Source organism: Polypterus senegalus, unplaced genomic scaffold (assembly GCF_016835505.1).
Source record: "Polypterus senegalus isolate Bchr_013 unplaced genomic scaffold, ASM1683550v1 scaffold_3161, whole genome shotgun sequence".
NCBI lineage: Eukaryota > Metazoa > Chordata > Cladistia > Polypteriformes > Polypteridae > Polypterus > Polypterus senegalus.
The window spans coordinates 1-53,224 of NW_024382155.1; the positions used below are offsets into that span (position 1 = coordinate 1).

Below are 53,224 nucleotides of genomic sequence, written 5' to 3' on the forward strand. Positions count from 1 at the left end.
TTTTACAGTATAAAGTCAGGTGCAGATTCGCAGCTACTTTTCCAAACAACTTTACAACTCTGATCAGTGGCAAACATTGTAACAACATTTCAATTTCTTCCGATAAATCTTCAATTCTCTCTCTGAAATACGTAATATCTTCGGCAGAATCCATTTCATCGGCAGTAGTAAACAATTTTCTAATTAATGTGCTATCGATTCACCAATCAGTAACTAGAGGGGGTGTTAGAGCCCACCCTCTCAACTTTGACGAGTGAAAGTGACAGTTTTATTTCAAATCGTATTTCATGATGGTTTGAGGAATGTTACGGACAAAATGAAATAAATAAGCAACAAAAACATATTTCCTGACACATTTATTTATTTATGCTCACATTTCACAGTACTTTTATTTATTTGCATTTATTTGTTTATTTAATTTTTCCGAGATATTCCTCCCTACAAGACAGCATTCGCTTAAAAAAAAAAAAAAAACCTTTACGTTTAATACTGTAAGAATCAACACATTTTAACGTCCCGAAATGAAGTAAAATACAGCGCATCTCTCCCCTAAGGTCAACAGTGCACAGACTTATCAATATGTTCATTCGCAAACAGCAAACATACCATAATAGCGCTTTTTTATACATGAACTGACCGTCAATATAAGTTGCAACTTTAACTAAGATGTTAGGTTAAAGTGAACGCTGCAAAAAGGAAAAGACTTATTTTGTCAGAAACGCACAACACACAGTTACAAAAGGTAACAGCAAACTGTAACTTGAAAAACGCAAACAAGCAGGAAGAGACTGTGAGCGTTACAATTCAGGAACAAAACGCTGTGCATGCGCAGTAGTCTTGTGGGGCGTGTCTTGCCGAGGTTCAGCATAAAGCAGGGAATTTTGTTCAGTGCCTTTTGTGCTCATCCGTCTACAGTCAGTAACCCATAATGACAAAGTGAGCGCAGGTCTTCAGGAAGGTCTGCACATTTATTATAAAACAAAACTGAAATGTCTCCTTCCTAGAAGTATTCAGACACTTAATTCAGCTCCTCTCTGTATTTGACTGAACTTTTTCTCCCTTCAGTTCTGACCTGTCACTCTGTCCCCATAGCCTCATCCTGTCACCACCATCTTCACTGTAGAGATGGCATTAGGCAGGTGGTAAGCAGTGCCTGGTCCTCACCAGACATTCTGCTTGGTCTTCTTTCTAAAGAGGTCCATGTTTGCCTCATTAAATCTTTGAATGTTTCCCTTGATGCTCTCAGGCTGTCATTTGTCTTTTACTTGAGAGTATCTTCACCCTGGCCGCTCTACCATAAACGCTTGATTTGTAGAGCACTGCTGAGATGGTGTTTCTGTCAAACAGTTTCTCTCATTTCAGCAGAGGACTTCTAAAGTTTGGTTTTAGTGACCATTAGGTTCTTGGTCACCTCCTGGCAAACGCCATTCCTTCCCAGTTACTCAGACTGGCCATTTCTAGAAAGTGTCCTGGTGTTCCCAAACTTTTCCATTCCCCAAATCTTGAGGCTGCTGTGCTCCTGGTAATACTCAAAGATTTACAAATGGCTTTATCCCTTGGCTCTGATCTTTGCCTCACCAAAATTTGATTACAGAGGTCTTCAGAAGGTCCCTTGAACCTCATGTCTTGGTGTTCGTGCTGACATACAATGTCATAAACATTCTGTATTTTATTCATATTGACAAGCAGGTACAGTTCTTCACATCTTCAGGGCTCCATCTAATTAAGAAATCCCACCCTGAGTCATTAGGGCGCTGCTCCTGCTAACGTCCTCACTTCAATGAGTTCACAGGCCACAAGACGAGTGACGTCACTTCCACTTATTAAGCTCCGACTCTTCAGTGACACCACTATAAAATGTCACCAGAAGTGGGTTTTCATTACAGATCTGTGACTGAGGAAGACGGAGCTCAGACTCACAAGTGACTTTAACTTGACAGCCTTTGATACTTCACAGAGTATATGGAAACACTATAAGGAGTGTAACATTTCAAGTTACAATTCTAAAACATCTGATTAAACACAGCTGATTATTTAGAGAGTTTGTTATCACTCAGCAAATGACTGTGAAAGGCACTATATAGTAAAAAAGAGTAAACAGAAAAGGATGGCAGATAAATGTTAAAGAGCAGTCCTTCTTCAGTGTCCACTTATTGTCACTCTGGTCCTTCTAATGGACTTCAATAACAAACATAATGTCACCTGTACCTGATGGAGTCCTTGTCATGATGACCCACTGGCTGATCTTCTCCAGACTCTTTGTCAGACCTGACAGCTCCTTTCTCATGTCCTCAGATGAGAAATCAGCGGTGACAGTGAAGCTCAGCGAGTCTCCATCAGCAGGAAGGACACAGCAAGAGGAGAAAGTCTGCATGAGGAGAGAAGAGGGGACGAGATTTATGAAAGGAGACATTAAAAAGTATGTAATGCTGATAAGAGGGGGCTTTTCTGAATTAAGGATCAGTGTGGTGGGCAGTCAGCGTGTGTTTAGATTGTGAGAACGACTGCCATTGACTTGTTGGTTATTTAGGAGAGAATATTTGGTGGAGTGTAGTGGAGCATCAGAGATTATCAACCTTAACAATCAATGAGCTTTTCACACAGGACTCCATGAGAGGAGAGTCAAGATAAAGTGACTGAGAGGGCAGGTGGGTCCAGAATTGACTTGGCACACAAAACAAGGCATTTTATGGTTCTGAGACAAACTTAATGAAATTAAATGTAAAGACTAACACATGTTAGGAGAAAGCTCTTTAATATGATTATACAATTGAAAGTCTGCAGCTCATAAGTTTGACGTGTGAGGAAATCCTAGGAGCCCTTGATTCTTCATCACCATCATCAACATCATACTCATCATCATCATCATCATCATCATAATCAATCATACAAAAGAGAGAAAGCTACGGCAAGCTGAGTTATGTAGCCACCACCATGTGTGGAGTGTAAATCAAGAAGAGAATCTCCATAATGTCTGTGAAACACAGTCGACATCAGGACTATTGTGTGGAGTGTGAGAGAAAAACACACACGAAAAAGATGAGAGACGAGACTGGACTGTGGTGTCTGAGCTGTGAGGAAATGCTGAAGGACATCAGAAGGTAGCCTGGCTGAAGAGTTGGCACCATCTTTTATTAGATGTCATCTTTTACACTTCATAAAAAATTCACTTTTTCATACAGACAGCTGTAGATTCATCAATTTATTATGTAGTTGAAATTACCAACTTTGAGATATTTGTAAAAACAATATTGGAAATGTTGAGGAAATATGAAAAGACGATCTGTGTTGGGCTGAATGGCCTGTTCTTGTTATGTTGTACAAACTCCTCAGATTTTTTTAATTTCTCTCTAAATGTTCTCAGGTCCCACACATCCCAGTCTGATTAAACTCCCTGTGAAGTGTCGCTCTCACCTGCAGGAAGTGTAGATGGTCCTTGGTCTCTGAAAGCTCCTTCAGCTCAGATTCTCTCCTCTTCAGCTCTTTAATCTTGTTCTCCAGTTGCTTCACGACTCCTTCAGCCTTTTCCATTTCTCTCTTTTCTTGTTCTCTGATCCTCTCAGTCAGTTTCCTGTGGGCTTCCTCAATGCAACGTATTAGAGCAGTGAAGCTCTTCTCATTTTCTTCCACCTCTTTTACCACAGACATCTGAATAAATTGGATAAAGATTTAGAATTGAGTCACCTGATAAGAATAACCAATAACCAAAACAATATTTTCCCTCCATTATGTTGAGTAACATCATCACTCTGCTGAAACTGCTATTAAGGAAACTGCAGGACTTTATGAGATACGCAGTCATGAAAGGCTTCCTTGTGAAGGATCTTGAGAGCCATTGACAGGAGCTGCTGGGGACACCTCTACTGTCTTGTGAGGACTCCATTTGACCTGACAGTTTGTATAAAATTCTGCCTTTAAAAATGGCATCTCCCACTCAGACTGAGGTTAGGAGTTGAGTAGGACAACAACACCAGGAATAAAGAAGAAGAAGAAGAAGAAGAAGAAGAAGAAGAAGAAGAAGAAGAAGAAGAAGAAGAAGAAGAAGAAGAAGAAGAAGAAGAAGAAGAAGAAGAATTTGTAAAGAGGAGTTAACTTGTGTGTTAGATGGTAATTGTGTTAAAATAAAACAATTTCTAGTTTGAGGTGTCAGACATCATCGTGTCAGACCTGTGAGATGGAGATATCAAACAAGAGGGTCTAGGTGTTGGTTAGGGGAATTCAGATTTCCTTTAATTTCATGAAATCTTTGCATACTTAACTTCTTTCATCTCTTTTTCATTGTAAAGCTCAGAGTTGTGAGTCTTTATTTCCATATCTGATGTAGTTCTACTTCATTTATGAACTTTGCATTATTGCTAATTAATTTGCTATTGCAACTATGACTCATACTTATATGATGACACCTGACTGAGTGTTACTATGTGGGAAGTAAATGTGAGGTAAAAGGTGGCTTCTGTCCAGGATCATCAACCCCAAAAATGGAGGTGTTCTGCTGTTTTCAGAACTTTGCACATCTGGACAGTGACTCACATAACTCTGTGACAGAAGGCAAGGATGAGAAAACCTAAAAGGTCAACTCATAACCAGCCACTAGAATGAGGAAGAAATGATAACATGAGATTTATAATTAGGGAATTTAGATGAAGCTTTACTCCAGATACAGAGAGTCTCATATGATGTTTTGCCTTTTGATGCACATGTGTAAAGCCTCCCTGGTTGGGTGGATAGGCGCCTGGCTCGAGTAGCGAAGGATGGATCCAGTTGTCATTGTCACATGTGACCAGTTTTAAGTGAACAATTACAAGTGGATGGATCAGACCACCAGTACTGCAGAACAATTTAAAGACTTTGGTAAAAAGCTGAGGAGCATTAGTGACAAAGTGATGAGAAGTTCAGCATATGCCACACATAAGACTGAGGAAATAGATAGATAGATAGATAGATAGATAGATAGATAGATAGATAGATAGATAGATAGATAGATAGATAGATAGATAGATAGATAGATAGATAATGTCCCTCAAAGAGTCCAGAAAATCACAAAAATCCAGAAAATAACAAAAGCATAAGGCACAACTAAAAGAGCACAGTAACATAACAAATTCGCAGAGCACATTCACAATGAAACTGTGTCTTGGTACAGAAATGAGTGTGAAGAGTTCTGACTCTGCTGGATGAGAACTTTCACATAAATGAATCCTGGCAGAAATAGGCATCAGAGAGTGTGCTGCCATAGACAGGGTTAGAGCTACAATAGTGATCACAATGGAAACCAATTTGGGGTTTCAGACAATTAACCAAACTGAAATGCGAGGATGTGGTGGAAGATCTGGAATAACTGTTAGAAACTCACTGAGATACTGGAAGAATGTGTAAACTCCACACGAAAGTTAATGGAGGAAAGTGGATCTGAGATTCAGCATATGCCACCACTGGACAACCTTACTGCCCTTTGTAATAAAATATTATCAGTGAAGTAAAACATTTGAAGGTTTACATTATGTAAACTCTGCACCCAGTCAAACAGTGGAGATCTTTAAGCTCTGGAGCCAAATAAAACTGAGAAATACCACAATGAACAAGAGAAGGCCATTACAACAGAATAAATCAAGAATATCCTATCTCTCCAAATGCGGTATTTAACAGGAAAAGACAGGCTCTCAAATTAGAATTTATATCTTCATAACAAAAGAGCCTGAACTACCCATTTTTAAATCACAACATCATTACGGTGAACATGGAGAGAAGGCTAATAAGATCTTAGCTCAGCAATCAACAAGCAGGAATTTGCAATGCAATAACAGAAATTACCAGCGCAACTGCAGATAAATTAATTAAGCCTAACATATATAACACACATTAAGCAAGTCTATAAATCTTCATATTCTACTCAGTTTAAAGAAGACGAGACACAGTCTGAGGAGTTCTTTGATGTAAAACAAAGACAACAGCTGTACACTATTAGTGAAGAGGAACTGGACAAACCTCTGACAATCTCAGAACTACTGGATGCTTTAAACTCACTCCAAAGTGGGAAAACAACAGGCCCTGATGGCACCTAGTGGAATTTTATAAAGACGTTTTCAACTAAGTTAGCTCCACCATTATTAGCAAAGTTAACAGAAGCAACAGACAACAAAAATCTACCTAAATAACCTACCCAATATTCCACACCTCCCACCGATTTCTTTTCCAGAAGAATTCCTGATCAGTCCTAAGGAGTCAGACAGCATCTCAGCAACATATAAAAACATTTCAAAGAATCTCCCCTTTAAGGGTCATAGGATACGGTGGGAAAAGGAATTTTTAATGAATATCTCAGAAAAGGAGTGGATGTCAGTCATGCATAGAATACACACCTGCTCCATATGTAAAATCATTTAGGGCCAAAATGTTTGCATGTTTTATCAGACAGCAGTGGAGTTAAAATCACTCCTAACTCACTAACAGCTGTGGTTGGTGCGCTACCAGAGGGGCCTAAAGTGGAGGAGGACACATTGACTGTAACTGCCTTTACCACATTGTGAGCTTGTAGTCTTGTGCTGTTAAACTTGAAGACCCCCAGCCCACCTGTGATAAGTAACTGAGTCACTGATGTTTGTCATTAAAAAAAAAAAAAAAATTCTCAGTTAGAAGATCTGTTCAAAACCTTTTTAAAATATGGCAAGATCTAATTAATAAAACTTTAAAATAAGCAACCATAGCAGGGGAAAAGGAAATTCTGACTTTTTATTTATTTATTTTTTTTATCTATCTATTTTAAATTATCAGGAATTTTGGCCCAGTTCTCAGCTCTTCTCTCTTTTTCTTGGCTGCAGCGTAAATCCTGTTTGGTATCTTTTAATTTTTTTTGTTTGTTTAGATTTCTGTTTTAACTTTCTGATTTTTTTTTATTATTTTTTATTTTGACTTTGAAAATCATTTGTTGTATAAGTTGAAACTGATTGCATGCAATGATATTTTAAAAATAAAAACAACTTAGTCCATTAATGGACGTTGTGCCCGCTGATCTAATTCAGAACATCAGCGTCGACCTTCAGTGTGAGTTTCTGTCAGTAGAGTTAAGTCCCCTTTAAGCAGTTGATGGAATATCAGAGGACTTTAGGGTGATGCTATCTGAGTCTCCACTGAGAAACACCTCGGATTCTGTCAACAGATAAAGGCCATGAAGGACACCACAACACGTCTTCTCTAACTCTCCCTGCTCGTGTCCCTACTCATCATCACCAGTGAAGCTCTGCTGCTCATCAAGTTCTCATTTATTTCTCCTCTCTTTGATATGAAGTGATGTCTTTCTGTTTCACTCACCTTCATCTCGTCCATCGCCCTCCTCGTCTCCTTCAGTGTCTTCTCTCTCTCCTCAAGTCCCCTTTTGATGTCACTCAGTGTCACCCCCAGCTGTTTCTGTTTTTACACACAAGAGGACATGCGTGGTCAGATCAGAATTCACGTTCACTTTGTGATTTCTTCTCTTTCTGACTCCTAATATTTTCACAACACATTTGTTTGACATTTCATGACACAACTTAGATTTGATTTAACAAACAGGAATGACAATAAAGATTAAAAGAAAGGTTTAATTTAATTGACGTAAGATTGAGTTTGGGCTTGAAGAATGCGTCAAACAAACAAGACATTTTGAAGGCACACTGGTGTGTGAATTAGTTCTTGACGTTTAGAAGACATCACATCAACAAACTGCGAAATGTGAAGTTCACACAACACCAAAAATAATAAAAACAAACTGGAGTGTAAAGTAAAGAAACTGTTGAAAGGCCAGGAGGACTTAAAACTCGTCATGTCAGTAATTATAGGATCTACAAGGCCATTTGTTATCCTGAGTCGGACATGTGAGGACGTTGTCTGCTGTTGTCATTTTCTGCAGTCGAGTAAGATACTGAAATACACAAAAGATTCTGTTGAATTTACGATGAAAGCAACTACAAGGAATTCTAAATCTCAGAAATGATATTTATTATATATTACTTACCTCAGATATTTTGTTTACGTGACAGATCATTACTTTTAATAAAACTAAGGAGATCTGCCGACTACTCGCTTTGCTCGCCCCCCTAGGTTTGGTTCTTGCGGAACTTCAAACATTTAAGATAAAATAAGATAAGATAAGCACTTTATTCATCCCGAGGGAAATTCTTATGTCATTGGCATGTTCAGTGCAACAAGAGAAACAAAGATAATACAATAAAGATTTAAAAAGAGAAAAATAGTAATTGTGCAAATAACAAAATACGAAAGCATATAACAAGAATATGACAATTAAAAGTGACTTAGTACTTGTGCCTCAGTAAAATGAGCTAGCCGCTTGTGATGACATAATGGGACTAACATACTGCCACAAAGGCTGAAAAGATCACCTACAGAACGAAGAGGAGTTATAAAGCCTTATTGCCAAAGGTAGAAAAGATCTCCTGTGGTGTTCAGTTCTGGATTTGGGGGCAATGAGTCTTTTACTGTGTGTGCTCTGATGGTTCCTCAAGGAGGCGTGCATGGGTTGAGAGGGGTTGTCCATGACACTAGGGAGCTTTATCAGCATTCTCCTCTCTGACACCTCCATCAGATCCTCTAGTTTGATGCCTAGGACAGAACCAGCCTTTTTAATCAGCTTGTTCAGCCTGTTGTGATCAGCTGTCTTCTTCACTGCACTGCCCCAGCTCACAGCTGCAATAAAACACCACACCACACTCTCCATCACAGAGTGATAAAACATTGTCAGCATTTTCCTGCATACATTAAATGACCTAAACCTCCTCATTAGGTAGAGCCAGCTCTTCCCTTTCTTGAGCACAGTGTCTGTGTTCTTGGACCAGTCAAGTTTATTGTCAATGTGTACTCCCAGGTACCTATAGTCCTCAACTACTTCAACTTTAGTTCCTATGATAGTGAAAGGGGTGGGAGGAGGAGCCCGCTTCCTAAAGTCCACCACCAGTTCCTTTGTCTTTGTGATGTTTAACTGTAAATTATTCTGCTCACACCACCCAGCAAAGCTTTCCACCACTCCCCTATATTCTTCCTCCTCACCATTCAAAAAAACATTTTAAAGGCTTAAGAGCACCTGTCTTTTGTCTCACTGCCTTGTCTCTCTTCCTCCCCAGACATCCTCAGCTCCTCTGGGGGTCCCGCTCCCAAGGTGTGTCCCTATGAACAGGAAGATTTTCTATTCTTCCAATTGAGAGACGGAACTGTCCCCTCCGACTACACACAGAGCTCAATTCACTCCTGAAAGAGACTTATGTTTGTTTGAAGTGTCTGAATAACGTTTGTCTCTAAATTCTCCTCTATATCTGTGCTACTCTGTGACCCAAGTGTGACCGCGACGTGGATTTCACTTTCACCAAACCACAAATCTTTTCATTCTTGCAGAGAGGCCTCTTCATTGGGAAGAAACACTACTTGTCCCTGATGGTAACACAAATTAGACGATCTACAAGTCTCCGACTTAAAGTTTCAATCCAAACAATATATTCAATCTCTTTTCACTGTTCTGTTATTTCACCGAGTAATAATTTCAGTTTGTTTGTGTGAATGTGATCTTTACTTTCATTTTTGTTGACTTTCGAAATGGCCAGAGTCTCCATCTTGTGGATCTTAAATCTGTCTCTCTGGACTTCTAAAAAGTCTCTTCAGAAATATCATGTCTCGTCTCTTATAATAGAGAGATGTTTATTATGTTTATGTGTTTTGGTTTCACCAGAGCCTTCAAGACCACCCAGCCATCCCTGTTAAGGGGTCAGCTCAGAGTTGTGCAGGTGGGTGATTCAAGTCCACTTTAGTTTTCTTACTGAATTTATGAAGAGACCCTCACAACAGCTAAGCCTTCTCCTTCACACAGTTATGGTGATGTCAACTCCCAGAATTCACCCCATGGCTTTATCTTAACTACCGATTCACAGTCAGAAGTTCTCAGACTCGAGCAGGTGAACTCCTGACTTGGTTTATGGTCACTCAGGTGGAGGTGACGCTTTGTCCAGATTGTTGTGTCCATGAAGAGCTTCCTCTGTCACACATTTAAGAACATTCAGTTTGCTTTGTCTTTTTTCTAACAGATTCTTTTCTCTCTCTTGTCCTTTTCTCCTGTGACTGAGTTGTTCTGCAGTTTAAAGTCTTTGAGGTTTCACAGTTACTGGTTATCTTTTAGTGGCAAAAAAATGTACAACTGCTGGTTGACGTCCTCCTTCAGTAATTCTACAGATTTTAGAGGTGGTCTCTCTTACTTGTGAACCTTGCTTTCCTTTATCAAGTCAGGACTGAATGGAACCCCAACGTTCAACTCCATTACAGTGGTCTTCAGCTTTTACCGTCTGGCACTACATTACTGTTTGGAGCAGAAGAGATCATTTAGCCTTTGTGATGGCCACAATAAGGGTCTTACTACAGGGCAGAAGATAATCCAAGGGCAGAGATCAGAGGTTTAGTGCTTACAAAGGGTTATAAAGGACGGAGTGGACTTGCTGCTGTGGGTGTCTTGGATGAACAGAAATCCAACCTTTTTACTGCTAATTCCTGCTAAGTGTTGTCCATCAAGTTGAGTTTTGGCTCCTTCTTCAGTCACAAACTGATAAAGAGTGACATACTGAGACATCGCTGGGTGTCATTTGCTGTGGTTGATCAGACTGATCAGATGACACCCAAAACTGTCGAGGAGAGTCCTGGTGAAGTGAACTGACATCTGAGCTGAAGGTACAAGTCAATAAAAGAGGGGCAGGAGGTGGCAGCTTAAGAAAAAGACTTCTGACCAAGCAGTGCCAGTCTGTCCTACAATTACATGTCTGCTTTCAGGGACATCTGAAGAACTGATTTATGTAAATCAATCCAAATCAAGTGATAGCCAAACAACAGAAAACATAAAGAGATCAAAAATTAGATGTCGATATTAGTGACCTGATTTATAGTAAACTGAAAAATATCAGGCCACTTCATAGACTTCATTTTTTTTGAGATGTTGGTTTCTAAACGTGTGTTCACCTGTGAGCCGAGCTCTTTTAATATTCCAGCGAGGACTCTGCCACAATTGTGTCACTTACTGTGACCTGGCAGAGCCGATGTGACACTAGTCCTTTATTTAAAGAAACACTAAATGGTGGACTGAAGTTAAGTGTCTGAACTTACTGTACATTGAGGTTGTGTAGTGGTGATGGGGGATTTTAAATTTGGCTTAGATGGTCAGACTTACACTTCTAGTAAGTTCTTTACACTCCTGCTGGACTTGTTAGGGTTTTACCAAATATGAAAGCTCAGAGTCTTTGTCATAATCATACACGTGGTGGGATTATCACTCAGGGGTTTGACATTCAAAATGTCCTTACTGCTCCACTAAATAACATGATGTCTAATCACTAATGAAGAGCCTGATGAGTTATATCATTAAACACAGAAAATCTACACATGAATAGTATATTGACATTACTGAGCTGAACTTATTGTAAGAATCGTAGACTTAACTCTGGAGTACAATACAGATTGACATGTGACAATAATGTGTCTCTTAAACAGCCCTGAGATCAGCCAAATACAAACTCCGATTCTTTAAAAATGGACAAACACCACAAAGGCAGACGAGCAGCTAAGCACACTCAGCGTGTAAGTGTCAGCAGTACAGAGTGTTTCTATTGACGTGTCAGACCTTCTGTTGAATTACGTTTAGGATGACATTGTATGCTCACTTACTACGCTTACATCAGCCAACGGTAACATCATCTTGTTAAGAACACCTCAGGAGGGTCCGAATGTCAGACATTTCTACACGTAGCCCATGTGACGCTCGCACCCCTGCCAGTGGACATTTCTAGACAGCAGGCTATAGTTGGCCTCCCACTGCCTTAGAATCTCAAAAGAGAAACTGATCAGAGCAGAAAGAAACTCAGCTGGCTGTGAGGAGAGAACTCAGGTGTTTGTGGGCCATCTTGGGAATCTCATCCTGAGCTGTTTCATGACTTGCACCAGTCTCACCAGGATGGACTCCAGCAGCCAATGCTCTGAACGTGAAACATCAGGTTTATAAGGTCCAGTAAAACCGCGATTATCAGTCAGGGATCAGGACCGAGGCTGTGATGGATAAGAGAAAAGACAGATAACAGAGCAGCTACTTTAAAAATGACATACAGTACATTAGTGTAGCAAACAGTCGTAAAAAACTATATTAACAAAATTAATTAATTTTTATAATATTATAATGACCAGCGTAGTAAGCAAATACAACTCAGAAGTACTGGGGCCTCATGTATAAACTGTGCGTACACACAGAAATGTTGCGTAAAAACATTTACACATTCAAACCACGATGTATAAACCCTACACTTGGTGTAAAGCTATGCACTTTTCCACGGTACCTCATACCCTGTCAGAGGCACGTTCTCCGCCGGTTTTGCAGACTTGCGTTACCAGCGTCAAAGCAGTGCTACTGTTCCTGTGTGGTTTTTCTTTCTTTCTTAGATGCACATTCCTGACGCGACTTTATAAGTACACTGAAACTAACCGCATATTGTTTATTAGTTTAATGCATCTGATTGTAATTAACCTATAACAACATAATGGTCCAGGGAATAGCAATAGTATTCCAATTACCGTAACTTCTTTAGCCTTGTTACTCTCACTGCACCTTCTTCTTCTTCTTTCAGTTGCTCCCGTTAGGAGTTGCCACAGCGGATCATCTTTTTCCATATCACTCTCACTGCACCACTCGGAGTATTTATATCACTGTATCTGAGTGGGGAATCACAGCAGCAGCTGATCGGAAAGATTAATTATCAGGACGCAGCATCAAGCACACGCTGCCTCAGCCACGGCAAAACGCTTCAGAACCTTTCCTGTACGGACCTTGCGGTTCACAAACAGTTTCATCCCAAGAACTCTAAACGCACTCAATCAGTCCATCAAGTGCTCTTTGTAGAACTGTCTGTACTTATAAGTACAATCACCTCACTGTAAACTTGAGATACAGTTATAATATTACACAGTCTACGTCGCTTTATAAAGCGCATATTTACATATGATGACGATATCATTTTTAAGATAAAATGCAGCAAAATATGTTGATTATATTATACAGATAAAACTAACTTCATTTAAATAATCTGTATTGTTAATAATTAAACATGTGAGGTGATGCAGCGCTAGCTAGTTCACAGATTGATCCTGATTGATTGCTGTATGCTGGAAGGAGAGATGGATAGAATAATTAAACACGAACTATGAAGATATTTCAATGTTCCTTAAAAGTTTTGAAGAATCTTCATTCTAAGCTTACAGACAGCTTAACGTCCATTACAGAGCTGATTGTGTGGTGATTGGGTATTTGGAGGAAGAAAAGTAAGGACAGGAATTGGGTGTTAGTATGTTTGAAAGAGACAGTACCGCCACCGTGTTCCCATGTTTAATAACGTGCTTTAAATCCTATCATCATGAAAAACATATCACGTATTCATCTCAGTATTTTAATTATTCAGAGAGCTGTAATATCACGAATGTAATGGATTCTGTGTCCTGTCGGAGGAAGAGAAAGCCCGATTAAGAAGCACGTAGTGATTCATACACACAGAGCACAAAGAAGATCAAATACAAAACAAAGCATTTAACGTGCTACTTTAGTTACGATGGGATTTGAGAAACTAGTAAATTAAACAATTATAAGATGAAGTTTATGATGTTCTTCTTTAATGACTAAATAAACTACATGATTAAAGTGGAAATTTCAAAATTAAAGTTGACATTTCCTGCTTTTTTCCCCAAAGTGTGCCTACTTTTATTTTCTGTACCCTAATAAGCTTTCTTACGACATTCAGACGATGGGCTACGACTCGACTTTTCACGGCGACTTGGATATCTGACAACTTCTTTTTTATTTCGGGCACTGTGCAACTTTGGGGACTTGAGCTTTCGAGTTTCTCCGACACGTTGTCACTCGATCAACTTCTTTTTGTTGATTATTCCACTGTTTAAACCAACAAACAGTAAGTTTTTCCTTTGCCTCCACTTGGTATTCGCTGAAATTCTTATATTTTCCCACGTGCTTTTCCCATTGTCTTTTCACAAAAGGCTGAGCTTAAGGGCTATTTATATTGATTTGCATATTCAAAGAGTTTTAATTCTGGGAGGAGTTAGGGGGGGACAGCAGGCGCGTGAACATCCGTAACTTTTCACGCTGACTGGGATTTATGTAGCAGAAGAACGTTGAAGTTGTAGTACGCACAGAATCCTACATCTGGATATTTCTGTGCGTAAACACATATCGTGTTTTGTGCCTACGTCATGTTATAGTGCAAATTCTACGCACAGCGTTATGCATGAGGCCCCTTGATTTTTCTACGTTTAACGTGGAGTCTTCGTTCCCTCACAAGCGGTGTCCTGTCTTACACTCCGATTTGGCTTACAGAGCTCACCTCCTAAACAATCAAACAAAGCTTTCCGCACCGATCAGTTTATCTCCTGCCACTCTCGTTGTGTATTTCTGACACCACAAACACTCCTGCTTATTGTCTCCTGAATCCCTGCTCCACAACTTCCCTTCTCTCCTCACTTCTCCTGTCCGCCCCTCACAGAACAGAAGCCCCTCAGCCAGTCCCATCACTTACAGTTTTCCGCCCTTTCTGCCCCCATAGAGAGCATCACAAGCTGCCTGCACACCACAATATATTAATACAACCTGACATAACAGAATATATAAAGAAAATCACATGTTTCGTAAACGTTTAATAAGTTCAAACAGCACACACATATGTTGATAGGCCATAACAATGCATAGTAGTTTAGTTTAATTATAACAAAAGAGAAAAGCTACAAACCGCTATTAAAGCTGAAGGTATCGTAACGGACACTGAGATTTCTGTTGTTCCAATGTGCAGAACTCGCAGTAGTAATTGGGAGACGCTGGCGTGCAGAAGGTTGGGTTTTGTTATTTAGTCCTGACAGTTAATCAAGTGACAGATAATCGAGTTTTACTGTAGATGAATAGATTTCTCTGTCATATTAAATGTACAAATTCCTTAACTCAAAGTTATTCAAACAGTTTCCATTAAACACTAAACATCACTCACCTGCTTTTCTTCTCTTTCCGTCTCCAGCTCGACCATTTTATGCCCATTATGTCCAGTCACCACACACATCATGCAGATACAGGAATCATCAGTTTTACAGAATATCTCCAGACTTTTCTGATGTTTCTGACAGAGTTTCTCCTTCAGATTTCTATCAGGATCAACCAGCTTGTGTCCCTTCCAGGCCGCTACTTCATAGTGAGGCTGCAGGTGAGTCTGACAGTAGGAGGCCATGCAGGTTAGACAGGACTTCACCGCTCTGAACTTCTTACCAGTACAGAAATCACACTCCACGTCTCCAGGGCTGGCATAATTCTGAGGAGTAGGAGGACTGAGTGTCGTCTTCTTTAATTTCTTGATGACTTCATTCAGCAGATTATTTTTTCGTAGAGCAGGCCTCGTGGTGAAGTTTTCTCTGCATTGAGGACAGCTGCACTCTTGGCTGTGATCCCAGTAGTTTGTGATGCACTTCAGACAGAAATTATGTCCACAGGGGATGGTGACGGGGTCAGTCAGGGTGTCCAGACATACCGAGCAGGTGAACTCGTCCTGTAATCCACATAGCTGGGCTTCAGCCATCGTCAGTCTGAGGAGAGGCAGGCAGAGAGAATCAGTCAGACAGACAAGGAAGTGACTTGTGAAGAAAAGAAAGTGAAAGTTTTTCTGTGGTCAGTGAGGAGGATGAGGAGGAGGAGGAGATTTAAAGAGAAAGCTGAGAGCTCACAGAGAGAACATCTGAGAAGACACTGATGGTGAACAGTTAATGTGAGACAGGAGCTCAGAGAGTGAAGACCACCAAGTGAAAGAAGAGATGACCTGTCACAGGGGGTCTGCTAAAGTGTCATTCACGTCCGTATTTCTTATTCATTTATTACACACTGCAGTCCACATTAGACTCCATATTAGTCCTATTTACTAATCAAATTATCCATCCCATAATAAGTTATCGTCTCCTGCTTATCAATAATGAATTTTTGTGTTTTTCTTTGTCCATTCCAGGAATTTATCAGATTATTCATTAAAGATCCCAACTGAAGCCCACTCAGTTTAAGAAACAGAATAATATAAAACATTAATAAACACAAGGATAGTAGAAATATGAAAACATCTTAAAAACTGATAACAGACAAACAGACAGACAGACAGACAGACAGACAGACACGTAACACACAGCAGGCGCTCGCCGCTCTCGGCTCCTTCTCAGTTTTTAGATTTTCTTGGTTATTCAAGTCATTTTATCTCAGGATTTATGAGACTTAATCAAGTCTGTTGAACAGGCTCGTCTACTCCTGCACCCTACGATTAACACACACAGATCCGAGTCACACAATTGGATATAAGTGATGCCCTGATGCCAGTTCCTTCTGTAATAGCCCACCTCAGACTCATTCCAAGTGACCCCTCCAGCCTGTCACTTCTTAGTGCCCCACACTGGGACTCACTGTCACCATCATAACAAATATACAGATGTCTCTGAGGCACATTAAGAATCATATAACATTTGGTTTTATGCCATTTCCAAACCAAGGGGGTCTTACTTCTGCCACCCTTGCTCTTCTGTAGCCAGCAGACACACCACATGCACTTCAGATCAGGTCATCTACCTCAACCTAAGCATATTCAGGCCTGGCCAGTACTTGGATTGGAGACCATCTGGGAACAGCTTGTGTGTCTGCTGGAAGAGGTGTTGGTGAGGCCAATTGGGGGCTTACCCGGTGGTCTGAATGTGGATCTCAATGCCCCAGTGCAGTGACCTGGACACTGTGCTGTAAAAATGGTACTGTCCTTCAGATGAGGCGTCAAACTGAAGTCCTGACTCTCTGTGGTTATTAAAGATCCCTGTGTGTCCTCCATAAAGAAGTCTTTGCTAAATTGCCCTCCAAGTCCTTGTCATTGTGCCCCTAATCGTCCCCTGTCTCTCATTAGCTGACTGTTTCTCTCACCACTTCACCATCTAATAGCTCATGTGTTGTGAGCATACTGGCACAGAAATGGCTGCTGTCACATCATCAGGTGGATGCTGCACATTAGTGGTGGTTGAAGTGGCTCCTCACTCACTGTGTAGAAGAGCTTTGAGTGGTGAGAACAGCACAATAAAAATATAAAGAATTATTATTATTATTATTATTATTATTATTATTATTATTATTATTATTCAAGTGTAACCTCTCAGCGTTGATAACACCCTCAGCAAGAAAGCAGTCATTTCCAACATCTGTTGCTCTAATATTTACTTCAGTCACTCAAGAAATAAAGACAAAGTATAGATATGTCAAAGGAATGTGTCATTTAATAATCTGGGATGAAATATAAGTGATCAGCGTGGACCTCAGCATTATCATAGGCAGTGCACCACCTGTTGGAATGTAAGTCATGTATTAATAAACAGATGGCAAATTACAAACATTTGTAGTAATATAATGTATAGAATGTTGGAATGACAAATAAATGTGTATGTCTCTGTTATATACAATTTAGTATGGGATTTGCAAAAGCCATATTAATGTTTGAGATGTGCCATCTGTTGGAATGACAAATTTACCACGATGTCTCTGTTACACACCATTTGGTGTTGAATTCGTAAAAGCAGTGTTAGTATTTGTGATGTACTATTTGCTGGAGTGACAAATGCTATTAATTTTATTACTACAAATGTTTGTGTTGTGCCATCTATTGGCATAAGAGAGACATATGAACCGAATTAACATGCAGATGACACTTTTCCTTTTATTAAGGTGGATAATGTTGAGAATTTTAATTAGGGATCAATATGCTTTATTATTAGTTTTAGTGCTATTAGCTATGTAAAGTGTAGCCCTGAGGTAACTTTAAAAGGACACCATTTATGTCAGCAGAAGGGCCCTGGCCTGCCAGCCTTTTCACAGGCAGATCTTGTTTTGTGAACGCCGGTGCTGAGCCGCTCACTGACAGAAGACAAACAAACTGCAGGCAGGGCCTTTGCCAGTGTGAGTACTGGGCAGGCTCTTAGGCTGGCACATCAAACATATAAGCATTTAATGGTATTTAGATTTATTAGGGCTCAGAAATACTTTGGGCAATAACGTTAAAACAAAAAACGCATTCTGATATCTACCTAGTCTGAGCTACTGTATATTGGGGTTAAGAGCTGATTAGTGAAGGTTACGGACCTTTCACTGCACATCGATGTCCGTGAAGTTAGCAGCAGCTTAGCACTGACAGAAGAGTGAGGCTTTTATATGAGCACGCGCAGATATATGTTATATTAGCATTTAGGTTTATATATCAGTGCTTCTTTGTGTGTCCTAACGATAATAAATAAAGTTACAGCAGAACATATTAGTTAGCTTATTTAATCAGTTGTTAAAGGCTTGTCTTTTTTCCTTCTTTCAAGCATGAAGCTCCGTGTCGAGGCTGTCCGCAGTTTGGCCCTCATCAGTGAAGCTGAACGCTGCCGATTACCGGCACAGTTGCCATTAATTTTGGCCTTACAACAGTGTGGCTCAACCTGTGGGGCGAGATATCTACAAGGGGGTCGCGAAGAAAAACGGAAATCGAAGAAGAACTTCTCTTTTAAAGCAAACACGTTTATTACAACTGTTTATGGTAGTAAAATCACACCGAGTATGTGGACTATCGGCTCTGTGGCATTCGTGTAAATGACCGCGTGTCGTGATGTGTCGTTTGCCGCTAAGAGCCGATTTTTAGTGAACGAGAAGATCCGACTCCCCTCGGCGCAAAAATGGGAGCCAATCTTGCTCTGCGGAGCCGGGTCCGTAAAAGGTAAAAGGGGCGGACACATAGCCGATTAGCCACGCGGTCGCGGGAAGGTAAACAGAGAGCCCTTAAAGCGGCGGCGGGACAGAAGCAAGGCAGACACAACAATTCAATCAACAAGGTTTATAAAATAAAAAATATACCTATAATAAATAGAAATCAAACAATCCAAGAAAAAACATGAAATAACTATATACAATAAATATAACATGAAATAACTATAGACATACATACAATAAATTTTATGAAAAAACTATATAATACAATAAAAATTAGTGCCCTAACCTGCAGATGAAGCCGGAAATTAAAAAAGAAAATTGAGAGAGAGGCCTGCCAACATATAAAGTGCCAGGCAGTTATAAAAAAAAAAAAAAAAAGCAATGTATGTGCCCCATGTACAGATTAACAGAACAAAATTATTTAGTGGCCATCCCCCCCGGCACGATTTTGCTTTTCCCTTCTCTTTTCCTCCAGCCACTCCTGGACGGTTTTGCCAGCTGAGGTGGAGCAAAAGAATTCCCCCCCAAATTGGCTGTGGCCGAACTCTTTTGTTTTAGGATGACCACAGCACTTGCAAATATACGTCTCGATCTTTTTCCTTTGTTTGGGGGGGATTCCTTGCTGTCGTGACAGCTCGTCCACCTCCTGCTTTTTCTTCCGCCGCTTGGCAGTGGTGCGAGGTACTGAGGGTCCTGCCTGTGGCGGTGGAAGCGGATGACTGGCAGTGTCAGCCGGCGGGGAGAGTGGCTGGGTGCCGTGGCTTCATGTGGCATGGGGGGGTGCCCAATGATGGCTGGTGCCACATCCACGGGGCCCCCGACGTCGTTGCGTAGCCTGACCGGACAGGTCAGGCGGGTCAGGGAAGTGCAGTGGTTGTGCAGCGGAATGCTCGGGGCCCGTGGGTCGTGGACGTGCAGCAGGGGTGGTCTCTGAAGCAAGGGCCGAGCTGGTTGGCAGTGGTACGGCCATCTCTAGACCCCGCCGTAGAAGCTCCCTGGTGCGAGCATAGTGCCTACAGGGACAGAAAGCAAAGTAAGTCAGGGTGGGAGGGAGGAGAGCAGCATGGTGGATGGTACTTGTCCAGTATCTACTTACCATTGTGCCAGTGTGCGCTGATTGAGGGGGAATAACTGGATTCGAGTCTGGGCCAGGAGTACCGAGTTTGTGAGTTTTTTTTCCCGGATGCAGGTGTAATCCCGCATCACAGCTGCCCAGCGATTCACCCTCACGCCGCAGATGGTGGTTCCTTCGGGGTGAATCCTGGACAGCTCTACACAAACGGCCTCCACAAAGCGGCTGATGTTTGGCATCTGTGCAGCTTGGCCGCCTTGGCCGACCATACACCTACAAAATTCGGGGGGAGAGGGAGAGAGAGATAGTGAGAGTCAGTCAGTCATGCCATCGATATTCAATCTAAAGAATAGAGGCCACACCAAAGAGGTTGATCACCTACCGTCTGTTTCCTGCAGAGGCATTAGCTCTCTTGGAAATGTGTTCTTTTAATATTGTGGCTTATTAAATAATTAAACAATATCATAATATACCAGAAAAGGCGATATCCCTCCCATAGTGATTACGTCTGTACAAGAATCACATGAGACAAAATATCTTTTAGCTTACATTTCCTGACGTTTTACGCGGTTACAGACTGGGAGGCATATGGACAGACTTTATCCAGGTGGGAATCTGGATCAACACAGTCAGCCATTTTCTCCGTCCCTACGCTGGGAGGTTTTCGACAACCTTTGTGTCGACGAAGCCTCGAAGGGTCTGGCCACTGTCCAGACCTTTTATAATGTCTTGCTTCATTTGCTGGTCTTCTCCGTCTCCAAACAAGGGCTGAATTCCTCTCCCACAAAATACAGAAATATCATAGTGCTTACATGTCGATTCTCATTCTCCCAAGAAGGAAAGAAGGTTTGTGCTGATAGAGGACAGAAATACCCTAACCTGTGTTTAAGCTGACTATACAAGCCTCCAGTTGTCTTTGGCTATCTAATCCAATGCTTGGTCAGCAATTCTAACTGCTGAGCCCGTGTGTGCCACAGTTAACATGCACATGTGAATAAAACTCATAACAGTATTGTCCAGATACAGTGACATAAAGAAACATGTAGTATTACAAGCCACCCTTTTTCACTGGATCTGTGACAAAAAACAATATTTGAAAGTCTTATCCACAAAACAAAAGGTACTTGATCCCCCATCACAGTGTCAATATTTCAAGTCATTTGCAGACATGTGAGATGTAGTATCACTATAGCTTCTGTACCATTCATCTAAAACCAGCGTAAACATGGACAAACAGTTACATTTAACATGCTGTTATCAAGTAGTGATATCTCATCAATGGTGTTAGTGGAGATTTTTGCCCTGTTATTTCTTACATAGTCTGTGTTGTGTCTACATATTACTGAATTCATGCAGTGGGTGTCATAGCATCAGATTATATTACAATCCTATATAGCATCTTGATGGATTACACTATTCTTTGGCACTCTATCATTTCTAGCTTCAATATGTTGCTAGATGTGCCCACCCTTTGGTGTCTGATCCCTTTATGAGTTACAATAGTTGTAACATAACTCAGATGCTATTCTAGCTTCATTGCTATGATTATTAATTGTTCTTAACTAGTATTATTGCATAATTGTTCATTCACTATCTGTTATCCTCCCCAACTTCACTATCAGATGTTCTATTCCAAGTTAACAATTTACAAGTTCACATCATTGATAAATCATGCATATCCTCATACCTTTGAGCCCTTCTTATAATAGTTTCAAGTATATTCCTAGACTTGCTATATATATGCCTTGTCCAACTCAGTGGTTTGTTAACAAAGTCTCTTCCTTGGTGGCTTTGCAGATCCGTCTGAACAAAGTGTGACTGCTTCAAGGCACTAAAGTTTGTTGTTACTGGAACAGAAAGTAAACAGTCCTTTTGCCATTAGGGAGCTCATAAGATGAACACATGGTGACTGTCCCTTTTAGCAGAGGTGCACTTCCCTCTAAGCTTGCACTGTATTCAGTGGTCATTCATGGGAGCCTTCAACAGCTGTCACATCACCTCAGTGGCTACAGCCTGTCTGCCACAGTCCATAAAACTTGTCTTAGTAGTATGTCTGCTCACATCATGGAATCAAGTTTGAGTAGCTGGACTTGCAATCTTTCTTTAGTTCTTCACTCTGTTCCCTCTGGAAAGCAAGTGTTTCTTCACCAGCTATTCTCAGGTATGTGCAACAGATTAAAAGTCATTAGTGCAGTACAGTCTCTGTAAATCTTCATTTGTGTATACACCACCTGTTACTTCATTCATGAAACTTTACCACTGAATGGAGAGGCTTTAACCACTAAATTTAATGGCTAAACTTAATTAAGCTACTTGCTATGCTAAACTAGAGAAGGGTGCAAGGTAGAGCAAATACATAACATAAAGCAATTCTTTCCCAATCATATGTATCATACAAATGCAGCATTATAAATGACAATTCTAGACCCGCAGTTCAGTCTCATAAAATAACAGCAAGAAATAGAGTAATACATTTAAACTAGGCTAGTGACAATGTGTCTTCAGTAGGATCATCATACATTACACAAAATTAACACATTGCCTCAGTTATCCAAGTGTCTTAACTTATAACAGGATGTTACATACAATGGTTCTAATGTATAACTGAATAATCCATTTAGCTGTGTGCATTATCACTGAGCATTAACTAATACACTGATGCAATAACAACTCTTCCTAAAATTAATCACTTACAGAGACAAATCAATACATGTATTTCAGTTCTAATACATTTTGTAATTACTGAAGTGATAATAATAATCATTTGTCATACATCAAAATATGTAAACCCTCTATACTGTTCTTTCAAAGAACGAAATCAGTCTAGTGTTCATTTGTTTGCATTTTTTCTCATTGAAACATTTAACACTTGCACTAAATCAGCATGCAAGAAAATTATTCTAATAGCTGCTGTTCATTAATTTATGATTGATAAATATTCACTATCCTTCGATTAGATTATTTCTAATTGCTCTGCCCAAACTTGCTATTAAGCTATTTTTTGCAACTTGTATAGAAACATAGTTTGTGTTTTCATCCGTTGGTCAGTGGATTTGCTGAATCTGGAGAAAAAGAACATCTATAGATTTTAAATGCAACTTTTATGCTTATAACACTTTTCATGAAATTCAGATTTGAAAATTCTTCTCTTTAACTGACCATGTTACAAGCTATTCTGAGATTCGTCGAGGTCAATAAGTCATGGCGTTATTTAAACTCTGCATCTGTTTGCAGGCTTCAAAGACACAGACCAGGCACAGATTGTGTTATCAATCACCAGTCATGATCACTATTGATATTCACATGTATTACATTTAACTTTGAATATTATTATATGGGACGTCTCCCATTTCTACAGTTTATTTAACATTCTTAGTCAGCTGACGAACATAGAAAGACAGACGTACAAATGACATAAACACGCATCTGCCACCCCAGACTCTGAATAAAAATAATTTATTCGTTTTTCATTTTCTTTTCTAGATTCTTAACTCTGCTTCATGTCCAAGTAGAATTACTTAGCTAAAGCAGAAATTCGTTCACTAGAGAACAGACAATCAACCTTCACTCGTTTCAGTAATTTCTACACACAGTATTTGGCAATTGCTTCATTCTTTCACATGTATTCACATACTCGCGTTCTCTTTTACAACAATACTTCATTCACAGAATAAAGTTCTCGATTTCTAGCACACGTGCTATAAACTCACTCGAGGTTGTGCTTTTTGTTTATCTATAGGGTTTCACCATGCAACATACTTAAGCACGTCTTTTCCTTCATGCTTATTATTAATCAAACAACATCTCAGGCCGCAAGCTGATATTACTGAAAATATTAGGAATGCTCTTACCTCAGTTTCATACGCTATTTTCCAGATCATGGAATTTTCGTGGCGAACATCACGAGTCCAGCGCAACGAGGGAACGTATTACCCGTTGGCGATCCGTAAATTCAGCGACAACAAGAAAAATCCGCCTGAGGAAATCACGCAGCACAATTCCACAACAAGAAAGTGTTCCCAGAAAAGTTACGCGGTCACAAAGAATATTCTGACTTAACAAGGAAAACATACATGCTTGAACCTTTATCTCATATCACCGGGCAAGTGTGCTAACCACTGCGCCACCATACATTCCCTTAAGAGTTCCCAAAATACATAACCTCCATTCATGCACAATCGGGCACATGCTACATATCCGTGAGAACTTGTCTCCTTATTATTTAGTATTATTAAAGAGTATTTTTCCTTTAAACTTGATCAGGGTTTAAAAGAAAAAATGTTTTGCACGTTTATAAGTTTTAAACAAAAGTGGAGACATTCTTTTTTGATTTGCTTTAAACCAATTGTCTTATGAGAAACTGCCTCATGTTTTCAAATTCATACTTATCTAAATAATCCTTCTTAAAACAAAGTTTGGCCAGTACTTACCAGAAGGTACAAAGGCATGTTTCTCATTGTAAGTTTTAACCCCAAATGTATTTATTCTTTTTCCACTTTGTTGTTAGAGCTCTTTTGCATTTTAGCGCTATATGTGTACACCGTTTACAAATTCTTTTTAAACATTAGCTTATAACGTAGGTTCGTTATTTAAGCTATATTTAAAAGGCAATTTAATTATTTCTGTGTGTTTAAACACACGGCAATTTCTTAAAAGTACCAAAATAGATGGGGTTCGCCAAAACCTTTAACCTTTACCCTCGTAGGTAGACTGATAGAAACAGCTGGCGTCTTTTAGACTGCTTGAAACACGTGGACGAAGCTTGTATTTTTGCATCAGGCTGCTTGGATGCCATTAAAGATTTCTACAAATTATTTTAGCGATCGTGATTGAGACGTTATGGATTCTATCGCTGTTGATTTGATTTCATTTTAAGTTTTTTCAGCTCCGCTGGATTACCACGCAAACGGCAAGGTGAGTGCATTACCTGCATGTCTTGTCTGCCTGCCGCAACTAATATACAATAATGCGCCGTTCTTTATAGCTTTTCAATATTGTTTTCTAAAGCCTAGCGATGTAATTTATTTTAAATACGTGTTCCCAACACGGCATTTACTTTTCTAGGTAGATTTTGGGCTTCGTACGGCCATTAATTAATCTGTGCTGCCCCTGTGAGTGCCGTTTCATTTTACTGGACAGCCAGTCTCGTGCCATAAGTTTCAATCTTGTTATATTCCGTTTATTTTGTCCAATTTTAGTCCCACTTATGCATTAAACTTAAAAGTACAGCCTTAAAAGTTCACTCGCATACCGTAGGTAGCAGATGCTACCACGATTCACCGACAGATGTCGGGTTTTCTTTCCAGCCTCATGCACTGTGCCAATTTTTGACAAGACCGCCTCTTGTCTTTTGATGGGATAACCAATTCGGGCCAGGCATGTTAAGGCAGTTTTTAATTCTCGGCCGGAAGTCCATGACAGTCGTACACCTCCGAAATATATCCCAAATATTATTACCGAGCCTCCCATTCATCAGTATAAGCATATTTTTAATATATATATAAAATATTTTAATTAATATATAATTATTAATGTAGCCACAATCCTGCCGACTACGCCATTATATTTCCTGCAGAGGCATTAGCTCTCTTGGAAATGTGTTCTTTTAATATTGTGGCTTATTAAATAATTAAACAATATCATAATATACCAGAAAAGGCGATATCCCTCACATAGTGATTACGGTGGTACAAGAATCACATGAGACAAAATATCTTTAGCTTACATTTACTGACGTTTTACGCGGTTACAGACGGGAGGCATATGGACAGACTTTATCCAGGTGGGAATCTGGATCAACACAGTCAGCCATTTTCTCCGTCCCTACGCTGGGAGGTTTTCAACGAGCTTTGTCGATTCCCTCGAAGGGTCTGGCAACTGTCCAGACCTTTTATAATGTCTTGCTTCATTTGCTGGTCTTCTCTGTCTCCAAACAAGGGCTGAATTCCTCTTCCCCAAAATACAGACATATCATAGTGCTTACATGCCGATTCTCATTCTCCCAATAAGGAAAGAGATTTGTGCTGATAGAGGACAGAAATCCCCTAACCTGTGTTTAAGCTGACTATACAAGCCTCCAGTTGTCTTAGGTTATCGAATCCAATGCTTGGCTAGCACTTCTAACTGCTGAGCCCCTGTGTGCCACAGTTAACATGCACATGTGAATAAAACTCATAACAGTATTGTCCAGATATAGTGACATAAAGAAACATGTAGTATAACACTCGGCCATCCTGCACACGTGTTTTATTAATCCTCCCTTCTGGCAAATATTAAAGAACCGATGGCGCTAAGTATGGCATCAAAGAAAGTGTTTAGTTAAAGAGTTACTGAACAGCCAATCATAATAAGAAACATTGTAAGAAAAACGAGGTATAAATATGTGAAATATACCTGAATATATATCTATATTGTAAATTGTATTCTATATATTTATTGTGTTTTATTTTATTATCACTGTTCTGGAGACATGTACAGTAAGTAACAATCTCATTGTACTGTATGCACAAGACAATAAATACTGTATGTTTAATGAGGAGATCACCTCGGGATGATACCCTACTGAATGCACACTGTAACTGACCCACTATTTATTATTAGTAGTAGTAGGTGTAACAGTTTATGATATTTATCAAAATTTTAAAAAGCGCGACTCAAAGACAGTTTGTTTCTATGTCGGTATAAGTTGGGTCTTTGCGATCAACTTAAATGTTACGATAAATGTTTATGAACAATCACGATTGTCTCAATCTTAAAAGTTGTTAAAAAATGTAAAATTACGTAAAATCTACTGGCTGTCACATGCCTTTCAATTGATATGGACGTGACATCCAGTATTTGACACATGCAGCTTTTAGTAATGAAAACGTTGAGGAATCAAATCAATAAATAAATAACTGTTTAATAAAATGTTTCCTTGTCAGTTTTAAAACCAATTTTATATGTAGTGCAGTTTTTGAAAACCTTCTAAAAATAATTAAACTTATTATTGTTTCACATGTGTATAATTTGCTAGTAGGAATATGAAATACATTTATAGATTGAAAATCTCTAGCTATGAGTTTCGTGAGGTACATTTCATTTGAAACACTGGATAGTAATAAGATTTGTTACTTTTAATATAATGTAACACTTCAGGAGAAAACGTAATGAACAACCATTCAAAATAGTTTAAAAAAAACAAAAACAAAACTGTACTTTATATCAACAAAATGTTAGAATCGTGAAAGAGCTTAGAATGATTGGATAGCATAAGTATGAGAGTGGAAGTCATTTATGTTTGACCAGATTGAAAACTGTTGAAATTTGTACAACTACAGCATCTACTGAGCAACAAACACGTCAACACTGTGTCACAGAGGGCATGAAGCGAGTGACGCTGGGAAAGGCGTTACGATAAATCACGTCATTACATGGGCGTGTGGTGTGTTGTGCTCTGAAGGGCGTTCAGTGACTGAAGCTACGGGCATTCTGTGATATGGAGGGCATTCTGTGAGGTACTGCAGTCTGCAGCTTCACTCTGATGGTCAAGCGCCACCTACTTGGAGCTCCAGGGTGGAGGCTCCAGGCTGCAGAGATGCACACTTGGTGTCGATTGAAGTGAGTCTGAATATCAGCTGCTGCCCGTCGAGAGGTGACTGAAGTAGCCGTCTCTTCTTATTGCTAATCCACATCTTAGCAGAATTACAGCAGCTTTGACTCCTCATATAATATCAGCAGTGCGTAAAGAATGCAAGGAGCCATCACTTGAATATTATTGTGGGATAAAATTAAAAGTGTTTAAGAAGTGTACCTAATAAAGTTTAATGTCAGGGTTTATTAGCAGCTGATATTGAAAGTGTGGGGTCAGACTGGAGTCACAGGGACCACTCACCTTGTCACAGCAGACTGTCATGTGTCACATGGACACACACGGGGACAAACACACACAACAGGACACAAACACACAGACTGGAGAGCAACGCTCATCATCCTAAATAATTAGCTTTATTGCTGCGAATGGAAGAATAAAACATTCATATGGCATCACCATATTATTTGCTGCATTCTCCATTTTCTTTAAAATTATATATATATTTTTATAACTTATTAATCTTTATTACAAAACTAGCTGTGCTGCATGTCTAAGATGGGTTGAATTCTAAGTAATCAACGTAGATCTCAGTGTTAATGTTTGCAGTGCACCATCTGTGGGAATGTATTTTGAAATGCATGTAGTAATAAAATGAATTGCAATTATCATTCCAACAGATGGTGTATCACAAATGTTTGTAGTAGTAGTGTACATTAATAGAAATGTGTGTGATGTGCCATCTGGTGGAGTGAGAAATGCAATGCTTATGTCTCTGTTATATGCCATTCTGTTGGCAGAACTGAAGCACAACAAACTGCCGCAGGTCTGGACCAGCAGTTTTGTGCCAGCAGGGAGGTTTACAGGCTGGTATGGTGCCCACTAATCACACTCACCCTAAACACATTCTGTCATTAAACTGAAGGCCGATATCAGAGGTGGCGTCTGGTGCTGCGGCTCTGTAACTCGATGATATTGATTAGCATGAGAGTCATAAAAGCTGTGCTAATGTTTGTGAGGCGCCATCTGTTGGAAAGACAGAGACAAAGTGACTGGACAGATACACAGACAGACACACAGACACTTGTCATTTTATTAAAGAGGATTAATCATAAACAAGAAGTCTTAATATCATCAGAAAATTTAAAATATGAGATAAGATCAGAGGAATTTACAAATCAAAAGTTACCAAATGAACAGATTTGACAAATAACAGTCGTCCATATTTTTTACGTGTGTTTTGATCTTTTTAGATTAATAAGCAATTCAAATTTTACCAATTGTGAAGCATTAACAGCCCATTTATCTCTGTGAATGTAACACCTAATCATATTTAACTAAAGATTAATCTAAAATAAGTATTCTTTTACAAATTAATTATTATTAAACCAAACTGTCCATCAAGGTCATGTCAATATTCAGAATATTTTTTAGATCTCACCAAACACTTCACATCGTAACTTCTTGTGTGTTTAATATGCAGAGAGGCCACAAGAGGGAGCAGTTTGGCTCCAGAAGAATCAGCTGATGTCACAGCCCTGAAAGTCCCAGGAATGTCACTAAGGTGCAAGTCACATGACCAGCGTCTGAGTTGACAGCACATGATGAGGGCCACAGGAGCTGACGTGGAGTCGATTATCAGTGACTGGCGATGTGTCCAGTGTGCTCATCGACTTTTAAGTGACATTTTGCCCTGAATGTGCCCACCTGCCCACCCTGCTGACTGACATTTCCATTTCATTAATCCTGAGCTCTAAAAGCCCCCGAGGTCAGCAGGAGACGACCTCAACCAACACAAACATCAGACGACAGGACAACATGGCTGTCAGCCTGTAGAGTTTGAACGACTGCCAGTGTGCAGCTGTGACGAGGACCTGAGTGACCAGACAGACCAGTGGCTTTATGAGGTCACACAGCGGGACTGAAGCAATGGCCGAGGTGACAGGAGAGAGAGAGGGCAGCAGGGCTTAGGTCAGCAGTGAAGAGCTCATCGGGTGACAACCTGTCTGATGAGCGAGTGCTTAAAGAATCAGGCGTCAGTCACACATCGAGATACAGATTTGATCAACGAGGAATACAATCTGTGATCACAGGACGGCGATCAGCGTGTGACAAGTCAAAGAGGAGAAAATCAGAGAGAGAACAAAACTGACAAACACACAAGTGACACACTCGTCTGACTCACTCTGTCTCAGGTCACTCATCTCACCCTTTATCACCCTGAATCTCTTCTCTATCATCCTCACCCCTCACTCTTTATTCACCTTCTCCTCTTCCTTTTAACCCGTCAGGCTCCATGAAGATGACAGATTTAGAAGTCATAGTCGCCATCTGCTGGTGAGGCCTGTAATACACAGTGGGGGGGCTGTCAGCCTGGGCCTTCATTGGCTTCTTCACACACACTGATGTCAGGTGACACACTCCTTGAGGGGTCCTGAGGGAATTGTAAATGAATCCTGGGAATGTGTGTGTCAGTGGAAAGATAAAAGTGTCCCCAAGTGTCACATCTGATTGTCACTTTGAACACCAAAAGTGAGGGTGAAGTCAGTCAGCTGACTCGTCTCCTTGAGGTTGGGTGACAGTGGGAACAACAAGGAGGAGGTGCAGTTTAATGTCTAATGTGACACCAAGTGACTCAGTAAAACACGAAACTCCATCAGTATGGCCGACATATGACTGAGCGGTGAGTCCTCGTCTTTAGACATTCACAGTGAATTCATTCAGAGGTGACAGACCACCGGAGTAACTAATAGATGGGCAGACAATGTCTGTTCAGAGGCCAGCACTCCTGTCACTTCTGTCACTCTGTGCTCCTAAATAGTCACTGGAATGAGGCTCTGGATACTGAGACAGGCATGTGGTCCTGCTGGAGCAGCACTACTGAAAGGCGCTATATAGACTGACTGACAGGTGACATTCAGTGACACTCAGAGGACACAGCAGTTGGGGTGTCAGCCTGAAGGACATGTGGCTGTGAATCAACAGTGACCTCTGCTGGTCAGACTGGTATTTGTAGGTCTGAGGTGTCACCGCCCCTCACTATTGACACACACACCTGATTGGCTACTCAGACCCAATAATAATGGAAACCCTGACAGCCGCACTCGACCCGCATTCTCATCCACAAATTCACTCACAGAGGTGCTGCCCCCCCACCTATAGTGGAAAATTAATTTTGACCCCAAACTGCAAACACAAAGACACCTGAGTTGTGGGGACATCAAGTGACCGGTAGAGGGTACTGGTCAGTGGTCACATGGTGTCAGATGGCTGATTGTTACACTGCAGTCATAACCAGGCCAATACCCTGGATAGAGGGGTTCAGTGAAGGAGGTGTTGAACCTGTGCAGGAGGGTCATTGTGTGTGAGACGCTATAAAATGACAGAGAGCCAGCAGGCCAGTCCAGATACACACCTATTCTGGGGCTGTAGGGGGCACTGATAACAGACCGCTGGTTATTGTGAAACACAGAGTACTGGGAATGAGAACACTGCAAACACCAGGACTTGTCGTTATATCCAAGAAGGCACTCCACACCCTCTCCTTTCCTGCCCAGTCCTTTATATGCGACTCCAATCCTCACAAAGTCTCCACTGCACTCCACCTCCCAGTAACAGCGAGTCCCAGTCAGAGCCTCTCTGCACAAAACTTGGGCATAACTGTCAAATCTGTCAGGATGATCAGGATATTTAGTTACTGTCTCCTCACGTGTCACCTTCTTGTTCCCTTCAGACAGACGGAGTTCTGTTTGCCGTGTTGATGTCCAGTGTGAGGGGCAGAAGTCTGAAAAGAAAAGAAAACGAGTGAGGAAATCTGGGAGTGTGCAACGACTCGGAGCACAACACAGACAATTAACAAGAACCAATCAGGAGATGCGTTGATGAGACACTAATAGTAAAGAGCTCATCTGATTGGACAGAATCTGTGGGAATTAAAAATAAAATCATAAAAAGACAACAACTGACAACAAAGTGAAAGGCAGGCAAGTCAGTCATTTGAAAGTCATCTCAGTCGTCAGAAATTATGATAAACAACATAAGGTCACCATTGAGGTCAGAGTTCTGATGGACTGTCCACACTGACCGCTGGCTTTATTAAATGACATGTTTTATTGTCACAGTCCACCTCTTTAATTTAAAATCAATCAACAGTGACACATCACAACCACATAAATTATTTCAATAAAAGCTGCAATCAGTATTTACTATCTATCTATCTATCTATCTATCTATCTATCTATCTATCTATCTACAGTGGTGTGAAAAACTATTTGCCCCTTCCTGATTTCTTATTCTTTTGCGTGTTTGTCACACAAAATGTTTCTGATCATCAAACACATTTAACCATTAGTCAAATATAACAGAAGTAAACACAAAATGAAGTTTTTAAATGATGGTTTTTATTATTTAGGGAGAAAAAATCCAAACCTACATGGCCCTGTGTGAAAATGTAATTGCCCCCTGAACCTAATAACTGGTTGGGCCACCCTTAGCAGCAATAACTGCAATCAAGCGTTTGCGATAACTTGCAATGAGTCTTTTACAGCGCTCTGGAGGAATTTTGGCCCACTCATCTTTGCAGAATTGTTGTAATTCAGCTTTATTTGAGGGTTTTCTAGCATGAACCGCCTTTTTAAGGTCATGCCATAGCATCTCAATTGGATTCAGGTCAGGACTTTGACTAGGCCACTCCAAAGTCTTCATTTTGTTTTTCTTCAGCCATTCAGAGGTGGATTTGCTGCTGTGTTTTGGGTCATTGTCCTGTTGCAGCACCCAAGATTGCTTCAGCTTGAGTTGTGAACAGATGGCGGACATTCTCCTTCAGGATTTTTGGTAGACAGTAGAATTCATGGTTCCATCTATCACAGCAAGCCTTCCAGGTCCTGAAGCAGCAAAACAACCCCAGACCATCACACTACCACCACCATATTTTACTGTTGGTATGATGATCTTTTTCTGAAATGCTGTGTTCTTTTTACGCCAGATGTAACGGGACATTTGCCTTCCAAAAAGTTCAACTTTTGTCTCATCAGTCCACAAGGTATTTTCCCAAAAGTCTTGGCAATTATTGAGATGTTTCTTAGCAAAATTGAGACGAGCCCTAATGTTCTTTTTGCTTAACAGTGGTTTGCGTCTTGGAAATCTGCCATGCAGGCCGTTTTTGCCCAGTCTCTTTCTTATGGTGGAGTCGTGAACACTGACCTTAATTGAGGCAAGTGAGGCCTGCAGTTCTTTAGATGTTGTCCTGGGGTCTTTTGTGACCTCTCGGATGAGTCGTCTCTGCGCTCTTGGGGTAATTTTGGACAGCCGGCCACTCCTGGGAAGGTTCACCACTGTTCCATGTTTTTGCCATTTGTGGATAATGGCTCTCACTGTGGTTCGCTGGAGTCCCAAAGCTTTAGAAATGGCTTTATAACCTTTACCAGACTGATAGATCTCAATTACTTCTGTTCTCATTTGTTCCTGAAGTTCTTTGGATCTTGGCATGATGTCTAGCTTTTGAGGTGCTTTTGGTCTACTTCTCTGTTTCAGGCAGCTCCTATTTAAGTGATTTCTTGATTGAAACAGGTGTGGCAGTAATCAGGAAATTGAACTCAGGTGTGATACACCACAGTTAGGTTAGTTTTGAACAAGGGGGCAATTACTTTTTCACACAGGGCCATGTAGGTTTGGATTATTTTTTCTCCCTAAATAATAAAAACCATCATTTAAAAACTGCATTTTGTGTTTACTTGTGTTATATTTGACTAATGGTTAACTGTGTTTGATGATCAGAAACATTTTGTGTGACAAACATGCAAAAGAATAAGAAATCAGGAAGGGGGCAAATAGATAGATAGATAGATATACAGTGATGTGAAAAACTATCTATCTATCTATCTATCTATCTATCTATCTATCTATCTATCTATCTATCTATCTATTATATAGTGCCTTTCCCATCTCTCATTTTCTCTCACTTTCTTTCTTTAGTGTGTTTCCTGTCATCTCTTATTATTATTTGACTGTCATTCTTATCCAAGGTGACTCCCATCATCTGAGATTCCATTGTTTCCTTTTCTTTTCTTTGTCCAATCAGAGCCCAGGCAGGTGAAGTGACTTGCTGAGGTCACACAGTGGTGTCAGTAGTGGGATTTGAACCCACCACCTCAGGGTTTGAACTCCAAAGTCTTCACCACAACATCACACTGCATTTTCTCCTCCATTTACACTCTCCTTCTGTTCAATCTGAGGTCAGCTTTACTCTGGTGGTCTCATCAGGGTGGTGGGCTTCAGTCTTGTGGACCCTCAAAGATCTTGAGAATATTAGCAGCTGTGCTCACTGGAACATGAAGCTCTGTGGAGGTGGTCTTGTAGTCTTCACCTCGGGTTCAACAGACAGCTTTGGTGATTCACTGCCCGAGTCTCTCTATCCCATAATGCACCAGTCACAGGACCCCCGTCACTCTCAGCCCCTCAGTCACACAACACTCAGACTTTCATATCCTAAGCCTGTCCTGCTCTATTAAAACTTCACTTATTTTTATTGTGATGATCCATTCAGTCAAAGCACAAACTCACATTTTAAAAGTCGTCTCTGCTCTGAGGTTCAGGAGGCTGGAGGCGAAAACTGGAGCTTCATGAGCTGAAAATAAAAAGAAAAGAGAAGAAGAATGGAAACTGAGAAGATGGCATTGTGGGATCTTAGTTTAGTTCTTAAACATGAATTACAAATGCAGAGGAGTTCAAATAAAACATATATAAAATATACAAGGGCTGGCAAATTAGGCCAAAATTAGATTTGAATATTCATATTAATAATAAATATACAGGGAGTCAGAGAGTATTGAGACCCCCTCACTTTCTGCACACTTTACCGTGTTGTTGATTTAATTTTAAATGGATTAATGTGCCTGTGAGAGACAGTTGTACGTCACTGTGCTGATTGTACACTTGCTGGCCTAATTCTTCGATTAGAAAGAACCGCAGCTACACCAGAGAGTAGATAACACCCTTCACCAGCTCGCTTCAAGGACTTTGATAGATTTGTGTACGTAAGTGTATGTGTGGTATCTAAACAAAAATAAATGAATACAATAAGAGCACAAATACAAATGAAATACATATATGAACATAACTAATTACAGTTTTTTCTGATGGCTTAAACCCTAACTGTGATTCTTATAGCACAATTTCTAAAACTATTAATACTTATAGCAAAACCACTCACTGAGTTTGCAAAACTAAAAGCACAAACACTGCTTTGCATTCAGTTTGCAATTTTGTAACAAACACTTTGCAAAACTGTAGGCACAATTCACTGTACAACGCTCTTTTTGCAGAACTTTAAACACAACTCACTGCTTACACTCAATTACCAAATTTCCAACACACTCCTAGCAAAATTATACACATGTATGGCTATCATTAACACTATTTTGCCAACTGTCTGGCACACTTTCACATGTGAAAACTGTTTTAGATAATTAGTTCACTTTGCAATCAGCCTAAGCACTATAAACATGCCACAGGTAAGCTGTCTATGTGGAGTACAATGGAAGGAGCAGTAAGAGTGAGAAGAGTGAGAATCAGAGGAGGCCGAGGGAGAGGACGTGGGGGTGAAGAAGTTGGAGGAAGAGGACGTGGAGGTGAAGAAGTTGGAGGAAGAGGACGTGGAGGTGAAGAAGCGAGAGGGTTAGAGGAAGTTAGAGGAAGAGGACGAGGAGGAGCAAGAAGAGGACGAGGAGGGGAAAGAGGAACGGTAAGAAGAGTAAGAAATAGAATAACTGATGACATCAGAGCTACAATAGTGGACCATGTCATCAACCATGGGATGACCCTGAGGGAAGCTGGCCAACGGGTTCAGACTAAAATGAGCCGCTACACTGTGGCAAGCATCATTAGTACATTTCGAAATGAGAATCGGTAAGTACTTTGTAGCACTGCCATACTCTAATGAGAAACACAACAGTACCATACATGCAAAAATACTGAAATTGTTACTTTACAGAATTGCTAGACGTCCAGATGTTGGGGGCAGAGACAGAATGTTCACTCCAGAGCAAGAGACCCATATACTGAACATGGTGATTGCCAATAATGCAATAAGACTGCGTGAAATACAGCAGCGCATAATTGATAATGACACCATCTTTCAAAATATACACAGTGCAAGCATTTCTGCACTAAGTCGTGTACTTGCGCACCACAGAATAAGAATGAAGCAAATTTACAGAGTTCCTTTCGAGAGAAACACAGAACGTGTAAAGAAACTGCGATATGACTATGTGCAGGTAAGCTATAGTGTCATTGGTTCTGAATTTGGAAGTACATACTGTAGTGCTGTGCATGGGCCTGATGTGTTGCATTTGTTTTGTCTTGTCCAGAGAGTGAAGGAACTAGAAGCAGATGCCATGGGACAAGAGCTACTTTTTGTAGATGAGGCCGGTTTTAACCTCAGTAAAACCAGGAGACGTGGCAGGAACATTATTGGACACCGTGCCATCATCAATGTCCCAGGACAACGTGGTGGTAACTGTAAGAGCCAATCTTAGAAAGTTAAAGTTTTTGAGTTAAACTCACTTTGATGTTTGCTTAATTTGAATAGAATATTAATGTCTTTCATAGTCATAGCTTATGGTATAGTCTTTTCCCCCTATAAGTTAACAAGAGATAGAACCTTCTTACTATAACTGAATAACAGTGTGATAATAAGCTCAGTTTGTTTGGAACAAGTCCCAGTAAAGAAGGACTTGAAAGACCCATTTGAGCTTAGAAATGGGATAAGCATACAGTTTTCTGACCGTTTTGAAATGGTTCAGAAATGTAAAGTGAGAAGTAACGATTTGAGATGTAACAAGATTACAGTTTTTTTCAATTGCTTAGACACTAAAATTAAAACTTTCTCACAATTAACAAATCCTCATACTCAAGGAGCAAAACACCGGCCTAGATTTGCACAACTGTAAGCACATTTTCAGCTTCACACTTTTTGCAAAACATAACACACAGTGATTTGCAAAACACTAAACACACTTAACATACATTACACACAAAAATCTATCATGAAGTCACTTCCTTGCAATACCAAAGCACTGACTGTCAAATTACCGCACCGACCAACCAATTGGTTCAACACAGTCATCAGGTGTGCAAACACTTGTTTGCTTAATTGTAGACACACCAGTCAGGTGTTTAAGCACTATAAAAAGGCAACAGGCAAGTTCACCTGACAAAAATGGACGGTGTCGGAAGAAGAGGAAGAGTACGGATGAGAGGGGGAATCTGGAGAGAACAAGGTGGAGGAAGAGGCCAAGGTAGGGGAAGAGGAAGAGGGAGAGGAAGACCTAGAGGACTGGTAGGACATGCACAAAGAAGAAGACAACCAAATCTGTGTAACGAAATTCGTGCTACAATTGTGGACCATGTAATAAACCACGGACTAACACTGAGGAAGGCTGGACTGAGAGTACAGCCTAACCTAAGCAGGAACACAGTGGCATCAATAGTTCAGACATTTCGTCAAGAGCACAGGTGAGAAACTTCTGTCAACAGAAAATCCATAGCTTACTGCATGTACTATATCAACCGTTTTGGTATGTATTCATGTTTCATTTTACAGTAAGCTACATGTATTTTGTTTGCCCAACATAGGATTGAACGTTGAGAACACCAAGGAGGGAGGCGCCCTATATTCACACAGGAGCAAGAAAGAGAGATCATAAACCTCATTTTGGCCAATAATGCAATCAGACTTCAAGAAATTCATGCCCATATTGTCAATGATCACCAAATTTTCAATAATGTCCTACAGGTCTCTCTGTCAACAATAGGCCGTATCCTTAAAAAACATCAAGTTGTGATGAAACAATTGTATGAAGTGCCATTTGAAAGAAATTCAGACAGGGTGAAAGTCCTGCGGCACAAATATGTGGCGGTATGTTTTGTTCACTGACTGTAGTATTGTGTACTGCACACATAACCTTTTTACAGTACATGTAATTTTACTGTATAGCAGACCTACAGTATATTGATAACGCAATGTGATATTTTGCTGTATTTCAGAGAGTTTGGTGAATGGATGCGGAAGAAGTCCCGCATGAGTTTATATACATTGATGAAGCTGGATTTAACCTGACAACAGTGAGAAGAATGGGAAGAAACATCCTTGGCCAGAGGGCTATTGTCAATGTACCAGGGCAACGTGGGGGTAACATTTCCCTTTGTGCTGCAATTACACAGAATGGGGTCCTCCACCGCCATGCCAACTTGGGTCCTTACAACACTGACCTCATTCTTACATTTTTAGACCGATTACACAATATTATCACAGCAGCAAACCAAAGGGACCAGATGCAATACATTGTCGTCTGGGACAATGTGGCTTTCCATCATTCCTCCTAGGTCCAAAACTGGTTTCATCAACACCCATAATTTACAGTTCACTACCTCCCACCATACTCCCCCTTCCTAAACCCCATCGAAGAATTCTTTTCAGGTTTATGATCTCCGGCCCTATGTCCAGATGGCCCTCATTCAAGCTATGGAGGAAGCATGTGATCAAATTGAAGCAGCATCCATACAAGGGTGGATTCATCACTCCAAAAGATTCTTTCCACATTGCCTTGCAAATGAAAATATAGCCTGTGATGTTGACGAGGCCCTGTGGCCAGATCCAGCTAGGCGGAGAGATGTTTAGGTTTTTATTTTTATTCTGTACTGAACTGGATATGTAATTTGTTACAGTATTATTGTAAGCTTACAGTACAATGGTATGTTTAGTAATACCATATGGAAACTGGAAAAATGTTTTGTTACGTAGGAATGTTTCGTTCAAATGTTCAGTATTGACTGACTTGAGTACATGAAAAGAAATAAATATGTTCATCAAGGTGTAGTACTTGTCTTGTGTGTTGTGTTTGGTCAATATATTCATGTTCTTTATCAATATCTCAAAAAAGAGAAAAAAAATCAAACCAGGACTGTATCATTAGAAAGGTAGAAATGTTACAAGTGTTTCAGATGGAGCACAGCAGTGTGTAATTGGTTCAAACAGAATCCGACTGTATGAACCATGTGTGCACATAGGGTACTAAAATGGGCTTTTGGTAAATTATTGTACAGTTTTGAATTAAGTGTTTCATTTTGCAAAATATCTAGGATATTCTGCTACTTGTGTGTGTAGATGTGTGAATTGTGTGTAGGGGTTTGACAAAATGAGCCTTGTTTTTAAAATCGTGCCTAAGCAATCGTAAAAAACTGTAAGCTTAGAATTGAACTTTTCTTAACATTAACTTTTTCTTTTTTGTTATTTTAATTTTTTCTTTTTGTGTGAACTGTTTTACATTCAAAACTTAACTAAACTTTCAAAAACCAAGATATTTTGTCTGTGGAATCATTTCTACGCGTCAGGCTTTTGTTGAATCCCTTTTTTTTTTGAGTTGAAGCAGCAGAACTTTGGTAATTTTGGGAAAACGCAGCTACAGTAACATAACAATGTGTGCAGCTATAAGCCAAAATGGTGTTGTTCACCATCATGCAACCATAGGCCCATACAACACTGCACACATTATTGCATTCCTGGACACCTTACATGACATGCTCACTGTTCAGAGACGAGAGCATACCCGATATGTCATCATGTGGGACAATGTTAGTTTCCATAGGGCTGCTTTGGTCAACTGGTTTACAGACCACCCATCCTTCATGGCACTCAACCTCTCTCCATACTCTCCATTCTTAAATCCCATCGAGGACTTCTTCTCTGCCTGGCGCTGGAAAGTGTACGACCGTCATCCTCATCAACAGGTAGCCCTTTTACAGGCAATGGAGGAGGCATGTGGAGATATTGACCAGGCATCATGTCAGGCATGGATACGGCATTCTAGGAGATATTTTCCCTGGTGCCTTGGACTGGAGGATATCGCATGCAATGTGGACGAAATTTTGTGGCCGGACCCAGAAAGACGACATGATGTAGGCTGATTGTCTTTTCTTTTCCTTTTTTTTTTTTGTGAAATTACTATTTTGTATTCTCACTTTGTCTTGGTTTTGATGAGTGTGAATAAACACCAGTACTTGAAGTTTGGATCCTTGTATGTTTACATGACACTATGACAAAAGTATGACCTCAAATTGACATCTGTACACAGAGAAAGCAAAAGCCAGATGTGTTTTGTATTCATACCATCAGTGTGCAGTTGCCACATTCTGTGCTTAGTAGATGATGGCTTGTGTGTACTGTTTGATACGAAAACACCATTTTTATGAAGGTGTGAAGAGTTAATCTAGCTGTGTTCGCTTTTGCAAGAGAACTACAATGTTTTGATAATTGGGTGAAAGGTTTTCGTATTTGTGTGTAGAGTTTTGCAAAAATAGCCAATAGTTACAAAAAATGTGCTTAAGCAATCAGAAAAAAACTGTAAATGTCAAAGTTACACAGTATATAGGAAGAGCAATGTTAAACATCACTCATCTTTACGTATTGTTTAATCAAACCAGTAGGTGGCACTATTAACCAGAATAAAAGGAACAGCGTAACGCTCAAGACTATGGAGGAATATGTCGGACAAAATTAATTAAATAAATAAATAAATGTGCAAATAAATAAAAGTACTGTACTGTGAAATGTGAGCATAAATAAATAAATGTGTCACGAAATAAGTTTTTTGTTGGTTATTTATTTCATTTGTCCGTAACATTCCTCCAAACCATCATGAAATACGGCTTGAAATAAAACTGTCACTTTCACTCGTCAAAGTTGAGAGGGTGGGCTCTAACACCCCCTCTAGTTATTGACTGGTGAATCGATAGCACAAGAATTAATTAGAAAAATGTTTACTACTGCCGATGAAATGGATTCTGCCGAAGATATTACGTATTTCAGAGAGAGAATTGAAGATTTATCGGAAGAAATTGAAATGTTGTTACAATGTTTACCACTGATCAGAGTTGTAAAGTTGTTTGAAAAAGTAGCCGCGAATCTGCACCTGACTTTATACTCGTAAAACAAGAGTCAGATACTCAGTTCAAAATATTAGTTGGCGCTACTTTGGGTATTCCATGTCAAAGTACCTAAACTAATAGAGCCGGTGCAGCTTACCGTATATCAAACTGGCTCATTCGCCTTGTGATCGTCTTCTCCGATACACCATATAGATCTGCAATCTGTCGTACTTTTAAACCGCAATAACAACAACAACAACATTTATTTATATAGCACATTTTCAAACAAACAGTAGCTCAAAGTGCTTTACATAATAAAGAATAGAAAAATAAAAGACACAATAAGAAAACAAAATAAATCAACATTAATTAACATCGAATAAGAGTAAGTTTCAGTGGCCAGGGGAGACAGAAAAAAATATTTTGTCAGAAATATTCCTCCATAAAAGACGGCATTCGTTTACCAAAAAAAAACCTTTACATTTAATACTGCAAGAATCAACACATTTTAACGTCCTGGAGCGAAATAAATTACAGCGCATCTCTCCCCTAAGGTCAACAGACTTAACAATATATTCATTCGCAAACAGCAAACATACCATAATAACGCTTTTCTATACTTGCACTGACCGTCAACATAAGTTTTAACTTTAACTAAGATGTTAAGTTATAGTGAACGCTGCAAAAAAAGGAAAAGACTTACTTTGTCAGTAACGCACAACACACATTTACAAAAGGTAACAGCAAACTGTAACTTGAAAAAACGCAAACAAGCAGGAAGAGACTGTGAGCGCGTTACAATTCAGGAACAAAACGCTGTGCATGCGCAGTAGTCTTGTGGGCGTGTCTTGCCGAGGTTCAGCATAAAGCAGGGAATTTTTGTACAGTGCCTTTTGTGCTCATCAGTCTACAGTCAGTAACCCACAATGACAAAGTGAGCGCAGGTCTTCAGGAAGGTCTGCACATTTATTACAAATCAAAACTGAAACCTCTCCTTCCTAGAAGTATTCAGGCACTTAATTCAGGTCTTTGTGGAAGCCCCTTTGGTGGTCTTCATGACTAATTGTCACATCAAGCTTTACACTCCTGGACTTGGCCAGTTGATCCCATTCTTCCTGGCAGATCCTCTCAAACTCAGTCAGATTTCAAGGTAAGCGTCTGTGAATTGCCATCTTCAGGTGTCTCCTGTTCTGTGGGGTCTCATTCTGGTCACTCAAGGACACTCAGACTTGTCACAAAGCCACTCCAGTGTTGTATTGGCTGTAGTTTTCAGGTTGTTGATCCTTCACCCAGTCTGAGGTCACAGGTTTTCTTTAAGTTCCTCTCTGTATTTGACTGCACTTCTTCTCCCCTCAGTTCTGACCTGTCACTCTGTCCCCATAGCCTGATGCTGTCACCACCATCTTCACTATGGAGATGGCATTAGGCGGGTAGTGAGCAGTGCCTGGTCCTCTCCAGACATCCCGCTTGGTCTTCTGTCTATAGAGTTCAATGTTTGCCTCATTAGATCTTTGTTTCTTTCCCTTGATGCTCTCAGGCTGTCATTTGTCTTTTACTCGAGTATCTTCTCCTGGCCGCTCTACCATAAATGCTTGATTTGTGGAGTGCTGCTGAGATGGCCGTTCTGTCATACAGTTTCTCTTATCTCAGCAGAGGACTTCTGAAGTTCTGTTGCAGTGACCAGTAGGTTCTTGGTCACCTCCCTGGCCAAGGCCATTCCTTCCCAGTTACTCAGACTGGCCATCTATAGAAAGTGTCCTGGTGTTTCCTAACATTTTCCATTCACCAATTCTTGAGGCCGCTGTGCTCCTGGTAACACTCAAAGATTTACAAATGGCTTTATCCTTTGGCTCTAATCTTTGCCTCACCAAAATTTGATCTTGAAGGTCTACAGAAGGTCCCTTGTACTGCATGTCTTGGTGTTCGTGCTGATATACAATGTCATAAATATTCTGTATTTTATACATATTGACAAGCAGGTACAGTTCTTCATATCTTCAGAGGTCTATCTAGTTAAGAAATCCCACCCTGAGTCGAGAGGTTGCTGCTCCTGCTATTGCCATCACTTCAATGAGTTCACAGGCAACAAGACGAGTGACGTCACTTCCACAGCCCACTAATTTAGCTCCGCCTCTTCAGTGACACCACTATAAAATTTCACGAGAAGTGGGTGTTCATTACAGATCTGTGACTGAGGAAGAAGGAGATCCGACTCACAAGTGACTTTAACTTGACTGCCTTTGATTGCAGCAGACATCATCATTGTGCTCCGTCTTTGTGCTTTTTATTTCATCTTCATCATTAAACGGTATTTCAGGGTGGTACCCCAACTCTTTGTGCCCACTCTCTCAGCTTATTTTCACAATACATACATACAGTAAATGTCTAATGTGGTGGACGGCTGTGATGGACTCTGTGCTCTTGGCTGCTTGACCTTAGTTGGTGTTTAAACAAATCGCTGTGGTGTAAACGTACATAATTCATAATTTATAAAGTGTGTTTTACTCTGAGGCTGCGCTCACTGAAATGTTCAGGTGGTCCTGAAGTAGTCAGAGATCTGACGCAGTCCTCCAATTTGCTTATCTTCTCCACCAAAATATATCAAATAAATGCTTTTGGTGTGTAAACTCCTTTTAAATGTCGGTGGGAGACACGACTTCTGAGCAAACAACAGCAGGCACATAAAACACGAGAGCCCAGGGGGAGCACAGCTGAAAATGGATGAACGTGAACTTTTAACGTGGACTCCATCCAGCAGAATGTAATGGACAGCGAAGACAGAAGGAGCAGATTGAGATGTTCTGATGTTATAAAGCACTGACGCTGAGCTCAATTTGATTCCATTAACGTCTTCTCTGTTCTCAAATAAACAATTCATTTGTGCTCTGAGCTGGCTTAGCCATTTAAAACACATTTCTATTCATTAATCTTAAGGTGAGCAAAGCAAAGGAAATAAAAAGAATCCCAAAATTAAGTGAAAGACGCTGTACCTGATGGAGTCCTTGTCATGATGTCCCCCTGGCTGATCTTCTTCAGACTCTTTGTCAGACCTGACAGCTCCTTTCTCAGGTCCTCAGATGAGAAATCAGAGGTGACAGTGAAGCTTAGCGAGTTTCCATCAGCAGGAAGGACACAACGAGAGGAGAAAGTCTGAATCAGGAGAGAAGAGGGGACGAGATTTCAGAAAGGAGACATTAAAAAGTAAGTAATGCTGATAAGAGGGGGCTCTTCTGAATTTTGAATCAGTGTGGTGGGCAGTCAGCATGGGTTTAGATGGTGAGAACGCCTGTCGTTTACTTGTTGGTTATTTAGGAGAGAATATTTGGTGGAGTGTAGTGGAGCATCAGAGATTATCAACCTTAACTATCAATGAGCTTTTCACACAGGACTCCATGAAAGGAGACTCAAGAAAAAGGGACTGAGGGGACAGGTGGGTCCAGAATTGACTTGGCACACAAAAAAAGGCGTTCGGCTTTATAAGGTTCTAAGACAAACTTAATTAAATTAAATGAAATTAAATATAAAGAATAACACATATTGGTAGAAAGCTCTTCAATATCATTATAGAATTGAAGGTCTGCAGCTGAGAAGTGTGACGTGAGGAAATCCTAGGAGCCTTTGATTCTTCATCAACATCATCATCATCATCATCATCATCATCATCATCATCATCATCATCATCAACTATACAAAAGAGAGAAAACTACGGAATGCTGAGTTATTTAGCGACCACCATGTTTGGAGTGTAAATCTAGAACTGAATCTCCATAATGTCTGTGAAACACAGTTGACATCAGGACTATTTTGTGGAGTGTGAAAGAAAAACAAATGAGAAAGATGGGAGGCGAGAGCGAGACTGGACTGTGGGGTCTGAGCTGTGAGGAAATGTTGAAGGATTTGAATCTCATCAGTTTAAGAATGGAGACATCAGAAGGTGGCCTGGCTGAAGAGTTGGCACCATCCTTCATTAGATGTCATCTTTAACACTTCATAAAAAAATCACTTTTCACAGAGACAGCTGTAGATTCATCGATTTGTCATGTAGCTGAAGTTACCAACTTTGAGATATTTGTAAAAAGAATATTGGAAATGTTGAGGAAATATGAAAAGACGATCTGTGTTGAGCTGAATGGGATGTTTTTGTCATGTTGTACAAACTCCTCAGATGTTTTAAATTTCTCTCTAAATGTTTTCAGGTCCCACAAACCCCAGTCTGATTAGACTCCCTGTGAAGTCTCGCTCTTACCTGCAAGAAGTGGAGATGGTCCTTGGTCTCTGAAAGCTCCTTCACCTCAGCTTCTCTCCTCTTCAGCTCCTCAATCTCCTTCTCCAGTCGCTCCATGACTCCTTCAGCCTTCTCCATTTCTCTCTTTTCTTGTTCTCTGATCCTCTCAGTCAGTTTCCTGTGGGCTTCCTCAATACACTGTATCAGAGCAGTGAAGCTCTTCTCATTTTCTTCCACCTCTCTTACCACAGACATCTGAATAAATAGGATAAAGATTTAGAATTGAGTCACCTGATAAGAATAACCAATCATGAGGCACATTTGTTGTTATTTTGATGTTGTGAAGGACAGTTTGAATTTTCTGGAGTGACTGGTGGTACTTTATCTGCAGATGGAAGGTCAGTTGCAGACTGACTCCCATACTATATGTTCCCTCCATTAAGTCGAGTTACATCATCACTCTGCTGATGCTGCTATTAAGGAAACTGCCAGACTTTATGAGATACACAGTCATGAAAGGCTTCCTTGTGAAGGATCTTGAGAGTCAATGGCAGGAGCTGCTGGGGACACCTCTACTGTATTGTGAGGACTTTACTTGACCCGACAGTTTGTATAAAAGTCTGCCTTTAAAAATGGCCTCTCCTGCTCAGCCTGAGGTTAGGAGTGGAGTTGGACGACACACAGAAGGAATTAAAAAGAAGAATTTGTAAAGAGGAGTTAATTTGTGTGTTAAAAGGTAATTGTGTTAAAATAAAACAATTTCTGGACCAGAGACTTGTGTTTATCAGTTGTATTCTAGTTTGAGGTGTCAGACATCACCGTGTCAGACCAGTGAGATGGAGATATTAAACAAGTGGGTCTAGGTGTTGGTCAATGGGTTTCAGATTTCCTTTAATTTCATGAACTCTTTGCATATTTAACTTCTTCCATCTATTTTCCATTGTAAAGCTCAGAGTTGTTTCTTTATTTCCATGTCTGATGTATTTCTACTTCATTTATGAACATTGCATTATTACTTATGAATTTGCTATTGTAACAATGACTCATACTTATATGATGACACCTGACTGTGTGTTACTATGTGGGAAGTAAATCTGAGGTAATAGATGCCTGCTTTCCAGGATCATCAACCCCAAAGCTGGAGGTGTTCTGCTGTTTTTAGAATGTTGCACATCTGGACAGTGACTCACATAACTGCGATAGAAGGTGAGGAAGACAAGCCCTAAAAGGTCAACTCATAACCAGCCACTAGAACTGAGGAAGAAATGATAATATGAGCTTTATTATTTGGGAATTTAGTTGAAGCTTTACACCAGATACCTTTTGATGCACATGTGGAAAACCTCCCTGGTTGGGTGGATAGGATACTGGCTGGAGTAGGGATGGAAGGATCCTGTTGTTATTGCAACATGTGTCCAGTTCTAAGTGAACAATTACAAGTGGATGGATCAGACCACCAGTTCTGTAGAACAATTTAAAGACTTTGGTAAAAAGCTGAGTTGCAGTAGTGACAAAGTGATGAGAAGTTCAGCATATGCCACACATAAGACTGAGGAAATTAGATAGATAGATAGATAGATAGATAGATAGATAGATAGATAGATAGATAGATAGATAGATAGATAGATAGATAGATAGATAGATAGATAGATAGAGATAGATAGATAGATAGATAGATAGATAGATAGATAGATAGATAGATAGATAGACACACAAACCACATGGATCATAACAAAGGCAGCTTATACCCAAAATTAAATACAAAGAATAAAGCAGATACTCAACCAAATCAACATTAACATTAATAAATAAACAAAAAAAAAATATGAAACAGGACTTTGAACAACATCTAGTGGAAGGAATCCTGGCTGAAAAATGTCACGGTCAGCTTGGATGTAGATAGGGGATTTCTTGCATCAGTAATAAATAGGAATTCCAGGAGGAAACAACAAAAACAGACGAGCGTAGAACCATAAATCAAAGTGAAGGTCAGTCTGTGAGGTTAGCTCTCCTTCACTTGTACTTCTTCAGATGTCTCCTCTTTGTCTGGATTGGACTACACTGTATTGAGTGACACATTGTGCCCTGACTACTTTCTTTGAACTATAGACACACCCAACTGGTCTGGATCGGCTGTGTTTAGTACTGTACTACACTCGATGCTGTTCGTCTGTTTACTGATAAAAAAGCGCTATATAAATGTAATGAATTATTGTTTTTATTAATGTGAGTCTGTGTTAAATAAATTAGATTGGATAAGTTTGGTCTGTCTGGGCACAGAAATGTGTTTGAAGAGTTCTGTCTCTGCTGGATGGGAACATTCACATAAATGAATCCTGGCAGAAATTGGCATTGGAGAGTGTGCTACCATAGACAGTCTGCCAGCTCATTACAGGGTCAGAGCTACACTAGTGATCACATTGGAAGCCAATTTGGCATTTCTGCCAATTAACAAAACTGAAATGTGGGTATGTGGTGGAATATGTGGAATAACTGGAAGAAACCCAGTGAGATACTGGAAGAAGGGGTAAACTCCACAAGGAATGTGAATGGAGGGAAGTGGATCTGAGATTCAGCAGATGCCACCACTGGACAACCTTACTGTCCTTTGTGAAAAATATTAAAGCTGAAGTAAAACATTTGGAAGAATACGTTATGTAACTCAGTCAAACAGTGGAGATCTTTAAGCTGTGGAGTCTAATAAAACTGAGAGATACCAGAAGGAACAAGAGAAGGCCATTACGACCTCCAGAATAAATCAAGAATATCCCATCTCTCTAAATGAGGTATTTTACACAAAAAGACAGGCTCTCAAATCAGAATTTATCTCTTGATAACAAAAGAACCTGAACAACTAATTTTTAAATCACAACATCGTTACGGTGAACAAGGGGAGAGGGCTAACAAGATCTTAACTCAGCAATCAACAAGCAGGAAGTTTGCAACACAATAACAGAAATTACCAACGGAACTGCAGAAAAAGTAATGGAGCCTAAAAAATATAACTCACGCATTTAGCAAGTACTATAAGTCTTCATATTCTACTCAGTCTAAAGAATACGAGACACACTCTGAGGAGTTCTTTGATGTAAAACAAAGACAGCAGCTGGACACTATTTGTTAAGAGGAATTGGACAAACGTCTGACACTCTCAGAGTAACTGGATGCGGTAGACTCAGTCCAAAGGGGGAAAATAACAGGCCCTGATGGCAACTAGTGGAATTTTATAAAGATGTTTTCAACTAAGTTAGCTCCACTATTGTTAGCAAAGTATACAGAAGCTACAAATAACAAAAATCTACTTAAATAACCTACTCAATTTCCAACACCTTCCAACCATTTCCTTTCCAGAAGAAATCCTGTTCAGTCCTGAGGAGTCAGACAGCATCTCAGCAACATATAAAAACATTTTAAAAGAATCTCCCCTTTAAGGGTCCTAGGATATGGTGAGAGAAGGACCTTTTAAAGAATATCTCAGAAAAGGAGTGGAAGTCAGTCATGCATAGAATACACTCCAGCTCCATATGTGTGAAATATTCAACCATCTGACTTCGACTCTTTCATCGATCACATTTATCTCATTTACAATTGGGAAGAGTCGAACCTGCAAGTGTGGGAATCGATATCCAGTCTCACTGGGCCACATGTTTTGAGTGGACAACAAAGTAACATCATTTAGTGGCCAAAATGTTTGAATGTTTTATCAGACAGCCTTGGGGTCACAATCACTCCTAACTCACTAACAGTTGTGGTTGGTGGGCTAACAGAGGTACCTAAAGTGGAGGAAGATACATTGACTGTAAATGCCTTTAGCATATTGTGAGCTTATAGTCTTGTTCTGCTGAACTTAAAGACCCTCAGCCCACCTGTGATAAGTCACTGGGTCACTGATGTTTGACATTTACAAAAAACAAATTCTCAATTAGAAAATCTGTTCAAAACCTTTATAAAATATGGCAAGGTCTAATTAATAAAACTTTAAAATAAGCAACCATAGCAGGGGAAAAGGAAATTCTGCCTTTTTATTAATTTTTTTTTCTATCTATTTAAATTATCAGGAATTTTGGCCCAGTTCTCGGCTCTTGTCTCTTTTTCTTGGCTGCAGCGTGAATCCTGTTTGGTAGTTTTCAATTTTTTTGTGTTTTTAGATTTCTGTTTTAACTTTATGATTTTTTTTTATTATTTTTTAGTTTGACTTTGAAAGACATTTGTTGTATAAGTTTAACTTGATTGTATGCAATGATATTTTAAAAATAAAAACAACTTAGACCATTAATGGACGTTGTGCATGCTAATCTAATTCAGAACATCAGCGTCGACCTTCAGTGTGAGTTTCTGTCAGTAGAGTTAAGTCCCCTTTAAGTAGCTGATGGATTATCAGAGGACTTTAAGGTGAGGCTGTCTGAGTCTCTACTGAGTAACACCTGGGATTCTGTCAACAGTGAAAGGCCATGAAGGACACCACAACACGTCTTGTCTAACTCTCCCTTCTCGTGTCCCTACTCATCATCACCAGTGAAGCTCTTCTGTTCCTCAAGTTCTCATTTATTTCTCCCCTCTTTGATATGAAGTGTTGTCTTCCTATTCCACTCACCTTCATCTCCTCCATCGCCCTCCTCATCTCCTTCAGTGTCTTCTCTCTCTCCTCAAGTCTCCTCTTGATGTCACTCAGTGTCGCCCCCAGCTGTTTCTGTTTGGACACACAAAAGGACATGCACGGTCATATCAGAATTCACATTAACTTTGTGATTTCTTCTTCTCTTTCTGACTCCTGATATTTTACAAACACATTTGTTTGACATTTCATGACACAATTTAGATTTGATTTAACAAACAGGAATGACAATAAAGATTAAAAGAAAGGTTTAATTTAATTGACGTAAGATTGAGTTTGGGTTTGAAGAGTGCGTCAAATTCAGAAGACAGTTTGAAGGCACACTGGTGTGTGAGTTAGCTCTTAACGTTTAGAAGACATCACATTGAAAACTGGGAAATGTGAAATTCACACAAAACCAAAAACAATAAAAACAAACTGGAGTTTAAAATAAAGAAACTGGTGAAAGGCCAGGAGGACTTAAAAACGTCATGTCAGTAATTAGAGGATCCACAAGGCCATTTCATATCCTGAGTCAGACATGTGAGGATATTGTCTGCCGTTGTCATTTTCTGAAGTCAAATAAAATACTGAAATACACAAACGATTCTGTTGAATTCAAGAAGAAAGCAACTAAAAGGAAATCTAAAACTCAGCAATGATATTTTTTATATATTACTTACCTCAGGTGTTTTGTTTAGGTGACGGATTTTTATTTTTAATAAAACTAGTGAGCGACGCCTCCTGTTCATTTCGCTCGACCACCCCCAGGTTTGTTTCGTGTGGTTCTTCAAACATTTAAAACATTGTACAGCACCTGTCTTTTTGTCTCACTGCCTTGTCTCTCTTCTCCCCCAGACATCCTCAGCTCCTGTGGTGGTCCCGCTCCCGAGGCGCGCCCCTATGAACAGGAAGATTTTCTATTCTTCTAATTGTGAGACGGAACTGTCCCCTCCGACTACACACAGAGCTCGATTGACTTGTGTTTGTTTGATGTGTCTGAATAACGTTTGTCTCTAAAATCTCCTGTGTATCTGTGCCACTCTGTGACCCAAGTGTGACCGCGTACGTGGATTTCACTTTCACCAAACCACAAATCTTTTAATTCTCGCGGACAGGCCTCTTCATTGGGAAGAAACACTACTTTTCCCTGATGGCAACACGAATTAGACGATCTACAAGTCTCTGACTTAAAGTTTCAATCTGAACAATATATTCAATCTCTTTTCGCTCTTCTGTTATTTCACCGAATAATAATTTCCGTTTGTCTGTGTGAATGCGATCTTTACTTTCATTTTTGTTGACTTTCGAAATGGCCAAAGTTTCCATCTTGCGGATCTTGAATCTATCTCTCTGGACTTCCAAAAAATCTCTTCAGAAAGATCACGTCTTGTCTCTTATAATTGAGAGATGTTTATTATGTTTATGTGTTTTGGTTTCACCAGAGCCTTCAGGACCACCCAGCCATCCCTGTTAAGGGGTCAGCTCAGAAATGTGCAGGTGGGTGAGCCTTTGGTGTCCTGATGATGGACTATCTGTCAGGCAGACTCAAGGACTGTGTGAGCAACACTGGAGCAGCACAAGGAACAGGCCTCTCTGCATGTCTTTCGATTGTAGGAGGAAACCCACATGAACATGTTGTGGCAAAAAATTGTCACCACAAGTCTTTTTACCTGAAATGAAGGCTATTAGGAGACTCAGGATAGGCAAATAGAGTCTATGGTTTTATTGAAATAAAATAACAATAATAATAACATGGACTCAACCCAATACAGCCAAACTGAGCTTAGACCTGAACAGTTCAGAACTCAAAACTTATATAGTCCTTAAAACTTATATTTGCCCAGAGGGGACTGGGTGGTCTCATGGTTTGGAATCCCTGCAGATTTTACTTTTTTCTCCAGCTTTCTTGAGTTTTTTTTCTTTTGTTTTTTCTGTCCTCCCTGGCCATCGGACCTTACTCTTATTCTATTTTAATTAATGTTGACTTCATTATGTAAAACACTTTGAGTTATATTTTTTGTATGAAAATGTGCTATATAAATAAATGTTCTTGTTGTTGTAATCATTTCTTATCATTCCGACCTCGCTCAGATTAGCTCATTTGCTGTTTTTCTCTGACTCCCCTCTGCACCTGCCCAGCCGATACCTCGAGTTTTCATGAGAACCATTATGATCTTCTGACTTCCCCAGTAGCTTGCCTCCGGTATTTTCACTGTCTGTTGTCCAATTTTACTTTCTGTTTTGTTCAATTTTATTGGCCTTGGCTCTGCAGAAGTTCCTTCTTCCATATTTGTGCACTCTTTTCACTTCCCCTTCCTTGGCATGCATGCTAGTTTATACTTTTAGCTTAAAGCTAAGTTTTAATTAAGAAGAAATATGGCATGTGGTTCTGTTTAATAACTTGCTTGGCATGCCTGACTTGTATTAATTTCTGCACTAAGGTTAATGCTTATATATTTTCTATTTTTATGTATACTAGTACATGAATATACTAATTTTATTTTTCATACATTACATCTTCTTGACCTCGTTGTCACAATGCCTTTGCTGTTTTCTGCTGACTCACTATTCCAGATGGTTTCTCACTTACCTATCCTGACCATTTCTTCTACATTTTGTTATTAGTATCACTCTACAGGTGTTCTTATTCTCCTTTCTTTTTATCTCCTGGGGTAGTTTCTACATGTTTTTCTCTTCCTGTTTTATCCTTCCTTTCCCAATATTGGTAATTTTCAATCCGGCTTTAACTAGAAAATGCAATATAACTTATGTCTTTATTTAATCATTTGCTTGACATATCATATTATTAGCTTGTCATTCTAATTTATGCTTAATCTAATGCTTCAGAAGCTGTTAATTACTTTTATGTCCATTTACTCAAATACTGCTAATACATAAATTCTTTATCTTCCATAAACACAATGAGAACATGCAAACTCTACCAGGGAAGAGTCACAGTGGAAAAATAAAATGTATTTCTAATATAAGGACAACTGAATATTTGCGTATTCAAGTGTATACAGACAGCCGACATCAACAGACAACACCAAACATGAGTCTCTGTTACCTTAGTTGGTTATTTCTCTTGCACTTATAGGAAAGACACATAACTTGTGATTTTATTTCTCATAATTTTTATCCCAGAAATATCCCAGTAAACATCATTCATTCAGAACCAGCTTTTAAATGTTCTCGTCTCAGTTCTCCTTCAGTTCTAAGTTACTTATTAAGTTTCTAGAGTCAGCACTGTGATGGCAGTTTGGTTTTCCTCACAGGTTGTCTGCACTCCCTTACAGCTCCTCTGTGTGTGTGAGACGCTGCTCTGAACTGATTCAAGTCCACTTTAGTTTTCTTACTGAATTTATGAAGAGACCCTCACAACAGCTAAGCCTTCTCCTTCACACAGTTATGGGGATGTCAACTCCCAGAATTCACCCCCTGGCTTTATCTTAACTACCGAGTCACAGCCAGAAGTTCTCAGACTCTGAGCAGGTAAACTCCTGACTTGGTTTATGGTCACTCAGGTGGAGGTGACGCTTTGTCCAGATTGTTGTGTCCATGGAGAGCTTCCTCTGTCACACATTTAAGAACATTTAGTTTGCTTTGTATTTCTTCTAACTGATTCTTTTCTCTCTATTGTACTTTCCTCGTTGTGACGGTGAGTTGTTCTGGAGTTTAAAGTCTTTGAGAATTCACACTTACTGGTTATCTTTTAGTGGCAAAAAAAATGTACAACTGCTGGTTGATGTCCTCCTTCAGCAATTCTACAGATTTTATAGGTGGTCTCTCTTACTTGTGCACCTTGCTTTTCATTATCAAGTCAGGACTGATTGAGACCCCCACGTTCAACTCCATTACAGGGGTCTTCACCTCTTGCCATCAGGCACTATGTTACCCTTTGGAGCAGAAGAGATCATTTAGCCTTTGTGATGGCCACAATAAGGGTCTTACTACAGGGCAGAAGATAATCCAGGGGCAGAGATCAGAGTTCTAGTGCTTACAAAGGGTTATAAAGGACGGAGTGGACTTGC

At 39.9% G+C, this 53,224-nt stretch overlaps 1 protein-coding gene and 2 long non-coding RNA genes across 3 annotated transcripts; all 3 read right to left on the bottom strand.

Moving 5' to 3' along the window:
• Nucleotides 1-2,208: 2,208 nt before the first annotated feature.
• Nucleotides 2,209-15,629, bottom strand: LOC120521000 (E3 ubiquitin/ISG15 ligase TRIM25-like; the record flags this gene model as incomplete). Its single annotated transcript, XM_039742924.1, has 4 exons — nucleotides 15,051-15,629; nucleotides 7,309-7,404; nucleotides 3,415-3,648; nucleotides 2,209-2,368 (listed from the first exon to the last, which is right to left on the bottom strand). Coding segments are annotated over exons 1-4 (1,069 nt in total), but the record flags the coding sequence as incomplete, so codon positions are not given.
• An 18,417-nt stretch (nucleotides 15,630-34,046) lies between these two features.
• LOC120521001 lies at nucleotides 34,047-44,659 on the bottom strand. Its single transcript, XR_005631945.1, has 3 exons — nucleotides 44,618-44,659; nucleotides 43,362-43,521; nucleotides 34,047-34,072 (listed from the first exon to the last, which is right to left on the bottom strand). It is a non-coding gene; the product is annotated as an uncharacterized LOC120521001 (long non-coding RNA).
• A 74-nt stretch (nucleotides 44,660-44,733) lies between these two features.
• Nucleotides 44,734-49,224, bottom strand: LOC120521002. Its single transcript, XR_005631946.1, has 2 exons — nucleotides 49,191-49,224; nucleotides 44,734-44,851 (listed from the first exon to the last, which is right to left on the bottom strand). It is a non-coding gene; the product is annotated as an uncharacterized LOC120521002 (long non-coding RNA).
• Between the last annotated feature and the right edge of the window lie 4,000 nt (nucleotides 49,225-53,224).